This window comes from Silene latifolia, chromosome 6 (assembly GCF_048544455.1).
Source record: "Silene latifolia isolate original U9 population chromosome 6, ASM4854445v1, whole genome shotgun sequence".
Lineage (NCBI taxonomy): Eukaryota > Viridiplantae > Streptophyta > Magnoliopsida > Caryophyllales > Caryophyllaceae > Silene > Silene latifolia.
In genome coordinates this window covers 92243702-92310433 of record NC_133531.1, presented here as the reverse complement: position 1 = coordinate 92310433, position 66732 = coordinate 92243702, and the positions used below count along the sequence as shown (strand labels likewise).

General features: G+C 35.6%; 3 protein-coding genes across 3 annotated transcripts; 2 read left to right on the top strand and 1 right to left on the bottom strand.

The window, feature by feature from the left end:
- The first annotated feature begins 14575 nt into the window (after positions 1–14575).
- Positions 14576–20376, top strand: LOC141586986 (dnaJ protein ERDJ3A-like). The gene is made up of 7 exons (XM_074408395.1): positions 14576–14993; positions 15684–15739; positions 16526–16599; positions 17217–17767; positions 18100–18441; positions 18869–19222; positions 19778–20376. The coding sequence occupies exons 1-7, from the start codon at positions 14904–14906 to the stop codon at positions 20060–20062; spliced, it is 1752 nt and encodes a 583-aa protein (XP_074264496.1). The 5' UTR covers positions 14576–14903; the 3' UTR covers positions 20063–20376.
- Positions 20377–21117: 741 nt separating this feature from the next.
- On the bottom strand, positions 21118–28676 carry LOC141586985 (transcription factor bHLH140-like). The gene is made up of 6 exons (XM_074408394.1): positions 28427–28676; positions 28128–28252; positions 24502–25451; positions 22556–23192; positions 22055–22225; positions 21118–21540 (listed from the first exon to the last, which is right to left on the bottom strand). Exons 1-6 carry the CDS (start codon positions 28455–28457, stop codon positions 21208–21210), a joined length of 2247 nt encoding a protein of 748 aa, XP_074264495.1. The 5' UTR covers positions 28458–28676; the 3' UTR covers positions 21118–21207.
- Positions 28677–32796: 4120 nt separating this feature from the next.
- On the top strand, positions 32797–36517 carry LOC141586984 (receptor-like protein 7). The gene has a single exon (XM_074408393.1). The coding sequence runs from the start codon at positions 33001–33003 to the stop codon at positions 36400–36402; it is 3402 nt and encodes a 1133-aa protein (XP_074264494.1). The 5' UTR covers positions 32797–33000; the 3' UTR covers positions 36403–36517.
- The last annotated feature ends 30215 nt before the right edge of the window (positions 36518–66732 follow it).

Below are 66732 nucleotides of genomic sequence, written 5' to 3'. Positions count from 1 at the left end.
TACGATCCCATTTTTTAATATTCGAGTATATCGTTTACTTCTTTTATTGTTTATTTATGATGTTTATGAAGTTTAATTGTATTTGTTGTGATGATGAATCGAAGGATATGGGTGCGGATGCATCACCGTTAATTAAAGAAGGTTTCAGTTTGGGAGTTATCTCAAATTCTAGTGTAATTTTTAATATTATTACTTTGTTTTTATTTGATCATGCATTTTTTAAGTTTGGAAATTAAAGGAAGTTCAAGTTTGTTATAACTCTGTGCTTGCGAGCTCGAACTGATGCACCTGAATTCATGGCAAAATAATTATAGAAGAATTATGAAGATGTTGCGAAGACAAAAATGGCAGAAAATAAAATCAATTGGAAATTTAATGCTGATGTTGTAGAATATGTATTGGATAGAAAAAGTGTGTATTGGATAGAAAAAAGTGTATCTATATTCTCAAAAAATGTATATAGAATTCATGTAAAAAAGCGTACCTACGATAGTCTAAAGTGTATCTAAGATTTGGTCAAAAAATATACCTAAAATAGGAAAAAGTGTATCTACACTATAAAAAGTGTATATAGAATTCACGTAAAAAGCGTACCTACGATAGTCTAAAGTGTATCTAAGATTTGTTAAAAAAAATGTACCTAAAATAGGAAAAAGTGTATCTACACCCTAAAAAAGTGTATATAGAATCCACGTAAAAAGCGTACCTACGATAGTCTAAATTGTATCTAAGATTTGATAAAAAAAAGAAAAAAGAAAAAAGAAAAAAAAAAGGTGTACATAGTATATATTCCAATGATTCTAGTGCGTTCTCGCCGTTCTCACCGAGTGTTCGTTCTCACCGGATCCTAAATATATATATATATATATATATATATATATATATATATATATATATATATATATATATATATATATATATATATATATATATATATATATATATATATATATATATATAATAAAGGAAGTTTTTTCCTGATTACGGAGAGTCCAACTTTCTAAAACTACCTAAATTAATTATTAATGCAATTATACTTAGAGAGAATAATTAGATATATAATAATTATTATATACCAATCGTAGAAGCACTCAAATACGTATTAATACATTCCTAACAATACTAAAATTTTCAAATTTGAAGGATTATAAATATAGCAAGTTTAGAATTAGCCAAACTCTACAGCTAATGTTTATCCACCCGCATAGAAATTGTATACATAATGAAATTCTCTTATTATCTTTTATATATTATATGTAAGGTTAGTTGATGGGAACTTCACAATGATTAGTGTATATAAGTTGTCGGACCATTAAACTTTGAACGTCCCCCCATCCCTAAAACTTGAGCATGACCCTAATTTTTAATGTAATGCATCAGGTAGTTTTTGTCATCCAGAATATATTTTACTATAAGATCTAATTTTTGTAATTTTTTTGATTTTTCAGGAAATAATGAAGGTAGTCATTTGAACATCAAAATTGAATCAATGGGACATCGTCAACAATAAGATTGGTATTTTTTTCTCTCTATTACCATGTTGTCCCCCTACCCTTTAATTTTACGGTGTTGATCTGTGAGATTATCTAATCAATTGGTCTTGCTTGTGACGGGTTACCATTTGTGACGGATATTTTGTGAGATAAAATGGTAACAAAATGGGTTAGTGGAGAAAGGGGACCACATGAATAGTGTTGCAGGGAGAGAAAAAGTGGGTACATTGTGAGTTAAAATGGTATCCGTCTTCAGCTTGTGACGGATATGTCATGTCTTCAATGAGAATTTGTGTTATCTAATACTCTTTTTATCTTATCCATGTAGGTAATGGTGATGACAAGATTAATTATGAAGTTACTGATGCAACTCTTCAATCCCGATGATTGATAGGTCGTAAAATACCAAAACACGTGAGATTATTAAGATGGAGAAAATCACACTTCGTATGTAGATATATGATGATGATGATAAGCAATTTTTGATAGGTTGGATTTCTTGGTAATTTATTCACTCAACTCTATTACGTAAACATATATATTAGAGAAATTATTTCATTATCTTTTAACCTAAAATATTGTCCATCATATTCAACGCCTGCCCAAAATAGGTGATGACTAGTTTTCTTGCCCGTGCGTTGCACGGATATTAAAATAATATGTGATAAATTTCACAATAAAATGGAATATAGACATATAGTACATCGTTCATGTCTAAGATTTTATGTATGCCGCATGACCAACAAATAATTCCCGTTAACATAATATTGACATAAGAATAAAAGAGTGTTTGATTAATAAAATACTTTTTTTTAGGAAAATAAAACCAATATGAAGTTTATATATATGATACTTGGACTGATAGTTTTTAAAATTTGATCATTAATACCTGTTTGTTTTTCAATTGGTCAAGGAAAACAATAATATCTACTCTGCATAATCAACTCAATGATGCAACAAATCTCCTTCTTTCGAATAACAACCATAATTTAATCATTGATGGATCAAATTGTAATTATGTAAAAACATTTAGAGGTAGTTAGAATGTTATATCTCCTGGTCAAACTATAGAAGTACGTTTGAATATGAACCAAATTCCGACGCAATACTACATGCCTAGGGCTACTTATGACCCCCCTCTCTATAGCAATAGTCTTGGCCCCATCTTCTCATTTGAAACAAAATATTTCACGCAGACCCCCATTTTTTTTCCCTATTCACACACATGATCTAAGGCTCCGTTTGGCAGTACACTTCAGGTACCTGATTTGCCTCGAGTAGCTTTTTTGTCAAAAAAACCAGGTACCTTATTTTTTTTATAGTGTTTGGCAACTACCTTTTTTTACCTAAAAAGGTACCTGAAATGAAATGCTACCTCATGTAGCATTTGAGAAATCAGGTACCTGATTCTTTTTTGTTTACCGATTTTACCCTTGTTTTTTAATGTTGTCAACTAAAATCTCATTCAATACCTTCTCCCAAATAACACAAACAACCATTAAATAAAATTCTTCAATACACTTCACCGGAAAAAATCAATTTTTTTTTTATGTGTATGAGTTTAATAGAGAACTAATTTTGTATTCATAGAATACATTTTTTTGATGATATATTGTTTGAATTTTTTTTCTTTTACCTAATCGTGATATATTAGTTATTATTCTCGTTCTCTTTGAAATATGTTGGAGACTTGCACAAATACGAAAAAACTACATTATGACTTTATTAGTAACAACGTCAATGATAATAACACAAGAATAATAGCAAAAACATGAATGATAACAATAATAACCATGCCGTTTTACGTCATTTGATCAAATATCAGCTACCTTTTCAGCTAGTTTCCAAACACTTTTAATAAAAATCAGCTACCTTATCAGCTCCTAATTTTCAGCTACCTTATCAGGTTTCAGGTACATTTTCAGGTTTTAGGTACCTTTTCAGGTTTCAGCTACCTTTTCAACTAATTTTGCCAAACAGAGCCTAAAACAATCTCATTCCTTGAAAGATCGATCATTGTCTCCGAAACTTATCTCATATTTATCCAATCAAGTGAAAAACTAAACCCCTACTTCTAGAAAAATCCACCATCCAATAGAAACTAACCCTTGCTCTCGACAATGTTGTTTTTTTAGGAAATAAAACCAATATGAAGTTTATATATATGATACTTGGGACTGGGAGTTTTTAGATTTTGTTCATTAATACCTGTTTGTTTTTCAATTGGTCAAGGAAAACAATAATATCTACTTTGCATAATCAACTCAATGATGCAACAAATCTCCTTCTTTAGAATAACAACCATAATTTAATCCTTGTTAGTTCAAATGGTAGTTACGTAAAAACATTTACAGGTAGTTAAATGTTATATCTCCCGGTCAAACTATAGACGTACCTTTGAATGTGAACCAAATTCCAACGCAATACTACATGGCTGGGGCTGCTTATGACATCCCCCTATAACAATAGTCTTGCAGCCATCTTCTCATTTGAAACAAAAGCCTTCACGCAGACCCCTATTTTTCTTCCCTATTCACACACATGATCTAAAACAATCTGATCTCATCCCTTGAAAGATCGATCCTTGTCTTCGAAACTTCTCTCAAATTTATCCAACCAAGTGAAAAACTAAACCCCTACTTTTAGAAAAATCCACAATCCAATGGAAACTAACCCTTGCTCTAGACAATGTGTTTAGAATTAAGATTTTACTTTAATTTGGATTGATAGGGTCAAGATTAAGTTTATCAGTATGATCTTTTGAGGTTTCTTGTTATTATTCATGTTACCTATATGTTTTAATGCAAGCGATATTTTGCTGATAAATAACCTTATTTATTATCACTATTCTCGTTGAACTCACCACCCTCCACAAATGCACCCTTCCTCCACCCCACTAATTTACCTGCAAAATAAAACATCAGCCACTGTGATTAGTTCTTACTACTTGAAACAACCTTCAATCCACCACCACTATCACTACCTTTCTACCACATTTTACATCTAAGAAGTCATAAATCACATTCACCTCCATGAAAATATGGATCCTCGTCTCCCTTATCGAAGACAATTTATTTCTCCTTCAACAAAGAAAAGTTTAAGAAGCAATCTTCCCTCTTATCTCTCTCCTTTTCCCTTCCTAGTCGTTTTCTCGTCCCCTCCCCTACCTCCATTCCAGATACTCAAACAAAGTGTTTAGGTACTATGTTTGTAAACTGAATAAGTTTGAATATTATATATATACACGAACTTTGTTATTTATTTCATTTTGCATAAATAAATCTTACTACCCCCATCTCATTTTTAGTGTCCTTTTTTCTTCAAATTTTATTATCTCATAATTATTATCCCCTTTCTAGATCTAGTAAGGAAAAACTTTAGTCAACCAACTCATCGCAATGAACCTCATTCCCACTCGAAACAACCTTTAGCCCACTACTTAATCCCTTCGGTTCACACATAAAACGGTCTAAAATGCAAAGCTTTCATCTCTCTCTTGAAAAGTCCATCTAACTAACAGAAACCTAACCGCTACTTTCTGAACTTCATCATTTTTACATCCCGTAAAGATTAAGTTGAACATGACAAAAAAAATGCAAAAACTTAGGTTTTGTTTGATAACGACAGATTGAACATTTTTTTTAGCATTTTGAGAGTTTTTGCACTATTTAAATAACAAATGTGCTGTTTTGAGTGTTGATCATCGACATATTGAAATAGTAGATTGTGGTGTAGTTTCCTATTTTACATTATGACCTTTAATTAGTACGGAGTATTTTATAAGAAAATAAAAATTGAGTTTTTTTTATCTCTGGGAAAATTAAAGATCAAACTTTATCTTTATCATATTTATAATTAATATTCTTCACTTAAAATATATAAATTTAAGCAAGTTCAAATAAGTTAGCTAAAAGTTATAAATCACACATTGTACGAAGCTGTATAATTATTTTTTTTATTAATATGAAATAAATGTCATAAACTTCATGAGAATATTAATGCGGTAGAGAACTATAGAATAGTTGGCAAGTACGTGACCCCCTTTTAGGTTTAAATTTTTTCATTTATTTTTATATTTTTGCCTAAAGGTGGTTAAAGCATTGTATTATGCATGATGAATATGTCTCACCCTTCCCCAATTTGTATCTCTCCCTAAATTATACTGATGATGTGCTCAATTTACACACAAAAAATAAAAAAATATAGCATCAACAATAATTAGTTTGCTCCATATAATTGAATAGCACCGTTTTTTATGCATGTAAATTTGTCAGAAGAAAAGCTTGAGAGAAACGGTCTTCACTATGTTAGGGAAAGACTACTCTTACCCTTTTATGTGTTGTTCATGACTTTTTTTTAATGTATCTAATAATTTGAATCTTAACCTTATACATATTTCTATAATAAGTGTATCTAACTTACCTTCAAGCCTCATTCAAATCTATTTTATTACTCGTGGTACCATTTTTACTTTAAACTGTAAAACAATCGCACAATAAAGTTTTTCAAAACATTTACTCATTTGTCATAATATGATATTTCAATTCGCAAATTAGCAGCAACTTTCTTTATCTTTTAATACTCCTTGAAAAATAGATATCAAACTTTTTACTTATCAATAATTTGTGAATATCTTGTTTAAGTTTTGATTAATATACTTTTATATAATGACAAATGAATGTAAATAATATAATAAAAAATTATCAATAGAAGTTGAAGTGTATTGTGAGGGAAATAACTTTAAAATTAGTAGGAGAAATACATATGACATTTGAAAAATAAACTTCGTATTATGTATAATTAAATATGACATTAGCAATAACAAAAAGACGTAGGGGCATATTTCAGCTCATTTCATTTTACTCTTTACATAAGTAAATTCCATGTAGTACGTATTATGCATGCACATTTGTCACAACCGAGTTCGGCCTAGGGCCTTTTAGCCTCATAATACCTCATTTTTTTAATCGGAAGTTGTTATAAAATTGGATATTATAAATATATCAAAGTTTTTTTGGCCTTCTAATTTAATAAAAAGTGAACAAATACTAATGAATAATTTTTTAGTATTAATAAATTGTAGATAATTAATTTATTTCCTGTTTTTAATAATAAAATTGTAAAATAATTAATTAATTCTCATTTCTAATAGGAAAATCATATTCCTAATTATAATAGAGAAAATTTAAATAATTATTATCCCCTAATTCTAATAGTATAATTAGGAAAAATAAGCCTTAATAAATTGTTAATTTATTTCCTATTTCTAATAGGAAAATTGTAAAATAATTAATTAATTCTCATTTCTAATAGAAAAATTATATTCCTAAGTATAATAGAAAATTGTAAATAATTAATTATCTCCTAATTCTAATGCTAATAGTATAATTAGAAAAAAAAAAGCCTCCTTTAGTTATATACTAGATTTAATGCCCGTGCGATGCACGGGCCTCCAAATAGAACCTATTAGAAAATGACTAAGTTTTTTAGGCCATTAGGTAGAGCCTTAGTTAAGCCCTCTTCTTTTGGACTGAAACTGTCTGAACTGAAGTAAACTGAATTTGATAGAGATCAACTGAACTCTGAATTTAATGGGGCTGAACTGAAATGAACTGAACTGAAATAAGAGTTAATTTGTGAAGAGAAGAACTTAACTGGACTAAACTAAACTAAACTGAATAAAATTGAAATGAACTGAACTTAATAGAGCTAAATTGAATTAAAATGACCTTAAATTAAGTCCCAAAGAACAGCGTCTTCGTTCACAATTAAATGAAATAACGTGATACTCTAATATAGGAGTATATATAAATATATAAATTTTACTATAATATATTTACAATTAGACTCTAATAATCTCTCTAACAACCATCCTAATTTTCAATAATAGTGCCCATCCACCACAAATCTCACGTACAATCTCAAATTCAATATTGTGGTGCATGGGACATAAGTCACATAACTGCTTCTAATATTTCTTACTCGAATAGTCGAACAAAAGCTAATAACCACAAAGACTAAAGTTAAAAGGACACTAATTAACGTATATGATAAAAGAAAATTTAAATGAACTTTCTAACACCTATTTCTCACGGTAAAATCTCTTAAATCTTGTATATAAATGCATTTATGAGTTTAGATTGAGCAAAAATGGCCTATTTGCTGAACAATTCATTGAAGACTTTTAAAAATATGATAAAGAGAAATAAAGAGGAACAACGCTTATTTGAAGTTTCACCTAAATGACTAAATCTCATCTTGCTAATTAGATTAATTTGTAACAAAAGAAAAAACTCAAACATATCTATGAATAACAATAAATACGGAGTAATAAATTTGTGACCTAGCTTTAAATGAGAAGTGGTTGGTTCGTAACATTAAAAAGTCTACAAAAAATTATTGGATCAAATTTAAAGCACCAAGTTTTTTTTTTATTACCGTTTTCATCTTATCTTAAGATAACAAAGCCTTTTAATCCCATGTATTTTCAGGCCATCTTATCTTATTCATCTTTTTATAACAAAATCTCTAAATTCCCATGTCCCTTCAACCTTTACTAAAGTCAAATATGTATTATGATCTTCAATAAGTTCTTATTAAGTACGACTATATTTATCGTTTACCTGCATCGTATATACAAATAATGTACGTTAATACGTGAAAACAATGATAATCATTACTCAAAAAAAAAAAATTCACACCGGATCTAAACTCACAAAGCACAAACATAGTTAAAAAGAAATACCCAATGAAGTAATTGTAGTTATATAGAAATTGGTCTTCTCGTGATGTTCTTAAATCTTAAGCCATAAAGATTAGTTTTTTGTTTTTTGAGCTTATAGAAACTCTAGTACTCTGCGTATTTAGTAATTTCGATCCTATTATGTAACTTCACAATTGTTTTACTCTTGCACTAACCAAATAACGTATGACTATTAACATGTTAATTGAGATTATTCTCATTTACAATCTTTTAAGAATAGTCAGATAATTATATAATTATATTATTATCTTATCTTCTATCTCGAAAGTCTTCAAAAAAGTTGAACTTTCTCGTAATCGCTCAAAAAAAAAACATAGATAGATAGATTGGTCATCTTTTCTCGAAGATTTTCGGCATATCGTGATAGCCGTTTACAATATCATTACTTTTGTAGTGTAACTTACTCGACTACCAACTGTTTACAATTTTATTACTCTTGTACTTCAAATTACTCGACTACCAAGTTAGCTTGATTGCATATCCCTATTGATAAATAGTTCGGGGGAGACGGTCCAAACATAGGAGGATGAGCTTTGTGATTATCACGTATATTTTGATTACTACTAATTCAATTCAATTACCCATTAATCTGAGTGGGTGTCACTTGTCAGTGTGTCACAAAACAATGTTTGAACGGCCTAGCTTCCGGGGTTGAGCAAGAAGCTCTTTTTTCATCATGTGTCAATTAGCCTAACTTATGTTTATATATAATCCTTCGTACATAACAATATCAATAATCTTAGCTACAAATGAAACATGGTACTGGACTACTGGCGAGTAGATTTTATGTGTTGAATGCTATCTACTCCATCAACACATCGAGTATACGATTTTCGACGCGTGATTGTCCATATTGGAGTCCTGTGAAACAATGTAGACATGATCGGCAAAGCTCATCAAATCATGGCCATGATGGATGACAAAAAAACGGCAGATGCAATAAATAAATTATAGGAGTAATTTTAAAGCATAACAAAAAAATATATACATGTATTTGGGGAGGGGGAAAGGCTCCAAAACACATAAAGACGTCAAATTTGTTGAATGAACAATTAAACCTATGTTATATTTATACTAAAGTACTATGATCTTATAAAAACTACAATAACCATCTTACTTTTACAAATGCTAATCACCAATAATAGCACCAAACGAATGATAATTATATCCCGCGCATCTAATCGATCTCCTGTGGTCCCAACTTCCTGCCAAAAAACAACTTATGAATTTAGATTCCGTAAAACTTGAGCATACACAAAGTATAACATAAATACTAAATAGCATATTAATTATCAAAAACAATTGATAAATGAAAACATAAAAAATAACACATAGAGATAGGAGTACGTATGAACAATTTATTTGTATGAACAATTTATTTATTTATAGGGATGAGGCAAGGTGTAATACAACAACTATAACTCTATAATTGTGTTTAGATTAGATTATAACTCTGCTAATTATGCGGTTGTTATAGATAAATATTAATTATTTAGTTAATTTTAAATTTCGGTAATTCGTAAAAGCTGGACTCTCTGTAATCGCTCGAAAAAAGCTTCCTTTATTAATATAGATAGATATTGATTAGCGTTTTCAACAATAGCATATTGTTGAAGGACCAAAATTGATGAGTAGAGATCATCTGTCTCACTTTTATGTCTCATCTTATGTCTCATTCTCTTAAGATCGTGACACATCACACTTGAAATAATAAAAGTGGTAATATTATATCTGCACACTTGAAATAATAAAAGTGGTAATATTATATCTGTAAGTCCTAACGTGTCATTAGGAGAAGCAATGGGACACAAGATGGAATATAAAATAGGACAGAGGATCTGCTCTAAAAATTGATGATGATAGCCAGAGAAGGCCATGTGAGACTTTGCAAATGCAGGGGGAAGCAATAACTGAACACTAATCCTTGCAAATTAAACAGATTTACGGAGTAAAATGGAGTAACGCTTTTACAGGAAGTCTTGGTAGGATGTCATTTACTATTAGGTGATCAGGAATTACTGCAAGTCTTGCAACCTTATATGGTCAAACCATTATTATGATACAGGATGCACTATTCAAGGCCTAAATACAATGGGATTAGCTCACAAACTAATAAAAAACTCAACTTTGAATTTGAGTACAAGACGGAATCAACATGCAGTACTCCGATTTTAAATGGGATTAGCTCACAAACTAAAAAGAGCAACTTTGAATTTGAGTATAAGACGGAACCAACATGAAATATTCCGATTTTAAATGAGATTAGCAGTTTTAAATGAGATTAGCAGTTAGCTCACAAACTAATAAGAGCTACTTTGAATTTGAGTATAAGACGGAACCAACATGAAATATTCCGATTTTAAACGAGATTAGCAGTTAGCTCACAAACTAATAAGAGCTACTTTGAATTTGACTATAAGACGGAACCAACATGCAATATTTAAGATCAGAGTTAGCTCACAAGGATTTTTTATTTTGGTAAAAGTGTATTAAGGATTGAGATACCAAGATGTCATTTTTTTCTTTAGTTTTCATTGTATTTTTATAATGGTTTTTAACAAGTATTGTGTAATGGTTCTTATGTATGAATCTTTTTTGAGAACAAAAGTGAGCTCAAGCGGTAAGTGCTCTCTTACCGAAGTTTGGGGTTCGTTTCTAATCCGCGACATTGTACGCTTATTTGAACCACAAAAAAAAATCTATAAACCCTCTTTTTTAGGAAAAAGTAAAACATAAAATCATAAAAAACAAGCTAATATTTATAAAATGAGTTCGCATTGCACAAGTACACTTCTAAAAATCTTAACCAAGTGACATCTTCAATGAGATTTTGTGTTTCATTTAATGTTTTAAGATGTTAGGCAAGTTTGAAAGAAGGTGATCGCCATACGGATGTGGAATATATGCTCATCAAATTTAAATGCATCTATTATTAAAAATAGAGTGGTGTTAGAGGATATACTTTAGTCACCAAGCAATTTAGTACTTTAAAATTTGAATCTCATACGTGAGGGTACTCACTTACCACATACTCCTTCTATCCCGGTCAGTTGTGATACAAAGACCAAGAAAAGAGGTGGGAGTCAATTACTAAATGGCAAATGCAACAAATTGTATGTCAATGATCAAATTGCTCATCAAATTCATTCTCAAAATAGAAAGGACAACAATTGACTGAGATACCCTCAAAATATAAAAGGATAACAAATGATCGGCATAGAGGGAGTAAATTTTATATCCATGTGTTTGTAAATAATAAAATAGTTATCTCAATTCCACTTGAATACTCACTTCCAATAACTATACTTTGAGATTATTTGATTTTGATAATATTACAGAAGCGAAGTTACACTCGAGAACAAGTGAAGATTCCAAACACCCACACTTATGGAAGTATAAGAGTTTAAAAAAAGTCTTCGTAAAGACTCGAAAACTTGAGTCTTACCTTGAAAAGTGGGTTAGCATGCTATCAGAAGCCGTAAATATATGTGGTTTGAACCCAAATAAATTATGGACTTTCTATATCTTACAATATCGATGAATTAAACATATGAAATTGTTTAATTACATACAGTGGCGAAGCTAAACTCGATAACAAGTGAGGTCACAATTATGTAAATAAGTCTCTGTAAATATTCAAACTCGGACCTTCACTTTGAAAAGTGGGACGATTACCAGCATACTAATCAAAATTTTGAAATAGATTTGTTTCGAGCAAAAACATTACGGAGTAATTCTTTTAGTTTAAAGCATGATTTAAAAAAAAATGCAAATCACCAAGCAATCATTTTTTTATAATATATTATGATGCTAGACTTAAAGAAAAATTAAATAAAAGGATATTATTTCTAGGCCCGTGCATCGCACGGACATTAAATCTAGTATATATACATATCAAGCACCACCAATTAATGGAATCTAAAAAGACAAGAAGATCAAATAATAAAAGAGAATTGATCAGTAGAATTAATAAAAGAGAATGTAAACAACCACGAAAATAATAACCAAGTCTTAAATATAAAACACAACCAAAAAATCACCGTTACAAAGGGAAGAGTAAAACTGAGATATAAGAGGACTTCTAACAGTAACTCCAATTTAATATTTAATTCAATGAAAATAAAAATATACAAAAGAATCAAAACAATTTAAATGACCACTACTATTAAACAATAAATAACCAGGACAACACAAAACGTAAAATAAGACCAATGTAAACAACATTAATTGAAAGGAATAGTAAAAAAATTTAAAAACTGAAACATCAACAACAAGGAATTTAGCAGGACCAAAAGTCAAATTTAAAGAGGGAATACAATTATAAATTAAAAGTAAATTAATAAGGAGAGACACACAGTTAATACTATATAGCATATAAATATACGTTCCTAAGGAGAAAAAAAACAAAAGGCCATAAGGGAAAACATATAAATTAAAAGAGAAAGCCTAATACTATACCTCCTGATAGCATGCTACATGTGAAGTTTCCAGTTGAACGAACTATACCTCCTGCAAAATGGAAACTAAAGTCATCAATTTATCACAAACTCACAAAGTAAGATCATTATTACTATATATTGATATGATCTGTATTTGTAGATGAATAAAAATTATGAATAATAGTATATTTTTTTTTTCTAATTTATAAAATTTAAGATTTATTTATTGTAAAAAAAAAAGTTAAGGGTTGGAGTATCATGCACCATACTCCTGAGTGCATAGTATAATTTTGGGGGTTTGTTATATACCGCCTCAGGAATTACTCATTCCGCCCCTATGAAGTACCTTTTTGCCCTTGAGTAATTAAAACCCCACATATCACTTTCTTTTTTTTTTACGTATTTTAGTAACATTGGATTTCGTATATTATCCCCTAGGTATAAAAGCCAAGTTTTTTTAAAAGGATATGATTGATCCTCATAATTTTTAGTGAGCGGGGTCCACTGCAATTTCTCTTCTCTTCTTTTCATTTCCTCTTTTTCCATGACACAATCTTCTTGATTTCATTATTTTCCCGATGTTTCTAATTTTAGTATAAAGTAGATATAAAAAATATGAAGTATCGACTTCAAAATAAATGTAAGCAAATATTAAAAAATCAGATATAAGTGACAGATCGTACTTACATGAACATATTTTTGTCTAGGCGATATAACTATCTAATACATTTATATTCGGGAAAGTAGTAAATGACCCCCTTAAGTTTGCTATGACGTGAGATTAACCCCCCTTAAGTTTGATTTGGAGTAAACAAGCCCCTTAACTTTGGCATAAAGTGAAATGAAATCCCTTTTATTTTTCCGGTCAAAATCTCACCGGATGTTTCAATTTCTCCCCAATTTCTCATATCGGTGTCAATATTACGTATAAATTTCACTCATTATACTTTATACATGTATAACATACAATATGTACGTATATTTGCTTTATAAAAATAAGAATTATCGATCGACTAATCGCTTACTTTGAGATTATAATATGAATGGTGTGCTTGTTTATCGCTTGTGACTTTGTGAGTGTGTATAAATTTACAGTTTGGTAATGGAGGTTACTACTCAGATGGATGGAGGTAACGTATGGATTTTGTGTTATGGAAGCTCAAGGCCATCTTTTGAATTGAGGAGAAGAACGTGGAAAGTCGGTGCTGCATCTTTTCGTAGCTTGTTAGTTTGAGTGAAATGTCATTTATTTTCGGATTGCTGAGAAATAACAAGACACCCAGAAATTATTCGGATTGTTGAGAAAAATCAAGATACCCAGAAATTATTCTTTATTTTGGATTGGAATAAATTCAATGAGATTGAGATGTATAAAGAAAATATACGTACATATTGTATGTTATACATGTAGAAAGTATAATAAAGAGTGAAATTTATACGTAATATATACAGCGATATGAGAAATTGGGGAGAAATTGAAAAATCCGGTGAGATTTTGACCGGAAAAATAAAAGGGATTTCATTTCACTTTATGCCAAAGTTAAGGGGCTTGTTTACTACAAATCAAACTTAAGGGGGTTAACCTCACGTCATAGCAAACTTAAGGGGCTCATTTACTACTTTCCCGCATTTATATTTATGTCGAGTTTCGAAACTATCTAAATTTTTAAATAGTAGGTATGTTTTTATTTTATTCAAATTCTTGCATATTAAATTCCGTACAATTCTATCCGCATTAGCTTAATTTATAACAATATTATTATTGTTACCCGTGCATTATTTTGCACGGGCTTAAAACTAGTTAAACCATAATTAATAATCAAAAACGATGATTCATAACTAATTTAAGTTAACGTCATAGGGGCGGGGCGGTATTTAGCAATTTTGATAATTTACCGCATCCGTCTCATTTGGGAGTTAGTGACTCGGCAAAGTGGGACGTGAATAAAAGAAAGGGCGAAATCCGATTGGTCCAGGTGCGTGGAAGATCCTTAAAATACCACGTAGATCTCCCTCCACCTTCCCGAAACATCGTCGAGTTTCGCAACTCCCAAACTATTTAATACCCTTCATTTACTCTTTTAATTAACATTTCTATTTCTATTCGGTTTTCTCATCAATTCTTTGCTGCTCAAAAAAAAAAAACACACACACAGAGACACTCTCTATTTTCCCTCTTCCAACCCTACAATTAATTAAAGATTAAAGATGAATGTGGGTTTAAAGCTCGGTACAATCGTATTAGTTTCGTTAATCGTTTTTGTTGCTCAAGCTAAGCACCCTGCTGATCCTTATAAGGTATTTTTATTTTACAACTATATAAATTATGATTTTAATTGCCGTTCCCTTTATATTTTGCAATTCCTCCATATTATGTTGTCATTTTTGGATTATCTTATTTGCAGTTATATTTCATGGAAATATCATACTGCTATTTATAGTAATCTTGTTAAATAAATTGAATGAATGGAAAAAGGGGTGTGTGTGTGTGTTTCTGTGAATTACCAACAAGAACGTAAAAGAGATGGTTTTTTTCGAATTTAAGGTGCCAAATATCCTTGTTTTGGAAAACACCATTCATGATTAATTATTGTCCAAGAAAAGTCTTTAATTTTGGATGAAATGTTTAAAGATTGGGGTTTTAAAAATAGGGTATAGGAAATGTGGGAGTTACCTTTATATTTCTTATATGGGGTGTTTGTTATTGGTGGATTAAAGGCTAAACGTATTGTATCCGACAAGACTGCCTAGTTGATCGTCAATCCTTTCCAATGTGGTTGTGGTACACTGTTATGGATCCTTGCTGTTCAGATTTTTGAGTAATATACTTTATTAAATAATGTTGAATGTGTGCACTAGTATTGTCTCAGAATCATTTACATTCTATATTGTAGATTTTGTTATTTTACACATTATTATAAGGATTAAATATAGTTTATTCTTTAATTCTGATATGATATGATGTTTCCTTGCTTGTCATGTGTTCAGATTCTAGGTGTTGATCGAAGTGCGAGTCAGCGTGATATCAAGAAGGCTTTTCACAAGTATATGCCCACTCTTTTACTGTCTTAACATCTACTGCAATCAGATGTGCTTTGCTTTATTTGGTTAACGAGCATTCCTAAAAATGGTGACTTATTTACAGTAATTTGATACAGATGCATTGTCTAATAGTACTGTATTGTTGCACTTTTAACATCACTCTACATCCCGTAGATTGTGTTGCACCATCTTCTTAGCATCCGAGTTCCTTACTCTTATTATTCCCATTATTTGTTTCCATATTGGGTACGTTGGATTTGGAGCTCACCAAATCAGTTGTCTAATAAAAATAGCTCCTGTATGAATTACACACATTTTATTATGGATACTGTGGAGGCTAGGACAAAGGAAGAGGTAGAGAGAGGGAGACATTATCTTTCCAAATCGTTTACATGTTGGAATGGTGCTCCTTCAATCAACTATGGTCTCGTCATTCTGATGGTATCTCAATATGTTTTGGATTATTATTTATTACCTGCGATCATTGTGCTGAATGCTGATATTAAACTGATTTATTCATGCTTCTTTTTGTCTGCAATCTATGTAGATTTCTCTTTTCATTTTGTTTTTTGTAAAGGCTAGGACTGACCGCATTTACTTGTATACTAAAGGATAGGAATCAGTCCTTTAACAGACTATATGGTTGGTTCGAAAAATGGAAGTCTGTTTGCTGCATTATCTTGGCTAAGAAATATATTTGTCTTCATAGTAGCAGCTTCTATAGATGTAATTTCTCTGTGTTATTATCATATTATGCTTCTCACTTTTTGTTCTTGTGTGCTCTTCAGACTTTCCCTAAAGTACCATCCGGATAAGAACAAAGAGAAGGGTGCTCAGCAGAAGTTTGAGGAGATTAACAACGGTAAACTAATACTACCAACTTAGTTTTTACATTGTCGGGGCACAGGTTTTAAGTAATGTTCATGGTTCCATCTTGTGTTTGGCTCCTCTCTTTTATAAAGGTTGTCATATGAGGTTCTGACATTTGACCAAAAGAGAAAGATGGTCAGAAATGGTTTTTGCCAAGCTATTAGTGAGTTATGTTTTGGCCCCAATCCAAATCTTCACTTGTCTTATAAACTATAAAGTTTTTAACGTATCCATAGGAAAGCATTTTGTGGTGTCCCTGATCATACTTGATATCTCGTTTACACGTTGGATGTTTTGATTGTCTGAGAGCAGGATAACTGCCTATGATTTCCTTCTGTAGCAACATGAGTCCTTAACCTCTGTTCATCCTACCCTTTGACATCTATATTCCGCACCTGATCCTATTATGACCTGACCCGCCTGGGCCTGTTCCCAATGGCGGAGTGACTTGAAATCTTAACTTGACGGCCCTGCCAGAAACAGACCAGAGTGACTTGATTGCCAGGTCTATTTGGGTGGGTTCTCTGGGTAGGTAGTAGTACAATCTTGCCTTTCAAGAATTAATTTACTATTACTGAGAAGTTTTTTTCTGACTGTATCCTTATGCAGCATATGAAATTTTGTCTGATGAGCAAAAGAGGAAAAATTATGATCTTTATGGCGACGAGAAAGGTGGCCCATCCTTTGATAGTGGAAATGCAGGAGATTCTGGTGGATATACCTACTTCACAAGTGGGGGGTCTGGACAGAGCCAGTGGCAGAATATGGGTGGCGAAAAAGAGCAGTCTTTCTCCTTTTCTTTCGGTGGACCTAGTGGCGGGAACCCATTTGGTTTTGGTCTTAATGATATCTTTTCAAACTTTTTTGGGGGAAGTGGTGGTGGCAGTAGTGGTTTTCGGTTCGGTGGTTCGCAGTTTGGTGGATCTCATAGTTCAGGTGGTTCGCAGTTTGGTGGATCTCATAGTTCAGGTGGTCCCCAGTCTGGGCCTAAGACCTCACCGAAGACTATCCGAGTAGTAAATTCAAAAGTATTCGAGAAAGAAATAAATGATAAAGGGTTGACATGGCTTCTGCTATCCTTTAGACCCTCAAAGACATTGCCTCAACACGACCAATCAATTTTGGAGGAGGTTGCTAACTCACTCAAGGGAGCTTTGAAAGTATGCATCACTTCTCATTTTCATTTGGCAGTTCTTAGTTTGCAATTGCTGAACAATTATTTGAAAAAGGGTTTTACATTGAATGATATGAGACTGATCCCCATTTAATTACAGACCCTGCCCTTATACCACAGTATGATTTAGGTTGTTTCTAAATTTGTTACCATGAGAAAATGTAATTATCTTCCTATTTTACCATAATTATTGGGAGTGTATTGAGTGTTATTGTGTACCCTAAGGGCACACGTTGGAAACCCGTATTTATACAGGTCAGTCTGATAAGATACTTGTGATTAGTGAAATGTCATTGATTCTTATGCTATGTGGTGCAGGTTGGTAAAGTAAACTGCGAGATTGAATCTTCTTTTTGTAAGACCCATAAATTAAATCCGTATGGAGCACCCAGGCTTTTTGTATATTCCTTCATCACTAGTGAGAGTGGCTCTTTTGTGGAATATAGTGGTGACTGGGATTTAAGAGCTTTAAAGAGTTTCTGTCAGGAACACTTGCCACGGTTCTCAAGACGTATTAGCCTGGATAACTTTGCACCTTCCTTTGGAGACAGGGAAAAGTTACCGCGGGTCATGCTTCTCTCAACAAGGAAAGATACACCCGTGATTTGGCGTACTCTCAGTGGGTTGTACCGCAAACGTCTTATCTTCTATGACGCTCAGGTATAGTATAAATGTATTTTGTAATGCCATAATGCCACATCTGTACCCCTATTGACTTACCTCACCTGCACCTGGCTCAAAGACTAAAGACTAAGCTAACTGAGAAAGATGCTACGAAGTAAAAGTTAAAACAAATGTGACGATATGAATTCTAGCGTAGGGAGGACATTATCACGAATCAATATCTATGATCGGTGATATGAAGAAGGGCTGTTTAATGGATATAATTAGTTCTCTCTTGTAAAGGGTTTGAAGGAGCTGTTTTAATGGTGTTGGGTTCCAAACCTAGGTATGGAATCATTAGTGCTGTAACAGAGCCTATCGGACATGTGCTGCTAGTTCTCTTGTGTAACGCAGTGACAGTAAGGTTTTCTTGAATTGTGTTTGGAGTATATATTTAAGAGCAGGATTCTTTTTGGGTTTGCAGGTTCGTGATGTTTCAGATTCAGCCGTGAAGAGGTTGGGGGTGAGTGCACTCCCAGCTATAGTAGGATGGTTGGCAAATGGGGAGCAACAAATACTGAAAGCTGGAGTATCTGTGAAGGATGTAGAGTCCGCTGTTCAGGAACTTGGTCTCCTGCTTGACAGCTTCGAAAAGAAGAACAAGAAGGTTGCTTCGACTAGGCCCAAGAAAACCGAAAGTGAATCATCTGGTAGACAAATACCACACTTGACTACATTAAATTTTCATGATATATGTGGAGAAGAAAATCCTGTTTGCCTACTTGGTGTATTCAGATCTTCTAAAGCAAAGAGAAAACTCGAATCCATCCTTTCAGTGGTAAGTTTAAGTTTAAATCTGTTGGAGACACTTCTTGTGCTTCTTATATTTCGTTCTTACATATTGAGTTACTAAGTGGTCATTTGGGCACCCTCACCCTTAAAAACACTCAATTTCAATTCATGTGAATTGCGAAATGGATAAGTTGTGGTTGTTCATCGCAATTCAAACGAATTGGAACTTCGCATGAATTGCAATATACTCCCCTAGGTGAGAGTAGTAATGCCTACACAAATTAAAACTCGTTTATGTAAGGAAACAACATTTCCAGTTACATGAATTCTAAAATTGTGTGGTATATCACTCCCTAGGCATTGCCAGTTCCTACCTGCAATCAAAAGACCGGTCTGTACGATTCAGTTCCTAATTTCTTGGTATCCATGCCGTTCAATGTAATTTCCAAAAATTCATATGGAAACGATCTTTTTGTGTTATGAACAATGGAGCTGTTTAATCCCTCTCATTTTATCGGGGGGCGGGAGTCTGAGCCATTTTTGCTTGTTTTCACAGTGATTACATTATTATTATTGATTGTTTTTGTGCTTGTGTGTTCAGGTTTCCCAGAAATCATTATCAAGAAGACGATTATCATCCGATTCCAAGGACTCCATATCCTACGCAATAGTTGATGCCACTCAGCAACAAACATTTCTGGATGCCTTCGACAGATTCCGCTTTAAATCACAGGATAAGTTCTTGTTGGCCTATAAACCCCGTAAAGGTAAGTATGCAGCGTTTACTGCTGATTTGACTGAAGAGGAAGCTGAGAAGTTCATCGGATCTGTTTTGAGTGGTGATGTACAATTCAGTAAGACACGCCAAAAACCGCTAATCAAGTAGAGTATGTTATTTGTAACGCGAGTAGAAGATTATGAAAGGCTAACTAAATAGGATTGTAGATATAGACAAAACCGAGTTTCGAGTTTCAACTACGGTTTTTTGGCGAGGACATGCAAATGTACTCAAGTAAGCAATTCAAATGGGCGGTGGCCGGTACCCCCTTGTGTAAATGTAGTGATGAGGCAGTGACCCGCCCATGATATTGTTTAAATTGTCAATACGTAAACTTTTGACGTCGCGTGTTTAAACTCTGAACTGTTCTCATTTACGACTTTATTTGTTGAAAGTTGTACGTCACGAGTCTCGTGACGTTGGGCCTTTGATAAGTCGTATAAATCTAAATAAATCTGTTGAAACAAAGCTAATCTGTATATAAACCAGTTACCACACATGTATCGTTACAACTTCAAACATAGCTCACAATCAAGCATAGTTGACGCCACCAACAGCAATCGTCAGCACTAATATTGCCACCACTATCAACCCATCCCCTAACCAAATTTCAGTTATGGGGTGCGGTATATATTTGCATGCACGAGGTTTGAAGAGGAGGGTGTTGTGGAGTAAAGATTGAGAGTTGGGGAAGGGTGGGGATGACCGATAGAGGGAGACTTGGAAAGGTTGAACTTCATAGTTGATGTGGAGGGGAGGATGAACAAGGCTCCTATACAAGAGTGCAGTAGTGCTATCGGGAAAGGGGTCTAGTTGCACTGTGAGCGTGTAATGGCAGAGGTCGTGTGAAGTTGGGGAAAGGCTTTTGGGGTGGGAGGGTTCTAGCATTCGGGGTACTTTGACCAGAATAAACCTCTTCCTTTAACCAATGCCCCTCCACAAATACTTGCAAATATGTACTAAACAGGGGGAAAAAAACTCAAATCTTAAGTAAAGAGTGGCAAAAATTATAGGACAAGCTCACACTATCTCACGTGTGGGCTTAGTGAACCGAAGGGACCGTATAAAAGAAACTTAAATTAGTCGAAGGTAACGTCAACCAGCCAATTTCGAGCTTTGTCTGTAAATGCACCTGACACTCGGTCTTTCAAAAAGACACCTCATTTAGTTTAAACATGAAACTTTTTACCAAAAAATCATGTTCGACACTTGTACGAGTGGCAAAGATCAGATATATACATTAAATATGCAACCTACGGAATGCAATTTGTTTTGGGTGATGCTTGTATAAGACGACCTTTTCGAAGTAGCTCAGTAGGGAAAGAGGCACGACATTGGCTAATGTGTGACTTGAGGCGAGGTATATTTGGGTGTGCGCTCTTGCACCGGTGGCATCGCAATTCTTTCAATAGAAGGCTCTCATCTCCTAGTGACGGCGTCCCAAACTTCTCAATCTCCTCAATCACATCAACCGCATCTCGAAAAAATTCAGTGTTAAAAGAGTTCCAGTGCTTCTTGTTCTTCAAAGACTCTGAATCGAAATCTTGACTGATAACATGAAGGTGCAATTGCCTCATAGACGGAACCTGATTTGTAGGACAAACAAATCAAAATTTAAAGCAATTTGTTTTTTATTTTCTTTATTATAACTTTCCTTTTGTTTTTTTTCCAAACGAAGATAAAATAACATGAGCTCTTTTCAGTTCTACAGAGATCAAGTAGCACAATAAAAAAAGGAAAGTTTTAAGGGTCCAGAAAAAGAACTACATGAGCTCTTTAGGTTTCTAGCTAAGGGTCGGTTCAGTTTGCGAAAATATAACTTTTAATGAAGAAAATAAATTTCAAGGGAAGTATTGTCAGTGGAGAATAGAGTTGCAAAAAAAATTGTTTTTCTAGCAAAAAATTAGCGTTGGCCTTGCCCGTAAAACAAACAGAAGGGTTCATACAAAGGTTTTTGTTTGCTTAATCAAAACAAAGCTAGATTAGCATTGGCACATAGCAGAAGTTAGAAGCATCAAATTGTGGAGATATGCATTACTCAATTGTTAATGCGACTCCCTGGTGTGGAAAAGAAATATAACAAGTGAGAGAATAGCATACCGAATGAAATCCAAGGCGGAAAATTAAAGACTCGTCTTCCTGTAAGAACCTCTCGACCCACCCCATTCCTACTTTATGCATCATTTCTAATAAAACAAGGTGCTCCTTGCAAACATCTCTGATGCCATCCAGACCATTGGCACGTGCAATTACAAGAATGTGCTTTTTTGCCTATCAGTAGATGTTAAAATCTTAGTATCAAATAAAAACGGAAGAAAAAAGGAAAAAAAAAAAGGTAACAGACTAACAGCAAAGAACCATAGCACAAAATGAACAAATACTCCGTAAGGACTTCATTCCACATTTAACGTCCTCGTTTAACTTTGGTCAAGTCAAATTTGACCTTTAGAGGCTTTGGTGTATTCAAATATATATAGAGATGCCTTATAATGTGTCATTTTTTATTTATCAAAACAACTATTTTCATATTAAGAGGGTTATTGTATAATGTTTGTGATGGAGGAGTAAGTAATTAATGAGAAGGAAAGGAGTCAATTGTACCTTTGGGTAAGCATCATTTATCACAACAACATCAGCGGTTGTCTCCAAAACATCCTTCTCATGCTTCTGCGGATTCATTGCTATGTTGTACAGAGCTAGAGCCCAAGACGCCCAAGCCTTAGATGTACTAGTATTTTTTTTCACTTTATCTAGTTGCTGCATCTCCTTTCTGACATCAGCTAGGTCACAATCAATTTCATATTTTAGTCCCTTGTGCTTTTTATTTCTCTCATTGCTACATCCATCCTCGTCCTTTATCTTCTGATCAGAGGACATATTATCCGATTGCTTTAGGTGGGTTTTCCCACTCCCTCGTTCTGTTGCCATTGTCTGAGACTTAAGAATGGTTCTAAAACCTTCAAAAAGAGATGAGTAAGCCTCTCGGAGGATTTTACAGCCTTCATCGTAGTTATTATTCAAACAGTTTGGTCTTTCTGGATTCATGTTTGGTCCAAGAACATGAATGACATGAGTTACTGCTTCTCTTTTAAATAAAGGTGAAATAGAAGGAAGTGGAACAACAATGGCCTTTCCGGGAGATAGAGACTTGGCTCTTTCTTTAGTGGCAATCTCTAGACTTGGACCTGCAGCATTAAATATGGCAGCATTCACACCCCCTCCTCCTGGTCTTAATCGCCTGCAGTTCAGTTAGCAGCAATTGATTATTGCAAGTATGCAACAAATAAAGAAACTTATTTGTAAAGAAGACGACCACCATTACAAACAACATTAGCCTAGTGCCTTACCCACTACGGAGTAGTAAACAACACGCATAGGCATAATGAAAATTTTGTCAAATGACTGCTACTCCACAAGAAAGAGAAGTATACTTAGTTTAGTGAGCCTTCAACAAATCCAAAACCAAAATTTAGTGTCATTGGCTCCATTGAAGATGAAAAGGCAGATGACAAACCATTATCAAAACAAAATTGCAGATTGTACAGTAAAGTACGGAAAGCATGCAAAAAATGTCAGTGACATAGAGTTGATCAAATAACAAGGTACACAGCTGACCACCATACTCACATGACAATCAAATATATAACAATCTTTGGCACTTTAAGCAAGAAAACTCAGAGACTAGTGTGATCAGATATATTTCACGCGAAACTTGCCTCACAATTAATGACAGTTCCAGACTTCCAGGTAGTGTTCAGAATGATATACTTCCTCCCTTCAAATCCAAACACAATGGGCCTTTTTGTGAGAGGGATTTTGGACTTTATGAGATGTTTGGATTTGAAAGAAGAGAGTACATTTTATTTTCAAATTTCAAAAGGCCCATTTCAGAAGATAGGGATAGAAGAAGTAATACTTCACCATCAGAGCACGGAAATAAATAAATATATATAAGCTTAAACAAAAAACTACTCCGTAGTTTGCTGCAAGTGTACCCAGACAAGACTTATAATTTAAATTCAGACTATTACAGGATTAAATTGGATAAGCCAAAATATTTCCTAATGGACAGACTCTATGCAAGATACATTTAATCTCTTCTCGAGTTTCATCCAGCCTTAACCAGCTTATTCCAAAATCCATGAAGAAAACATTCAGACCTTGCCATCTTAAAATCAGGAGCAGGAATATGGTGGGTTTAACAAGTACTCCCTCCGTCCCAGCCAATTGTTTATCTATTCTATTTTAGGGTGTCTCAGTCCATTGTTTACCTTTCTTTTTTAGGAATGCATTTGATGGGTAATTTGATCCTCCACACTCAATTTGGTCCACTTGTCATCTAATAATTGGTCCACTCCTATTTCCTTGGTCTTTGTGCCATAAACAAATGACCAGTACGGAGGGAGTATATTAGAAAATTCAAATATGGTCTCTTTCGCCTAGGAGTGGTGTCATTTTTTTTTTTTTGAATGTTCACTACTTCTACGAGTAGTCATGTGCTCGTGTCTGTCATAAAAAAAGTAAACATCATATAAAACAGGACTTACCAATTAGCAGCGTTAGCTATGACATTACAGCGTAAACCTCCTTTAGAATATAGGCAGGTAATATCTCCCACAAATGTGAAAAACTTATTTGGGTCAATATTTCGTTCTGCAACTTTGGCCTTAACCAAGGACAAGATTCTTGAATGATGAGTCAAATCTATCATCACAAGCCTTGCATTTCCAAGTTTTTTGATGTATTCCTCTACTTTCTCAACAATGATATCAGAAGCCTTCTCAATGTCAAACTGAAAGCCATCTGTTGAAATTGAGGGGAAAGCTAAGGTGGGAGCCGCAGTTAACGCAGAAGTGTCACAAGCAGATTCAAACTTGATATGCTCGCCCTTCGTTTGCTCATCTTTAGCACGTCCAGACAAATCAGGTATAGGCACTTCATTGCAGGTCTGTTTTTCTTTAATAGATTGACAAGAGGAAGAGCTCGGGGTGTTACTTGAACTAGAGACCACGTTGGTAGGAGGATCTACTTTCTTTAGGAATTTCATTATACCAACCTGCTTCTTGGTATCTGGGCTCTTCAGCCCATAACAACCTGATGGTAGGGTATCCGATGGCCCAAGCAAGCTATATGTTGTGACGGCTTCTTGAACATCATGCTCAGTCTGACAGATGGTTATTCGAGAAAATCCCTCACTAAGCTTTGGTAATTCCTTCTTTTGCAGCATTCTATTCACAACAGCAGCTGCTTTTCCACCCTGCAAATTGCCTTCATGACCAGTGCGCTTCACGGACCTTGAGATACAAAGCTTAGCTGGCAGATCAAGCACTACAACATGCACGCCTACGTCAGAGCTACCAAGCTTGACAAACTCAGTACGTTGTTCTCTATCCAGATTGCATCTGTCAATGAATACACTTTTGTTCTCTTTCAACGCTACAGCTGCATTGCTTAAGCATTGGACTTTGGTTCCAGATTTACCATTGTTAATATTATCCTGAAATTTGCCGAAAGAAGTGAGAAATATGAAAAATCCTCAAGTTCTCCCGAGGTTTCATTACCAAATCACAGTTAACTTATTTTACTAACTCATAAACATAATATCAAACTAAGTACAATAATCCCTAATTCCAACACCATCATACATGCTCATAAATCAAGTTTATAGGAACGCTATTGTGGTGGCAAATACACCAAGCTTAAACTTCATTAGTACCAAGTTAGATGGAATGCAGGAAAACTAAGGTAACATAATTTGTATCCGAGTTTCTATCCGACAAATTTACTACTCCATAGCCAGGTAAGTGAACCCGCTCAACCCCTAGCAAATTGCGAATTGGTTTAAGTATATTCTATCACGGTGCTTCTTTAGACACGCTATTAAGAGCGTGTGATTTCATGTGGCGTATTCATATTAAATTCAATATTCAACAAATTTACTTCCTATCATATGAAAAAACTGGAAGTGAGACAAGCGAAACAGACCAACTCTCGACTAGAATTAGGCATATTGCCATAGAGTAAGGATACATCTTGCTGGGACGCTAAAGTGAGCAAGCCATAACGGCCAACCGTGAATGCTATAAAGTTTTGAGGAGTTGCATGAGACCAAGAGTAATGAGAACTATGAAAAGTCAAAGAGGCTAGCAACAAAAAAAGGCAGGTGGGTGATGCGAAGGCAAAAGTCAGTCAAGAATAGTATGCAATATTGGATATGAAGTAAGTAGAAAAAATATCTATAAACTTTCCCATACGAGAGATAGAAAGACAAGAGATTAATGAAGAGTTAAATGAGTGAATGATATTGACCAAATGGTTTTGGTTTGGAATAATGAAATAAAGGATAGATGGAGGTCATACTTTGATATCTTATTCAATGGCCATCAAGAACAAGATGTTGGGGATGTATACATACCTTCAACTATGGTTAATCAGTTATAGGCAGAGTTTAAGAAAGTGAAGACAATATAGCATTGAAGAAGATGAGGTTGAACAAGGCAGAAAGACCGGATGACATACGTATTGAAGCTTGGAGGTGTTTGGGGGAAGAGAGGAATAGAATGGGTAACCATGCTCTTCAACAAGATTTAGTGGTGCAACAAGATGCCGTCCGTGTAGAGGAAGGGTACTCTTTATAGCTTTGCATAACAGCATAAGTACAAGGTGGTGTTCATGATTGCTCCAATTATCCGGGAGTTAAACTACTAGGTCATACTGTGAAATTAGGCGAGCGGGTGACTGAGCAAATGCTTAAGAAATGTGTAAACATCTCGGATAACCAATTGAGATTTTGCTTAGGAAATCGGCTAGGGAGTCAATTTATTGGATGAGAGAAGATGATAGAACACTATCGAGATAAGAAAAAAGACTTACATATGGTTTTATCACTGATTTAGAGAAGGCATATGATAGAGGACCAAGAGAAGTGTTTTGCTAAAAAGGGTGTATCACAAAATACATTGATCTCATAAAGAACATGTGTAAGGGAGCTCTAAAAGTGTACGAACTAACGTTGGGAGGAGATAAGAATTTCCTATTAAAATTAGGGTGCATCAAAGCACTGCCATAGTCCTTTTCTCTTTGCTAGAGTCATGGATGAGCTTACAAGGGCAATTCAGGACGACATTTCTTGACATATTTTCACTTATTTATTTAAAAATATTGATAGTTTTGGTATCTATTTTTTATACAAAGATAAATGGTTTTCTTGTTTTATACTTATAAGTCAATACACTTTTTATTATGATCTCGCTCACTTTCTTCTTTTCCTTTTTCTCTCGTTTGTATTTTAGTTGTGCAACCGGTATGTGACGGTTTCAAAGGATGATTATGATTTATGTCAACTGACCCAAATCATTTTAGGATTGGCTCTTTTGTTGCTGTTGTTGTATCTGAAAAATTGGAAATGTATAGTTTCATTTAAACTAGTACGGAGTATTGTCTTTGATAGAGCTCACTAATCACTGGAGGGGTTGCATTAAACTGTGAACTCACTAGTCCCTACACTACTCAGTACTCACTATAGGTATAAGAAGAAAAACAACTCGAAAACCTCCTTCATGCAACTATCCTTTTGCAAACACAGTCAAGCACTAGTGCATTACAATCTTATATTCATCGCTCTCCTTCAAATTGCTATGTTACTTCCAATATAATTATCTTAGAACTTTAAAACCCAACAAAAACCATTAAGTTGATTTTACAACTTAACCAAATGCTTAAAATTGGAACAAACACCTTCCGCGATCTTTAATCAAATTGTACTACTTCACCTACTTGCTAAACCACAACTCTAATCATAAACACTCATTTTCATCGCCTGCAGAGGCCTTCTTCGTATCGGGTACTCAGTAGTTGATAGTGGCAATGATAACCACTAATCAAATCTTATTACCACCTAGATATGTGTCATCTGATATCGAGAGGTAATGAAAATTGACAGGTGCTGAAACAAACAAATGATTCGAATTTGTACAGGAATTAAAAAGTAAGATTGGAAATATTAGCACTTGTGTTTTTTTCTTTGTTTTCACTTTCAAAAACAAACGATTTTTCTAACATGTGCCCTAAGGAGCACAATTCCTTATTTGATAGAAGTACTACGTAACTAACAAGTGAAGAGGCGGTTTCCAAATAACCCACTATTAGACTGAGAAAGGGAAGAGAAGGAGACCTGGCAAATGCGAACCCAAGGACGAGAGGAAGCAGACATGACATGATCGCAGAAGGTGGACTTGCCACTACCCGGTGCACCCATCATTATCACCACCAATGTTTTCCCCTTTTTCTCATCTTCTCCTTCATTTTTATCAACATTCGCATACCAAATTCAATCCCACAGTTGATATATTAAAATTGTAATGCGAAGCAGTCAAACTAATTAGGGAAACAAATTGATGTTTATAGAAATGCAAGTTCTACAACTACGCCGTATAATTGAAGGAAATAGAAAGGTGGGCATGTTAATATTACCTTTTTTAGACATTGAATCATCATTTTCCATTTCTTTCTCCACTCTTTCAATTTTGATACATGAATGAATGAATTACCTGCGTTTTCTGGGTTTTATTTACACACACACTCAATATCTGTTCTGGGTTATAGACTTCTAGTCATAATAACTCATTTTTCGTCTTGTACATGTATTTTAGGGGAAACGAAGGGTTTTTCTACTTGTTATTTTTTCAAAATTGTTGGAAGACGAGTAGAAGAATTAAGCATTACCTCAAACCTTGTAGTTTTTGAACATATACACATTTTTCTAAGCATATTATCATTTATAAATATAGTTTTTGAGTAATATTATATTTTTTTAGTGTAATGTTTTAGTAAATGTGGTCAAAAATTTTTATACTAAAGCAGAATTCAAAAACGTTAAAATAAAACTCGGAAAATAAACAATAAAAGGTACTACCTCAGATGTATAGTCTATGAACTGTTGGAAGACCGCTCCATCTTACTCATCCCGTCTTTAATATTCATCTCACTTTCCAATTTTGTCTTTCTTTTTACAATATCTTTGTAACATTATTCTTTATCGTTTGATCGAAAATGGTTGATGCTGACTCATTTTACAATTATCTCTTTATTCGTACAATAATGAAAGAAACCGATTTCAAAACGATTGGAATGCCGCACAACATTATAGATTTATAGTTATGATAACGGCGAGGGAAACGGTTTTGTAGACGGTAATACTTATACTGGTGAATAAAATTACGATGAAGAACCGGAAAACACGGAAAATGAAGACGAGGAGGTATTAATTGATTTTCATTAACTTTTCAATTTTTTTTTAAACTATTTCCATAAAATTGGTATTCAGGCCAGATTCATGTGAAAACTCAGGCCAAGTAGGTTGAAATATACGAATGAACCCAGATTCAAACGTGTAAATCACACGAAATGGCCCAAGACTATTCGTGGGAAATACACGAATAAGCCAAGACCCAAACGTGTAATTCACGCGAATGGACCCATGTCATTTCGTGTGATCTTCAACTCCAAGAATGAGCCCATATATCACACGTTTTAGCCTGGGTTTTTTCGTGATTTTCACATGAATGAACTTTTAAATTATTTCTTTTGTTTTTTTTTTAATTTGCATAACATAATTTAATTAGGAAAATTTTGAAGGAGCCGGTGAAGTTTACAATGATAATTTTGTATTTGAATATTTGTTTAAAACATTTGAGGAAGCAGTCGATCATTGCGATGAAGTTGCTTATGGGTTAGGGTTTCATGTGGTAAAGGCCAAGTATTACATGGAAAAAAGTCATCTGTATAAATTTATCACTTGTGAGCGGTATGGGCCTACAAAAATAAATTATTATGAGACAAATTCAGCCAAAAAAAATTCGATTAGTAAAAGTTTGAAACCAGCGTTACGCACCCCAATCTCACAATCCTGAGTCGCCTATGCTTACAACATACTCTCGTGATTTTTTTTGGCGCAAATCATCTTGTTTAATCTGAATTTGAGTCGAGTAGGATTATTAGGATGGTAAATCTGTCCCTCATGAGTTAACAATGTTATATTATGGGGTAGGATTATTAGGATGGTAAACTTCTCCCTCATGAGTTTTACAAATCCTTTTTTTTTTTACCAGGGAACCGCGACCGCTACCATTGGTTCACGTTATATACATTGGGTAAACCCCGGGTATACGTGATAACTTGCAAACAACGTATACCAGGTAAGAGATCTGATGGTGATAGACTCGAAGTCTAGGAGGCATAAACTCAGACCGTTAAATACTCCACGAGATTGCTCTTGTGGAGGCTTGAATCGGTGTCTCCTGGAAATTTAACCAAAGTCTTAACCCTTAAACTCCACTCTGGCGAACGAATACAAGATCTTTAATTAAGCTAAAACGATTCCTTCCTAATATACTCATGTAAATTATTTAAACAGAGTATCATTTCCTCAATTAACAGCAATTCTCATTTCAGACGGGTATTTGTGATTATTTTTGTGGTAAATGTGACCATTGTAAAATGTTTTGGTTAGGATTACGGCTACAAATTGTTGTTTTGTTACCTTTTATCAAAATGAGATAACATTTACTTGTAAAAGGGTTAGATATGTCCTTTTAAAAATTTCGGATGGTCTTAAAAGAAGACTTGCTGTGAACTAAATATATTAACATTGACTAAAGAAATATGTATTGTACTACTCCCTCCCATTCAGACCAAAGGTTACAGTCGTTTTATCACACTTGTCGAGACACGTTTTGTAACGTGCATATCTTTAGTTACACATTATTAAAAATTATAAAAATTTGATATTCTTATAGCATTCATGACGATAAATCAAACAAAGTCTCACATGACTATATTTTGTCTTATAGATTAAGAATAATATCAAAGATTCCCTACGACCGTAAATAGTGCCAAAAAGCAAGTGTAACCATTGGTTTGGATTGGAGGGAGTAACATTTAGGCATTTAATAGCTCGGCCCCACCAGATAATGTATTTACTTTGCTTTTTCACATTTTCAAACGCGTATTTTACGCGTTAAATATCGTTACCTACGTATTTAACAAAAAATAAATATTTTTAATATAATTGTAAAGATGAATCAAACAAAATCTCACATAAATATATTTTCAATTATCTATTGAGAAAAAATTAAAATTAAATACTCATTTATAAATAATGTTCAAAATAAAGTGTGATAGAGTTGGGTTAAATGGAGGAAGAGCACAAATAGGATTAGCTGCCAAATTTGGAAATTTCTGGCACAAAAGTTGATATTCTTAAGTTCAACCAAGTCACTGAAAGACCCACTAAATAAATAAGCCGATCGGCCGACAAAAAGACGCGGCTAATTCGACATTTTGTGGTTCCCTCATACAATGCGTCGTTTACTTTGACGGTTCTTAAATTATTCTGACTTTCCATTCACAAACGTGAAACTACTTTACCTTCATCTAAACTTACTGGTAATTATGAGATAAAATTCATACGGAGTATAAATTTTGAGATAAGACTGGCTAAATATTGTAAAATATTAAATAGATTAAATTAATTGGATTGAGTATAGACAGTGCACAAATTCTCATTGAAGACATGACATATCCGTCACAAGCTGAAGACGGATACCATTTTACCTCACAATGTACCCACTTTTTCTCTCTCTGCAACACTATTCATGTGGTCCCCTTTCTCCACTAACCCATTTTGTTACCATTTTATCTCACAAAATATCCGTCACAAATGGTAACCCGTCACAAGGGAGACCAATTGTAGACAGTGTCAGTTACTCAGTTTAGATCGGGCCATTTCAGGTAAGTCATACATCTGTGATTTTGGATTTCGGTAACTTTCGGGTGATATGTGTCGGGTCACTTTCTAGCATGGGTTATTTTGGGCTCGGTCGTTCTCGGGTTAATGGCTAAAAAAACTATTTTGATTAAGAAATACTCCCTCTTATTCATTCACAAAGCATCTTGCTTATGACGGGCTAATCCCGTCACAAGCTGAAGACCTCTCACAAAAAGGGAGAGGGGACAAGGTGGGGCACCCCCATGTGCTTCCCTACTCACCTCTCATGGGTATTTTGTGAGAGGAAACGGTATCCGTCACAAGCTTGTGACGGATATTGCCGTCTTCAATGAGATTTTGTGATTCATAATAAGTCTCTCCATTTCTTTTTTTTCATTTATTCATATAAATCTTCCCCTTTCCTTATTTAGTAAAGTTTTATACTTATTTTAATCACCTCACCACAACAACAATACCCCACAATACTCATACTTTATCTTATTTTAATCACTTTACCCCACAACAATACTTATTTTAATCATATTACTCCACAATAATACATTTTCTCTCTTCAATTACCTTACACCACTATAATACTTTACAATAAAATAACCCTCCCCTTAATTTGCGTGCCCTTTTGAAAGGGGAGAGTTATTATGAATAGGAGGGAGTACTACGACTCAAAGTACTATTTTGCATTTCTAATTATTTATTAGAGCCGATGGTAACCAATAATTTTATTTTGACGTATATAACATTAATGACTTAATAATTGTCATTTCGTGTAATTTTAGGCCACTTTAAATCATTTCGGACCGGGTCGATAATGGGTTGGGTCTTTTCAGATCGAGTAATCTCGGGATGGGTTAACATGGGGTCAATCAAGGTTCAAATCGGGTCGAATAAATTTGGGTTTCGGGTCCAGCAAGTTCAGGTCGCTTTCGAATCTTGAGTCGGCCTTATCCAAAGTATTATCCAAAGTTTTCTTCAATTGCACAAAGTTATGAGATCAATGACCACTTCCCGGTTCATTAAAGTCTTAAATATTCCGCGTTCAACATTCTTGGATGACTCCCCTTTTTCAAGGCATAGAAAGTTGATATAGAGAGAGTAGTTGTGACATACTTTCCCAGTCAATTACAAGACCCATATCCAAAGTATTACTGAATACTCCATCAGTTTGAAACATAAGGAGCCAATTAAACTTAATCTCAAAACAATTTCCAAAACTAAAACCATTTATTACCCAGTTTGATGGTATATATGAAAACAGAATTCAATGAAAGTATCAGTTAATTATTGGCTATTTTGGATACCCTTTATCCAATTACTCACTTGCATCTCTACCCAGTTAGCTTCAAACATATGCCTTGATGATCAACGGTCATTGCTGTTACAACTTAGAAACAGCCTTAACTATACTATCTCCGAGCCCAACAGATTAACAACTTGGAATGAAACCCCAGATTGTTGTCAGTGGAAAGGTGTTCAATGCAACAGTTCATCAGGGCATGTTATTGGTCTTGATTTATGTGGCGAATCAATTTCCGGCACTTCTGATGATTTCCGTGCTTTGTTCAGACTTGGGTTCCTCAAAAGTCTGAATTTAGCAAACAATAGTTTCAACAGTCGACTATTTCCAACAGGGTTTGGTCAACTTACTGGCTTGACTTACCTGAATTTGTCCAAAGCTGGGTTTAGTGGTCAAATCCCGATAGAGATCTCGGGATTGGTTAACTTGGTCACTCTCGATCTTTCTAGTGGTTCTTACTGGTTTGGGTTATCTCCTCTGAAACTAGAAAACCCGAATCTAGGAGGGATAATCCGAAACTTCTCAAATCTCAGAGGATTGTATCTAAGTGGTGTGGTAATTTCGGAAAGTGGATCAGAATGGTGCAAGGCATTATCCAATTCAGTTCCTAATCTGCAATTTCTGAGCTTATCTAGCTGCAATCTTTCAGGTGGAATTGATCAATCCCTTGCAAAGTTACAATTCCTTTCAGAGATTCGGCTTGACCAGAACAATCTGGCAAATGTGGTACCTGATTTCATAGCCAACTTCAGAAATTTAACCTCGTTGACGCTAAGTAGCTGCCTGTTGAATGGAACATTTCCTCCGAAAATTCTGCAGTTGCCAACATTAATAAGCCTGGACTTATCATACAACAGTTTCCTCCATGGTACTCTGCCTGAATTTCCAGCAGGTGCGCCATTACAAAGGTTAGTGCTGAGCTTTACCAACTTTTCTGGGCGGTTGCCGGAATCTGTTGGGCATTTGTCGGAATTACAGAGCATCGAGTTACAGAACTGCAGTTTTAGTGGGTTGATCCCATCTTCATTTTCTAATATCAACCAACTTGAGTATGTGGATTTATCCTTTAACAATTTTTTGGGTCCAATTCCCTCATTTTCATCAGCAAAGAATCTAATATGCCTGCATCTTAGTAACAATAAACTGTCCGGTACGCTTGCCTCAACAAAATGGTCAAATCTCTCAAATTTGACTGATGTTGACGTGAGTGCCAACCATTTGCAAGGAAGCATTCCCATGGAAATATTTTCCTTACCTTCACTTCAGATGATGCAACTATCAGAAAATAGATTCAATGGGACACTCGGAGAATTACCAAACATGCAATCATCGATTCTAAATACTTTGGATTTGAGCAAGAACCACCTACAAGGTTCGTTACCAACCTCATTGTTTGGAATGAAAGCTCTTAAAATTTTGAAACTTTCCTCCAACAATTTCAGGGGAACTCTCAACTTGAATTTGATACGACAGCTCAAGAACTTGTCTTCTCTTGATCTTTCATTTAACAGCCTGTCAATTGAAGCAAACGCTACAATGGCTAAGGTTTCCTCCTTTCCCCAGTTGAGCACTCTAAAACTTGCTTCATGCAATTTAAGAGTGTTGCCCGATTTTCTGAAAAACCAGTCCATTCTACAATATCTTGACCTCTCAATCAATAGCATTAGGGGAGTGATGCCAAAATGGATATGGGGTGTTGGTAATGGGTCTCTTTCCTACTTAAACCTTTCCTGCAATAGCTTTACAGGACTTGAACAGCCTTCTTCTGACATATCAACTATAAATATCCTCGATATTCATGGCAACAAGATTCAAGGAGAAACTCCGAATCTGATATCCCCAAGGATGATTTATTTGGATTACTCCAACAATTATTTCACTTCCGTCAGTCGTAACATTGGTAATGTCATTCCATATGTTGCTTATGTTTCTCTCTCAGGTAACAACATATCTCATGATATACCCATATCATTATGCAATCTCACTAACCTTCAAGTTCTGGATTTGTCAGTCAATTCTCTGACAGGCAAAATTCCTCAGTGTGTACTCAGAATGACTTCGACACTTGATGTGCTGAATCTGAAGGAAAATGACCTTAATGGCACCTTATTCAATGAATTTCCAAAAGGATGCAGTTTAAGTACTCTCAGCATTGGTGACAACTCTCTTCAAGGACAAATTCCAAGATCACTGGCCAACTGCAAGCAGTTAGAGGTGTTAGACATCAGAGAAAATGGTTTCAGTGGCACCTTCCCTGACTCGTTAAGGAACTTGTCTAGGTTACGGGTACTTGTTCTAAGAGACAACAACTTTTATGGGTCAATATCATGTCCAGATAACAACATAACCTGGCCATTGCTGCAAATCATGGACCTATCTTTCAATAACTTTTATGGTGAGCTAAAGGCTCAATGTTTCTCGATATTCAAAGCACTGATGACTGTGGAACCTAACTCAGCTACCAGTCAGTTGCGTGTCCCTGTGCTGCCACTTAATGATGTTTACTACCAAGATATGGTTGAAGTAACCTCAAAGGGTGAACAGATCACCCTGCAGAAGATCTTGACACTTTACAAAGGCATTGATATATCTAGCAATAATTTTCATGGGGCAATACCAACAGCCATTGGAAATTTGATTACACTAGTATTCCTTAACATGTCGAATAATGCCTTGACGGGTCCTATACCACCTTCGATTGGAAATCTGAAGATGCTCGAAGCATTAGACCTCTCAAATAACAGTCTCAGTGGTATGATTCCCACACAAATAGCGAACCTGAACTTCCTTTCACTGTTAAATTTGTCCTACAACCAATTAACAGGAGAAATCCCAATCGGCAATCAGCTTCAAACGTTTGATTCAACCACTTACATTGGAAATCCAACATTATGTGGGCCCCCATTAAAGTTGAAATGTTCATCTTCATCGGAACCCTCAGAAACAGTGTCAATGCAAGCAAGAAAGATGAGTAGTGAATCGGGACTTGATTGGCAGCTCATACTAATTGGAGCTGGATTCGGCACAGGGGTTGCTTTAGTCACATCCCCTCTTATGTTTTGGAAAAAAGGGAGGAAGTGGCACGACAAACAAGTGGATAAACTAGTTTCAGTCATTTGTTCCGTTTGTGGGAGCGATCAAGCTACTCTAGACGACGATATCGACCAAGGTATTGGGCATCAACTGTTTGCTTTCACAAATTCCAGTTTTGAGGGCAATATGGAAGGTGTAGAAAACGGCACCCAGTTTTGTTTGTTCTGCTCTAAGCTTGATAATAGCAGAAGGAGGGTAATTCACAATAGTAGCTGCACTTGTCATAAATTACGAGTCATAGCATCAGCAGCTCTGTCCACATGTTTTTCAGAGTAATTACTTTTGTGGTTGAAGTTCCTGCTTCCTCTTTGTACGTGAATATATACAGTAACACGTCGTCAACCCCTTCGGTCAAGGGGGTTGTTCCGATTCGAGAATTATTTAGAATCAACCATTGTTTTCGTCTGCATTCTGCAATGTAAATCCAGAAATATGTGATACAAAAAAAACTTAAAAGGGTCAGTCAGGCATTTCATCAAACATGTTGTGTTCTACTTATATTAACAAAATAACAACACAAGAAACGCATCCTCCTCAAGCCATTTTGACATCATCCTGAAATTCAGAAAGGTATTAATGTAGCGAAACGACCCAGAAATCAATAATCATATCAACATTTTTCCGACGGACAAATTTGATGAAAATTTTCAGTTTTTCCCTCCTATCCTTTGGCTTACCAATTCATGGACTATACAACCAGTTGTATATGTTGTACGGTGTAGAATCTGAGCTTTGTGATAAAGTATATGAGCTTTATGTTAAAGAATATGAGCTTTATTAGAAAGTATTGAACTTATCCATTTACACATTAAAAACATGAACTTTTAATTAGCTTAGAAAGAATACATATAAGCTCGAATTCTTATACCTTGGTTGTACCATGCTTATGGTACAACTGGATGTATAATCCTATTTGTGGCTTTGCAAGCATGCTTAGATAAAACATTTTGAACGTTTTTACCTGACACTCCCTTCCAAGTCCCCCAAATGCGGTAGCCGAATTTTCTCAATTAGAGTGGTAAGGAATAAACTAGGTCGTTAATATACTAGAATTAACTACCAAATTAACAATTTATAAAGCCAAACTCAACTCTACACTATGCAATTAAGGATAGTAGTATAACATAAGTAAGGGTCGAACCCAAGAGAAGGTCTAACAACTAAAAACTTGAATTTGTAAACTATTGACAACTAAATAGGTCTCTTCTTACTAATTAAGGACCTAATGACAATTTAAACTTAATAAAAGACACTAATCACAAACAATGGCTATTAACAATGAACAACTAGTGGGAAACATAGATGGAAAAGGATTGGTTTTGGGACACAAACATGGGAAAATGAGTAAAGATTGGAGATCTTCCTATTTAGACAATTCAACAAACAACTAGTATGCAAGATTCAATAAAAGGGGAATACTTGATGTAACTCTCTCTTAGTAACCCAACAATGGTAAAGTTTGACTCTTTTTACTCTCTCTTACTAATTTCTACCCAATACTATCACCTCAAGATATTGATACATGCAAATTAAACCATCTACACATATCCTTCAAACTTAGACAACAAGTCATTAAACCATGAAAAGAGACTAAGCATGAGCATTAAGAATTTAACCAAAAGGTGAAGCTAGGATCAATTCCTCACAAGATTAAACCATACAAGTGAGCAAAAGACATGAACTTTCCTATTTGTTGCAAGAATCCTTTAAACCAAATCAACTAACAACAAACTTGCTTCAACAATCCCAACTAAATTAAACCATTTCATTAGGATTTGCACTAGTCAAGTAAATAACATGCAAGGATGATCAAACCAAACATTCAATTACTCAACATGAGAGATTAAGCACAAGAAAAGAACATTAGATAAATTAAGAGAGGTTTAAGAGTCTTACAATCACCAAAGTTGGGTACTTTGATCAAATTACATCAAGAATGGAAAGATTAGCCTTCCATAGTTTGCTTACAACCCATAAACAAAGAAAGATTACAACTTGAAATGGAAATAGCCTTCTTAATTGTTACAAGATTCAACCCTAAGAAAGAGATTAGATGATAATATGATGGTAGGTAGATGTCCTTTGGTCTTCAAAATCTCGGGGTATTTATAGGGCTGCACCGAAACCTAGGAAGATCCTTACTTAAGAAGCCCACAAAGAAGATTAGAAAAACCCGTAAAGCAGAGCCGCGCAGCCGCGCAAGCACTTTGTTCATGCCTGCGCAATTTTGCGCACTGCACTTCTTTCTGTTTGCTTGCAGGGCGCGCACCGGCTCGCATTTGTGGACTTCTATTTCTTCACGAGCTATACCTCTTCAATTTCCCTCATCTCTTCCAATCTTCATTCTTACTTCTCCCAACTAGCATCCGGGTTATAAGCGATCCCCTTGTGCCTTGTCTTGACCTTTGGAAGGTGCTCTATGGCCGCTCGGGTTCATGCATAAGGATTGAGTGCCCAACCGAGTAAAAATGCACAAGTTACCACTATATACCCAATTGCCATTTGCTAGGAAAAGTGTACCAAAAGACCCATATTAAAAGACACGAGGGTGATAAAATCACCCTTTTAGACCGACACAATACAATACTATCAAACTCCCCCACACTTAGACTTTTGCTAGTCCCGAGCAAAACCCGAAACAAGCAACCATGAAGTCTACAAGAGAGTGTAGGAGAGAATGATCTCTCTTCCCTTTCCTCTTCCTTCTTATATCTCCCACAAACACACAACCACCGATTAAAAAGAAAAACAAGACTCAAAGTTTTGCACACACTCTTCACTCACTCGCCCTCCTCATTTCTCCCTCAAACAAGACACGACATACCACCAACGCCGACTCATCACGCAACTCCACCCTTCTTATATCACCTACAAGAGATGGCCACTCTCACCTTATCCCAAGGTGGAAGCAAAGTGGCCTAAGCAACTCCTAAAACATCCTAATTCACCACTTATATCACCCCCTTATCACTCCAAGCAAGGTATGATCATGCTACTTGGTTGGCCACACTCCGAAGTAAATCAACAACCAAAGTAGCCAAAGCAAAAATCCACCGATTTGGGACAAGTTTTGTGACTCAAAAAGAAATTAAATCCTACTCTAGCCTCCTTCCAAGACCCTCCTTATCACTCCCTTCTTATCCCTCCATCTTTTTGGTGTTACAATTTTCCATTTTTCATTTTTTTTTGGTGAAAATCCCTCATTTTGCCTAAGGTGCCCTTCCGGGTTTTCACCTTAGCTTTTCCTTTCCTCTCATGGTGGCTCGCAACTCATTTCTTCATTTTGCCCGGAATGCCCTTTCGGGTTTTCATCCCGTCCTCGGCCACCTTTCCCAATCTTGCCTAGGCGCCCACCCTTGTGGGTTTTCACCTAGCCGGGATTTTCATTTTTTTTTTTTTTTTTTTTTTTTTTTTTCATTGACATGAAAGACAATTTACATATGATACAATTCTCACTCCCCCACACTTAAATTTCACATTGTCCTCAATGTGAGGGAGTGCCAACTTCTTCAAAAATTTAGTTGGAGGGGCCCGAGCCTTCGCCTTGCTCACATGCCCCCCGGTTCTTTCTTCTTTCTCTTCTTTCTCTCACTCTCTTGGCCCTCTCATAGGCCTCCTCAACTTGTGGCTCGACAATGGTTGGTTGGTAGGTGGGGTCATTTTGATGGATGGTCATGCCGAAAAGGCCACGGATAAGTCCAAAAGAATCCTCGTGAGCTTGAGCATCTTCATAGGAGTCTTCAACATATTGGTGGTGCCTCTCATTTTGCACCCCGAATTGTTGAGTCACTTGCTCTCTCCATTCATTTTGGGCCTTCCACATGGCTTGTTGCTCTTCCATGTACTTGGCTTGTTGTTGTTGCCAAGCATAGGCCTCATCTTGCCTCTTAGCCATCCCTTGAAGCATCTTCATTTGGGCTCTTTCGGCCTCCGCACTCAACTTTTGGTGCTCCATACTAGCGACCCTCCATTGATCCAAACTCTCAAGCCTTGGCGCTTGTTGTTGTTGCCAAGCATGAGAGCTATCAACCCTCCCACTAATCGCTTCCAACGTCCCCCGGGTGTCCTCAAAGTACTTAAACATTTGGTGTTGCCAAGGTGGTAAAGGTGGACTTGAGGAACCTCCGGCCTCAAACATAGGGGTGTCTTGAGGTGGATGGGAGGATGAAGGAATGTGTGGGGTCTCATGGAAGCCCCCCTCAATTATTTCAACTTCTCTTTCTTCTTCTTCTAGGGGATTACGGGAAAATTCAACGGATCTCCTCTTCCTCATTCGTTGTTGGGGTGGGTTGGGAAGATTGCCCTCGGCGGGACAAAAGAAGTCCCGGGTTCGTGGTCCACTCGGGAGAGGGCCATTTAAAGGTAGCTTCATGTAAGGTACACCCCCCTCCCCCAACCAATGACAACTCCATGGAACCGTGTCCAAGGAATGAATCATGTGACACTCCACCAACCCCGCTTCATTGTAAAGGTGATTCCCCCACACTTGAGGTTGTTCGTCCGGAATATCCCCAACCAAACTAGCCACAAAGAGAGTGACTAAACCTCCACAATTTATGCTTCCCTTCTTCTCACGTTGTTTAGAAGCACCAACCACAAAGAGCCTTGCCCAATCCGGCACCCCCTCTCCCTCGGGCAACATCGCCCACATACACTCACGGACCCCATCATTGAGTTTGGTAGGCTCCCCCATCGTAAAGAAAAAGCATGAAATCATCCGTGTAAGAATCCGGATGGGGGGATTGGTGATTGAGGAAATTTTGTCATTGTTTGTCCGGGGTGTTTTCCTCGTGAGGGCAAACCAAGTATCGTCCAAGGCCGTACCCGGTAAGTTTAAGGAGGAGGGTGGTTTGGTGATTCTCAAAATTTCCCTTACCCTCTCAAAGGTTATGGTATGCCAAGTTTTGTTCAACCTAAAGTTCACCCGCTCATTCCCTCTTTCCCCCGTGATTTGGATGGTCGAGAGGAATTCTAAGGTGTAGGCGGGGTAAGTACGTGGTTGAAGGTTAATGTACCTCTCTAAACCCACCTTGGTGAGGAAGGCAAGGGTGTGGTCAAAGATACCCATATCCCTCAAGGTGTCCGGGTGAAGGAATTTGGAAATTGGTAGGGGCTTACTCTCAAGGAACTTAAAGTAGGTCTTAAGGTTGTTTGGCAACCCTTCATCCCCTTTAAAAGTTTTGGGTGGTGCAATGGGTGGAGGTTGGTTGGATGAATCACCCTTCTTCTTAGATTTTCCTTTGCCAAGACCAAAAACCATCTTGTTCTCTTTTAAATTTGCAAAAACAACCACTTAAAAACAACCAAAAATCTGAAAAATTTTCTAAGGGGCAATTCAACAAACACCTTGTGAGCACTAGCACAAAATGATGTAGCTAAGGTAATTTTGTTGAATATTTGCCTTCCCTAACAGAAAATGATTGCCAACAATCCCCAAACAAGTAATTACAAGCAAGAATTCAACTCAACTACTCAAAGGAAATCGAATTGCATAAATTTAAGACAAAGATAGTGAAGAAAGTTGTTATACCTCCCCGAAAATCCTCAATCTTGCTTGAATATGGAAGAATGTTGCATAAAAACCCCTTGATAACCCAGAAATCCACTTGAACAAGCTTCAAATCAACCCGGAAAATTTCTAGGGCTTGGGAGATTGGGGGATTTTTGTCAGAAAATTGGAGATTTGGTGGTGTTTTTGATGCCTAGGATGTATTTGGTGAAGAAATTGGTGATGAGAAGGAGGGTTGTTGTTGATATTGAGTGATTTGGTTGAATTTTTGTTGAATGAGGGAAGGGTTGTTTTGGTTTTGTCGAAAAATATGGGGTAAGTTATGAGGATAAAGCACGGGATAAGAGAAGATAAGGAAACGAGATGGCAGACCTGCGCAGGCTGCGCATTTACTGTTCACGCCTGCGCAAAATTGCGCACCTGCGCAAGCCTTATGCGCAGGCTGCGCTGTGCTTCGCAGTTTTGGGCTCTTGTTCTTTTAATTCCAAACTTACTCCTTAGTCAAAATTTTTCCCATTTCTTCTTATTCTCTTTTCCTTGGTCTCTTCCTACAACTTTGTTCATCAAACCCGACTCTCATCTCCTCTTGGGCACGCCTTCCAAGAGGGTTCTTGCAAATCACTATATCATTAAACAAACCTCAAGTGCCTTTTTACATGTCAAATGCAAATGAAATTAATTCAACGAAAATTAACATGCGAGTAAATAAATTGCGGAATTAAATTGCGGAAATAAACTACTCTAAGAAAGCAATGAAATTGGGATAGAATATTTACAAATTTGCCGTTATTTAACGTCGATGGCTCGACTTAGTCAATGTTGGAAGATCAATCTTTGTAAATTGGATCTTCTAAAAGAAGATCCTCTTCACCTTGTAGTTCGATTCCTTTGTAGTACTTCTTCAACCTTTGCCCATTTACCTTTATCACTTTCCCCGAGGTCGGGTCTTCCACCTCCACCGCTCCGTGGGGAAAGATTTTCTTGACTTTGTAAGGTCCATACCATTTCGACCTTAGCTTGCCGGGAAAATTCTTGAGGCGACTTTGAAAAACCAACACATCTTCTCCCTCTTTGAAAACTCTTCTTGTGACCATCTTGTCGTGCCAAGACCGAGCCTTTTCCTTGTAGATGCTAGCATTGTCATAGGCATTGTGCCTAAGCTCTTCCAATTCTTGTATTTGAAGCTTCCGGTGCAATCCCGCCTCATCGACATTTTGATTAAAAGCTTTGATTGCCCAATAGGCTTTGTGCTCCACTTCTACGGGAAGGTGGCATCCCTTCCCATAAATAAGCCTATATGGGGACATGTCGATTGGGGTCTTATAAGCCGTTCTATAAGCCCATAGAGCATCTTCAAGTCTCTTGCTCCAATCCTTTCGGTCGGGATTGACCGTTCTTTCCAAGATGTGTTTAACCTCCCGGTTAGAGACTTCCGCTTGGCCATTTGTTTGGGGGTGATATGCCGTAGAAACTTTGTGAAGCACACCATATTTTTGAAGCAAGGTTGAGATCACCTTGTTACAAAAATGAGTCCCCCTATCACTCACAATGGCTTTTGGGAAGCCGAATCTTGAAAATATATTGCTTTTGACAAATGCTTGCACCGTCTTTGCATCATCACATTTTGTGGGGATGGCTTCCACCCACTTAGACACGTAGTCGACCGCCAAGAGGATGTAGAGGTATCCATAGGAGTTAGGGAATGGCCCCATGAAGTCTATTCCCCAAACATCAAAAATTTCCAAGTAGAGCATCGGTTGTTGGGGCATTTCGTTCCTACGTGATATGTTGCCAAAACGTTGGCATCTATCACAAGTAGTAACGAAAATATGAGCATCTTTAAACAACTTGGGCCAATAGAAGCCGCACTCAAGGATTTTACGTGCCGTTCTATGCGGCCCAAAGTGACCCCCACAAGCGTACTCATGGCAATGCTTTAGGATGGACGGGATTTCTACATCCGGCACACAACGGCGGATGACTTGGTCTTGGCACATTTTCCACAAATATGGCTCATCCCATATATAGAACCTAGAATCGGACTTGATCTTGTTCCTTTGACTAGATGAAAGGGAGGTGGGAAACTTCTTGGTGACCATGTAGTTTACCAAGTTGGCATACCATGGCTCCGTCATCCTCAAGCTATAAAGAGATTCATGAGGCAAACTCCCATCGACTACCCCCATTCTTTGCATTTGTTGATCATTAAGTTGTAGTCGACTTAGGTGGTCGGCCACCACATTTGCCAATCCCTTTTTCTCTCTTATCTCTATGTCAAACTCACTAAGTAGGAGAACCCACCTCATTAATCTTGGTTTGGAGTCCTTCTTGCTCACAAGTTGAGTGATGGATTTGTGATCGGTATAGACAATCACCTTGACTCCTAGTAAGTATGAGCGGAACTTCTCTAGAGCATATACCACCGCCAAGAATTCCTTCTCGGTGACGGTGTAGTTTCGTTGAGCATCATTCAAGAGAGATGAAGCATATTGAATCACATATGAAGCTTTGTCATCCTTTTGTCCCAATACGGCTCCAATGGCGAAATCGCTTGCATCGGTCATGATCTCAAAAGGCCGATCCCACTTGGGTGCTTGAATGATTGGGGCCGATATAAGTCTCTCCTTCAACAAGTCAAATGCTTCCCTACAATGATCATCAAACACGAACTCCACATCCTTGTGCAAAAGTTTGCACAAGGGGTTAGCTATTTTGGAGAAATCTTTAATAAACCTTCGATAAAAACCGGCGTGTTCCAAGAACGACCTCACGTCTCGAGTATTAGATGGATACGGTAAGGTTTTAATCACATCCACCTTTGCCGTATCCACCTCAATCCCTCTTTTCGACACTATGTGCCCTAACACGATTCCGCTACTCACCAATAAGTGACACTTTTCAGAATTTAAAACAAGGTGAGAGTCTATGCACCGTGATAGGACCATAGCGAGGTGGTCTAGACACGAGTCAAATGAGTCCCCATGGATGGTGAAGTCATCCATGAAGACTTCCAAAATGCGCTCCACATAGTCCGAGAAAATGCTCATCATGCATCGTTGGAAAGTGCCGGGGGCATTGCACAATCCAAAAGGCATGCGGCGGTAAGCATAAGTACCAAATGGGCAAGTAAAGGTTGTTTTGGATTGATCCTCCGGGTGAATGGGGATTTGAAAATACCCGGAATATCCATCCAAAAAACAATAATACTCTTTTCCACCTAACCTCTCTAGCATTTGATCTATAAAGGGTAGGGGGAAATGGTCCTTCCAAGTGACTTGGTTGAGGCGGCGATAATCAATACACACCCTCCATCCCGTTTGTAAACGGGTGGGGATCAATGCCCCTTGAGGGTTTTTGATTACCGTCACCCCTCCTTTCTTTGGCACAACTTGAGTGGGACTTACCCATTGGGAGTCACTAATTGGAAAGATAATACCCATTTGGAGAAGTTTGATAATTTCTTCCTTGACAACTTCCATCATGGGTGGATTGAGCCTCCGTTGTGGTTGCCGGATGGGTTTTGCATCCTTTTCCAATCGAATTTTGTGCATGCAAGTGCTTGGACTTATTCCCTTGATATCCGCGATGCTCCATCCAAATGCTCCTTTGTATTTATGCAAAACATCCACCAATCTCTTCTCTTGATCACCCTCAAGTTGGTTTGAAATGATGAGAGGTAGGGTGTTATTTGCCCCAAGAAAGACATATTTCAAATTGTCGGGGAGTGGTTTGAGATTGGGGGTGGGTGGCTCTATGATGGATGGGAGGGGCCTTTCAAGGGAGGCCTCTAAGGACAGAAAATGGGACGGTTTGTCATAAGAGTAGGAGGAAAAACATGACTCGGATGGGCTGGAAATTGCGCAGGCTGCGCATAGGGTTTGCGCAGGCTGCGCATGATTGCGCAGGCTGCGCATTTGGGGTGCGCAGGCTGCGCATGGGCTCGGCATTCCTTCTTCAATTTCTTTCACTTCTTTTTCATCCTTTGATTCTTCTAGTGGTTCTTCCTTTTCCAATGCTTCAACACTTTCCTGCACATCATGAGACAACAAAAACCGCAACCCTTCCTTCTCGACATTGTTAGTGAGGGCCACCTCAAGTGGGTCCCTATGACACAACATATAAACTTGAGAGGTAATCGGTTCAATGATGTCTAAGAAATAACATGAATGTGAATCGCTAGGTTGTTTCATAGCATCATAGATGTTGTACGTGAGTTTCCTTCCATCAAATTCCATAGTGAGGTTCCCATTAGACACATCAATCTTGGTTTTAGAGGTCTTCATAAAAGGCCTCCCCAAAAGGATTGGAGTGGCCCTCGAGTCGGCTTCCATGTCAAGAACATAGAAGTCGGCCGGAAAGGTTAAGTGATCTACCTCTACCAACACATCCTCCACCATCCCCTTTGGGTATATGCTTGAGCGATCCGCAAGTTGGATCACTACATCGGTTTTGTTCAATGGTGGAAGTCCCAAAGTCTCATAGAGGGCATATGGCATAACATTGATTGATGCACCAAGGTCTAACATTGCATGAGTGAAACTTTTGTCTCCAATAGAGCATGGTATGGTGAACATTCCCGGGTCGCCACACTTTTTGGGAAGTGATTTTTTAAAAATTGCGGAGACATGTTCACTTACCCGTACTCTTTGGGTTCCCTTCCTTGGGCTTCTCCTAGGTGTGCAAAGTTCCTTGAGAAACTTTGCATACCTAGGTACACCTTTCAAAAGACTTAGCAAAGGGATATTTACTTCACACTTCCTAAAAGTTTCATAGAGATCCTCATCTCTTTCGACTCTTTTAGAATGTGTGAGAGCACTAGGAAAAGGTACCTCCACAACATATTCTCTCTCGATCTCCTCAACATGATCCTTGGTTTTGTTGCTTTCACTCTTTTCTTTGTCATTCCTCAAAGGACTCTTCTCCTCTTCTCCATTAGTTTTAGAGGGTGTCTCTTTCTCTTTCTCAACCACTAACTCTTCTTCAATTTGTTCCTCAATGTCAATGACCCTCTCATGTGACTTGGCCTTTCTCTTCTTCTTCGGGGGAGATTCTAGGGTTCTCCCCTTTCTCAAAGTCATGGAGCTTGCATTTTCCTTTGGTGGAAATGTTGTAGATGGAATTGAGTTAGAGTTCCTTTGATTGTTCTTGGCCATTTCTTGTGCAAGTTTGCCAAGTTGGATTTCAAGGTTCTTCACCCTAGCATCACTTGAAATTTTGTCCGCATCCATTTTGTCAAACCTCTTGGTATTTTCGGCTTGCCCTTTCATGATCATCTTAAACATCTCATTTGTAGACAAGTCTTCATTTCCTTGGGAGGAAGAGCCCCCTCCTTGTTGGAAGTTATTGTGGTTACCTTGGAAATTCCCTTGGTGTCCTTGGTTTCCAAATTGGAAGGATCCTCCCTTGGCTTGTTGATGATTGTTGTTTCTTTGATAATTGGAGTTTTGTCCTTGAGAGTTGGAGTTCTTCAAGTGGTTGAATTGACCATTTTGGAAGCTCTTGGAGGTATCTCCTCCCCAACTAAGGTTTGGATTGTCCCTTGACCCAATGTTGTAAGTATTGCCACTCGGATCATACTTATAATACCCTCCCCCATTGGGGTTCCTAGAGTTGTATTGACCGTGCATCATGGCACTCACATTCTCCTTGCTTATTCCTTGCTCTTCCATGATGGGACAAGTTTCCATTGGGTGTGGACCTTGACAAAAGTTACACTCCACATTAGATCCTTGTGCTCCTCCTTGATTGTTCCCCACTAGTTGAGCAACCATTTTTGTGAGATCATCCACGGTTTTCTCAAGCTTGTGGGAGGAAGGAGAAGGTGTCTCAATGGAGTTAATATTCTTTGACACTCGGCTTCTTCCATAGTTCCTTGTGCTAGCGGCCAACTTTTCTATGATCTCATTTGCCTCCGCCACGGAATAGTTGTCAACTCCACCACCCGTAGCGGAATTAACCATGATTTGGTATTGTACGGTAAGGCCATCACAAAAGTTGACCAAAAGGTCATCACCACTAAGGCCATGGTAAGGACATTGAGCAACTAGCTTCTTGAATCTCTCCCAATACTCATATAAGCTCTCACTTGCATCTTGCTCCGGAGAAGTGATGGCTTTCTTTGCATGGTTATGTCTTGAGTCGGGGTAGTATTTCTCAAGAAAAGCCGCCTTCATGTCCTTCCAAGTACGGATTGTACCCGGTTGAAGGTAAAACAACCAATCTTTTGCCGCATCTTGAAGTGAAAATGGGAAAGCTCTCAACTTAAATTGATCTTCCGTGACACCATTTGGAATTGCACCCTCACACATCATATGGAATTCGGAAAGATGGCGATTTGGATCATCCCCCGCATGTCCATGAAACTTTGGGAGGTTGTGAATGAAATAGCCCTTCAACTCAAAGTTGGCATTAGCCCCCATGGGTGGGTAGGCAATGCAAAGAGGTTGAGTGTCATAATTCCTTGCCCGGAGCTCCCTAATAGTTCTAGTATCATTCGCCATTTGAGGGTATTCCACTTCAATTGGGTCTACTTCAATTGGTTCTTCTAAAGGTGCTTCCTCCACTCTAGGCTCTCTTTGTGGTCTTTGGTACCAAGGGTTAGTGAAAAGCCAAGAATATGCTCCAAAAGCGTCTTCTTCCACGGGGGTTGATTCACCGTGTTGTGGAGAGTTAAACATAAACCTTCGCACTAAGCAAACAAATTAGAACTTCCTATTACTTCTAACAACAAGAGGAGTAATAAAACAACTAAACATAAAGTCACAAACTCAAGTTCTAGCTATGTTGCCTTCCCCGGCAACGGCGCCAAAATTTGGTAAGGAATAAACTAGGTCGTTAATATACTAGAATTAACTACCAAATTAACAATTTATAAAGCCAAACTCAACTCTACACTATGCAATTAAGGATAGTAGTATAGCATAAGTAAGGGTCGAACCCAAGAGAAGGTCTAACAACTAAAAACTTGAATTTGTAAACTATTGACAACTAAATAGGTCTCTTCTTACTAATTAAGGACCTAATGACAATTTAAACTTAATAAAAGACACTAATCACAAACAATGGCTATTAACAATGAACAACTAGTGGGAAACATAGATGGAAAAGGATTGGTTTTGGGACACAAACATGGGAAAATGAGTAAAGATTGGAGATCTTCCTATTTAGACAATTCAACAAACAACTAGTATGCAAGATTCAATAAAAGGGGAATACTTGATGTAACTCTCTCTTAGTAACCCAACAATGGTAAAGTTTGACTCTTTTTACTCTCTCTTACTAATTTCTACCCAATACTATCACCTCAAGATATTGATACATGCAAATTAAACCATCTACACATATCCTTCAAACTTAGACAACAAGTCATTAAACCATGAAAAGAGACTAAGCATGAGCATTAAGAATTTAACCAAAAGGTGAAGCTAGGATCAATTCCTCACAAGATTAAACCATACAAGTGAGCAAAAGACATGAACTTTCCTATTTGTTGCAAGAATCCTTTAAACCAAATCAACTAACAACAAACTTGCTTCAACAATCCCAACTAAATTAAACCATTTCATTAGGATTTGCACTAGTCAAGTAAATAACATGCAAGGATGATCAAACCAAACATTCAATTACTCAACATGAGAGATTAAGCACAAGAAAAGAACATTAGATAAATTAAGAGAGGTTTAAGAGTCTTACAATCACCAAAGTTGGGTACTTTGATCAAATTACATCAAGAATGGAAAGATTAGCCTTCCATAGTTTGCTTACAACCCATAAACAAAGAAAGATTACAACTTGAAATGGAAATAGCCTTCTTAATTGTTACAAGATTCAACCCTAAGAAAGAGATTAGATGATAATATGATGGTAGGTAGATGTCCTTTGGTCTTCAAAATCTCGGGGTATTTATAGGGCTGCACCGAAACCTAGGAAGATCCTTACTTAAGAAGCCCACAAAGAAGATTAGAAAAACCCGTAAAGCAGAGCTGCGCAGGCTGCGCAAGCACTGTTCATGCCTGCGCAATTTTGCGCACCTGCGCACCCTGTTTGCGCAGGCTGCGCACCGGCTCGCATTTGTGGACTTCTATTTCTTCACGAGCTATACCTCTTCAATTTCCCTCATCTCTTCCAATCTTCATTCTTACTTCTCCCAACTAGCATCCGGGTTATAAGCGATCCCCTTGTGCCTTGTCTTGACCTTTGGAAGGTGCTCTATGGCCGCTCGGGTTCATGCATAAGGATTGAGTGCCCAACCGAGTAAAAATGCACAAGTTACCACTATATACCCAATTGCCAATTGCTAGGAAAAGTGTACCAAAAGACCCATATTAAAAGAGACGAGGGTGATAAAATCACCCTTTTAGACCGACACAATACAATACTATCATAGAGCAATAGTAATGGAAAGTTTTTTTATTAGGTTTGTCAAAATTAAATTCTAAAATAAAGTTTGTCCAATTACAAATAAAAGTTTGATTTAAATTAACAAACTTGGTTTGAAAACAAAAATCAAGTTCTTTCAAAAAACAAGAACAAATGTGAGTTCCAATGAAAAATTAACCAATTAATTACATTATCAATTAGTTAAGGAAAACTTTATTTAATGTTTTTTTCATTGTGACAAAAAATTTGAGATTATTGAGATTGTCAAAATATGACGTGGCAAAGGAACAACTTTCCATTGCACTAGCTCTTATTCCCCTCTTTTCCTGGAAAAATATTTATTTTATTTTGGATTATGTTTGTCACGAATTCCGAAAATCATAATATTTTTTGGGTTTTTTTTTTATTTTCTACATGTAACCTTGTTTTTAATAAACACGCCTTTAATTAGCCATAACTCATGATCAAAAGTTCTGAAAATGACAATTTTTTTTTTCAAATTGACCGACTTTATGAGATCTTCGATCTGGAAAAAAAATATGAACTCGTGGCAAGAATTACGGTCGATCAGACTTTAAACTTTAACTGACCGTACCTCTTTGTACCTAGTTCTGAATGCGACATTTTTTTTTTCAAATTGACCGCGTTTATGATATCTTTGATTTGGAAAAAAAATTGTCGCTTTCGAAACTCGTGGTTGTGAGTTATGGCCAGTCAAAGACATTTTTGATAAAAATGAGGTTACCACGTAGAAAATAAAAAAAGGAAATGATAAATACAACCCAATGAGTTGTATAAGCATTTAATATCATTCTAAATTTGGAATTAATTTACAAATTAGAGAGTAAATTACACATAAATCAATGCATTTAATGCATATATTAACTATTTATTTCCTCTTTTAGTTGCTTAAATACAACCCAGTGGGTTGTATTTATCATAACCCAATAAAAAAATATGAGGTTACCACATAGAATATTCCATATTTTTTTTTTCCAAATAGATGTCATAGGAGAAAAAGAACATACCTCCAACTTTTTTGTTTTGTTTTTGAGCATCTACCTAGTATAAAAGCTAGGTTTTTTAAAGGATTGTGATTGTTTCTCAATTTTTTAGCTGGGGTTCACTGCAAAAACAATTTCCCTGGAATTACTCACCCACCTTCTTCAACACAATTAATTATACTTTTTCTTACTTTTTAATATATTCAATACTTTTAATTGAAAGTTATATTATATGGTGTATTATATTATATGATATGGTGATATTATTGTTGGAATATGTGTCCTCCGACAATAATGCGATCACGACTGTTGATCATGATGATCACATGTTTAAATCTCATTATAAAGAATACAATTGGGAAGTAATATTGTTACTGTCAACTGGTCAACATATATCGGTAATGATTGGTGACTAGAGTTTGACATTACTTAGTCGTGCGACGGTGGTGATCGATTGACCCCTAGGTCATACCTATAGGGCAACACTCTTAATTGATTATTTAATTAATCGTATAATGTTGCGAGTTAATTAAATTACTTGAAAATTGACGGACGATTTTGGAAGTAAAATTTACGTATCATGTTAAAATGTGATTAAATAAGATACTGATTCGAGTAATCGAATTGTATCATTACTCGGATGAAATTATTGTTTAAAGAAACAATCGAAATTGAATGAATTATTATAAATACAATCTGTTGTGATTTATAAATGGTAAAATATTTTGGCACAAGTAATTATGAAATTACTAAGTCGATTTTTGTATGTGACGTATTTTTATTAATACGTTGATTTTTAATATGTTAAAAATACATAACAAATTTATGTCACATATGACATGTGACATATTGACAATTGACAAAAATAATATGGAATCCATATTATCAAGTGGGCCGAAAATTAGAGGGTTTTTAAGCTAATTATATGTTGATTGTAATTAGTGGAGGGCATGATGATTACCCTAGTCACTAGCCATGCAAGCCTATTGTTTATTGTGAAGAACAATTTTTCCATGCATTTGCTCCCCAAAAATCCCTCCTCTTACACGGTTTTGAGAAGACAAAAGCAATGATGGTTTTTCTATAATTTTTACCTAATAATATACAAAATGTTGTAAATTATTTTCATTCATTTTTCACTCATCCAAAATACAAATTCTAGAGAGAACAAAATCCTCCTCTTCTTCTCTCTAAAAACCGAAATATTTAAGAGTTTATAAATATTTTTGGTTCAATTTTCTACTAATTAATATTATACTAGTTCTTGTAATATTAATTAAATTAAGAGAAAGCCTTGGGTATAAAGCTTAGGGAGAGATCCTATACTTGGATCTTGTTCTTACATCTAAGGGAAAGCTCAAGAACAAGAGAGAAAGGTGATCTCTCTTGTGCCCATTAAACCGAAATCATCAATGTAAGGACATGATTTCTCCTCTATTTTTATATTGTTTGCATGCATAAAATCCACATTTAATTTTATGACAAATTAATTTCGACATATATGAGTATGTTAGTATGTATATGAATCTACATTTCCTTCAATCGGTATCAAGAGCCACGGTTGTTTGCATGCAAATCGGTTAAAAGTTTTTCCGAGTTATAAAGAATAACATATAAAACTTGTATATTTTGTGTTATTATGATATATCACGAAATTCATCCATGCATGTTAATATTTCTGGTCCTAAAATGTTTTAGGATATTTTGGTTAATTTTACGGATTTTTGTTGTTCATATTATACAATAATGACATTTAAATATGATTTTATGAGTAAAAATGTCATTTTCGGTCTAAAATTTGCTATACTTCGAATTTTCCAGTGATTTTTGGATATGTTGTCACATATATTATTTTGAGATAACCTGTAAATTTTCATAATTTTTGGACTTGTAATGCTCGAAAAATGGATTTTTCATTATTAAATTCGGATTTAGGTGAAAAATAGGTTAATATGAGTTAAATTTCGAATCTGGTCATAGTTTTTTTAATATGTTGTCACATGCAATTTTACAAGATGTGTGTAAAATAATTGGCTATAAAGAAGTCTTTTTGCATGATTTATGGATTTTTGAAGAAAAATAGCATAAATAGTGACATTATTAGTGAAAAATTAATAAAACATAATCTATGACTTAGGAAAAACATCAAATGTTGCATTTTTTTTATCTTTTTCAGATCTAAAATTGAAAAGTTAATGGATATAATTTTTCTCATGTTTTATGATTATTTTAGTTAAAATCGAAAAACCGCAACATTGTTTTTCCGGAAAATTTCGAAATTTTTAACCTAAGATTTTGAACATTATGAGTGTCATGGTATTTTTCCAGAATGTTCATGAGTTTAAATTTCAAATTTTGAATTTATTTGAAGTTTTGTGATTTATTTGAAGTTTAAATAGCTTATTTTTGTAATTTTGGACTATTAATGAACAATTTTAGTAATATATGTTAATTATGGTCAATTTATTAGTGAAGACTAAATTTTGAGTCCTAAGTGGTTAGGGTAATTAACTAGTGCATAAATATGAATTTATGTAATTTTTGTGATTATAAAATGTTGAAATCACGCAAATCCGTAAAAACCGAGTAATATACGACATTGGCTAATTAAAGGCGATTTAGCATAAAATGGAGCATGTTCATACATATTATAATGCTGCATTTTTCCTTCATGATTGTCATAATTTTAATTTATGTAATTTTTGAATTATGTAATTTTACTTAGTATAGCCTTAGATTTTAATTGGTATTTCCCGAAATGTATGGGAATATCGATTCGGTTGTAATTTTATTGTGATCTCGTATCACCGTTTTGTAATTTAATAGATTTATTTTATTTTAGTTACAAATGTATAATAGGAATTATGTAATTTATTATGTAATTTTATTCATTCCGGAGTTCCTAAAGACGGATTTCTTCAAGAATGGCGATACATAAAGACGGTGTTACCTCGAGATGCGTGCCACAACCGAAGTTCAAGGGACCAATGGAGTTGGTTTCCGAATATGTAATAGTTAAAGAGTTTTTCTATTTTAGGAAAGGCCATACTAGGATTTATTTACTTTTATGCTTGCATTTTATTTTATGTCACATGCATTGCTAAATCGCCATAACTAAACATGCATTGTCATTTTATCGAGTTCATCGACCGTGTCAATTAGAATTATCGTAGTTCACCGCTTTAGTTCACTTAAAACGTGATAGATAATAAATTGACATGACCTCTCGCTAAAACAATTAATTGAGACATAGCCTTACCAAATAGTAGAAACCATGAAAACCTATTTCGCGAGGGAGTGCCGCTCGCCCCACCGGGGTACAAACCTTGTTACGTAGGGGAAGTGGGTGATAAATGTCTATCCACCGAATTCATGTTGATAAGGGATGTATCGGCCACACCGTGCCCAAGTTAATGTGGGTTTGGATCATGGACACATTTATTCGAAATTTGGATTGAACTCAACAAAAGTTTTTGATAAGGGATGTATCGGCCCCACCGTGCCCTTGTCGATGTGTTTTGGGCTATAGATAATTGTTAATGTAATATTATCGACCAAGAGTTCTAAAAGTAGAATCGATTAAACGTTAATCCACCGAGTTATATTGATAAAGGATGTATCGGCCCCACCGTGCCTAAGTCGATATGAATTTGGGTCTTGGAATCATTTATCTAGTTGGGTAGAGGTCACTAGAAAAATGCATAAAACTTGTTTAATTCATACATTTTACGAGTATTATTGTTAAAACGACATTTGTTTTATACCTTCTATTTTGTTTTGTAGACCACTTCTCTTTTCTCATAACAATGGCAACACCAACCCCTAATGCCACGCCTCTCGCTAGTTCGTCTTGGCTCCGATCCTTTATGGATCGATGTAAACTTGAAAAGAATGGGTCAAATTTCTCCGAATGGGATGCCCAACTCAAATTAGCCGCCGAAGGTGACGACAAGCTTCGTTACCTTACCGAGGCCTCTCCACCCGAACCCTCCACTAGGTCCACCGCGGCCACTAGGGAAGCATATGAGGCTTACCAAAAGGAGTCCGCCGCAATGAAAAATGTCTTAATATTTGCGATGGAGGCGGACCTCCAAAGGAGAGCCTTCAAAATGGGCAATGCTAATGAGATTTACTCCAAACTTGTGACCATGTTTTCACAAACTCCGCGGATCGTACAATATGAGGCGGCCGCGGCATTCTTTGATCTCGACTTCAAAGAGGGCCAAAAGGTTAGCCCTCATGTGCTCAAACTCATGGAGCTTGTCGAGACCTTGAAAATTCAAAAGGTTGAAATCCCCAAAGAACTCATCGTAGATAGGATTCTACACTCCTTGTCCAAAGTCAAGGCATATGTGCAATTCCGGGTGAATTTCAACATGCAAGACAAGGATGTGTCTCTTGAGGAGTTGCACAAATTACTTGTGCAAGCCGAGAGGGACATGGGGTTAAATGTGAACCCTCCCAAAGATGTGCTTAACATAAGCACTAAGAGTAAGGGGAAATTCAAGAAGAGTGGAAGAAAGGGTAAAAAGCAAGCTCCCACATTCACCAAAGCTAAGTCTTGTGAAGCTAGCACCTCCAAAGTCAAGAAGGGTCCTCTTGATAAGTGCCATTATTGTAATGGCATGGGACATTGGAAAAGAAATTGTTCCAAATACCTTGGTGATATCAAAGTGGAAAGATCACTCCAAAAGAGGTAAATGACTAACCTTCTTTTATGTTTCTAATTCAACTATGGTATTATGATGCAAAGTTGTGATAATGTATCTCCCTTTTTATTGTAAATAGGGCCTCCACCAAGCAAAGACAAAGGAAAGGAAAAGCAAGCATAATAAACCATGGAGAAGCTAAGGATAGCTTTTATGGAGCTTTGCTTTTCATTGTCTTGTTTTAAGTTATGTTTTGAATCTTTAGAACTTTAAGTTTCCGTGTTCGACATGGAAAGGTATTTTGGATAATGGTTTGTATTTTGGATGATGGTGACTTGGTTTACAACCCAAGTCACCCGTTTTATCATTTATCCTTTTATGTTCTAAAATTCATCTTTAAATGCTTGCACATTGAAACATAAGATTATTTACTTAAAGTGATCTAATAGACTAATATAATGACGGGTTTCATTATATGTCCACATGCTTAAGGCTTGTGTATGATCATTTATAAAGTAAATTGAGTCTATGAACTCTCTTAAAGGAATGTCTATCACCAAGTACACATACAAAATCTAAAACTATTAGTCAACCTATGAGGTAGTTCTCCTTATACTTCAAAAATCATTATTTGTGTCTCATGTGCTATCTTTGAATCTCTAGCGTATTTATTCTAAAGATAGAGTGGGAGAAAAATGAGGACACAACACACGAGGGGAGATTAAAATTGTGTACTTGTGTAAATGAAGATCTACGCAAGAGAAAATGATTTGAATAAAGGTATATCTATTTACATAGTGTGCCGAATAGATGAGATCTATGGTCTCAAGTTAATTCTATATGACTAAAGAGACCAAGTGTAGTAAACATAAGAGTATATTCTCAAGATAACTACACGAGGATACCAAAAGAAAGTTTTGGAAGAAAATGACTAATGTAAAGTCTAAACAAGTTTTTGACTAAGTTTATGAAGCATTTGACCAATAGTTTCAACCTTGAGATTTACTTAAGAGCCTAAATGAATCATAGTAACATACTAGTTATGATCGAGTTGCAAGGATTGATATACCGATATCTTCAATGGCCAAAGTTTCAACCACGCAGATGTCATGCTTAACCTCACTATGAAATGGTTAAACCTCCTTTCAAAAGGGTATTTGCGAAGGATGTATTCTAAATATTGTTTATATTTGAAAATGACATTACTACACATCATTATGACATGAGTGTGTTGGAGATTTAAAATCTCTTTCCGTAAGGTTAAAATAAGACCACTTCAAAATAGGTATTTTGAAAGGATATGATGGGAACATATATGGTTTTATCCTAATAACTTGGCAATGCAATTTATATTTCAATTCTTGATAAATTTCGATTGAGAAGTCAATTTCGAAATGTGCAGAATTGAGTGGGAGTTAAGAAATTCTCATGTGAAGACATGGAATTTAGTGGGAGCTATCATCCTTGAATGTATAAAACTCATTACTCATTAAAGAATGACGAGCTAATATCTTCTTTCATTAAGAAGCTTTTGAGTTTTCAATTCTGGATGAAAATGGACAATGATGAATCCAATTGCATCAAGGGATGTCGGATCAGTATTAAGAGATACACATCGTATCAACATTCACATAGGTTATTCATGTAGATGAAAATGGAATTGCCATTAGCAGTCATGGTCGTTCATTGAACCTATGAACAGTTGATCTCATGATTATTAGTAACTAATGTTTCCGCCATTAGAATAATCATGTACATGTCCAATTATGAATCATATGCGTAAGAGCATGATGATTGATTGGTGAGCCATAATAGAAACGTCATGAAATTCTCAAGTAGAATCCGATGAGCGATTTCGGTGCTTGACGGAATGTTCCATTGTGTGTTAAGAGGTTGCACATATTGTAGAAAATCCGAGCACATGTAAGGATTTATGAGAATCCCAATTCTTTCAAGCCTAGAAAGAGAAATGAGAAGTTTTGGAAAGATGCTTGGTTGAATAAGAGGTTATTCAAGATAATCTTTCCTGGTTAAGCTAGGACTTGTGAGAAGTACTAAGCTAATAATCTTGACAAATTGTTACAAGATTCTACAAAACATATACCTAGTGCATTGTGTGTGGATGGAATACTTGATCAGTACAAGTTATATTATTCATCACTAATTCGTTCGTTATGTGATAGTCGATAAGAAAGTTCTTTCAAGTTAAAGAACCGAAACCAAGGTCGTGAACCTTGATGTGTACTTGGTAAGATTCATGCTATGAGAGAGAACATGAATGTGAAGGAAATTGCAAGTGTAAGAAGTTTGAACACATGGACACATGGGATGTTAAACTTCTATTGCAATCAATAAGTGTTTACACTGACGATATACATCACAAGGTTGTAATATGATATTGACTACCCGAGTGTGATGCCGACATTTGTCGTTTGAGTTATTATTAACTCACCTTGTACATTGTTATATCCAAACGGGTTGTAAAGACAATTGAACCCCGTTAAAGTGAACATGGATTAACATTGTTTTGCCCATAGTTACTTGTATGAGGTGACGTCTCGAAGTGACTAGAGTGTGATGCGATTGATGGCAAGTTCAAGTGCCATAGAGTCATGTGAGATGACTAGTCGATCACATAGGCAGACTGTTAGGAACATTTTGTCGGGCCTAATGACCGCTTATAGAGTTCTGGCAAATTTATATAGCCTGGTCGTGGCGAGAGCTACTATAGTATTCAAATGAGTCGATTCTTTTGACTAAAGACTATTCGCCTAAGATGGCACAGTTTCAGATTAACTTTGATTTGTGTTACTACGACCTTCGTAAATGGGGTCAAATGGGCATATTTTGGGTTATGATGGCTGTGGCTAGTCGAAGGGAATGAGTGCGATAGGAATTGTCCACCCCTTGTCAGGGTTATAACAATATCTCAGGGCCACTCGAGGAGTAATGAACTGGAAATGCGTGGCCACGCTCGGAAAGTATCTATGATAGATAAGTCCCACAATCGGTTATTCTCCGGATCGAGGAAACCACTCTCGATATGATCACTTGCAAGTACGACCTGAAAGACACCTTGCATTGAGTGGGAGATAGTAATAGGACAAGAGAATTGGTGACGCACACTTGTCGAGGACAAGTGGGAGATTGTTGGAATATGTGTCCTCCGACAATAATGCGATCACGACTGTTGATCATGATGATCACATGTTTAAATCTCATTATAAAGAATACAATTGGGAAGTAATATTGTTATCACAACCGGTCAACATATATCGGTAATGATTGGTGACTAGAGTTTGACATTACTTGTCGTGCGACGGTGGTGATCGATTGACCCCCTAGGTCATACCTATAGGGCAACACTCTTAATTGATTATTTAATTAATCGTATAATGTTGCGAGTTAATTAAATTACTTGAAAATTGACGGACGATTTTGGAAGTAAAATTTACGTATCATGTTAAAATGTGATTAAATAAGATACGGTCTGAGTAATCGAATTGTATCATTACTCGGATGAAATTATTGTTTAAAGAAACAATCGAAATTGAATGAATTATTATAAATACAATCTGTTGTGATTTATAAATGGTAAAATATTTTGGCACAAGTAATTATGAAATTACTAAGTCGATTTTTGTATGTGACGTATTTTTATTAATACGTTGATTTTTAATATGTTAAAAATACATAACAAATTTATGTCACATATGACATGTGACATATTGACAATTGACAAAAATAATATGGAATCCATATTATCAAGTGGGCCGAAAATTAGAGGGTTTTTAAGCTAATTATATGTTGATTGTAATTAGTGGAGGGCATGATGATTACCCTAGTCACTAGCCATGCAAGCCTATTGTTTATTGTGAAGAACAATTTTTCCATGCATTGGCTCCCCAAAAATCCCTCCTCTTACACGGTTTTGAGAAGACAAAACCAATGATGGTTTTTCTATAATTTTTACCTAATAATATACAAAATGTTGTAAATTATTTTCATTCATTTTTCACTCATCCAAAATACAAATTCTAGAGAGAACAAAATCCTCCTCTTCTTCTCTCTAAAAACCGAAATATTTAAGAGTTTATAAATATTTTTGGTTCAATTTTCTACTAATTAATATTATACTAGTTCTTGTAATATTAATTAAATTAAGAGAAAGTCTTGGGTATAAAGCTTAGGGAGAGATCCTATACTTGGATCTTGTTCTTCCATCTAAGGGAAAGCTCAAGAACAAGAGAGAAAGGTGATCTCTCTTGTGCCCATTAAACCGAAATCATCAATGTAAGGACATGATTTCTTCTCTATTTTTATATTGTTTGCATGCATAAAATCCACATTTAATTTTATGACAAATTAATTTCGACATATATGAGTATGTTAGTATGTATATGAATCTACATTTCCTTCAATTATATGATATTATTATAATATATGATATTTAACATCTCAACTCTTGCTCTTATTTAATTAGCGATTTTACATAAAATCATACATTATAATACAATATGAACATCCAAAAATTACAAATTCCTAATACATTATGCACATCCAAAAATTACAAAATGTTACAAATAATCTTTTCAAAACATCAAATTACAAATTCCTCATCAAACTCATGTGTATTCCAGAATTTAGCTTCAAGCTTCTTCCTCACCTTTTCCCTATAAGGTATCCATTCCAAAATGCAGAACAAAAAAATATGTATCTTAGTATACAAATATTTAGTTTTATACAAATATTTATAATAAAATTTGTACATTTTAATAAAAAAAACAACAAAACTCATCAGATTTATGAATATTCTTATTCATAGTTTATAAAAATAAGCAATAATTTTCACAATATCTACGATACATATATAAAAAAATCACCAAATTTTAAATCAGGAAATAATTTTATAGAAATTAAAAAAATCATCAGATATGTGAAATTACTATTATAAACATAATAAAAAAATGTAAAATTTAAAATTTAAAATTAAGAAATCTATGATATTAACTAATAATTCACTAATAATTTTATAAAAAAATCAACTTTTAAAAAATAAATAATAATCAGGTAAATGATATTTACTTAAAAATTTATAGAGAATTAAAAATAATCGAACTAAACGAATAAAAATGGGAAAAGTAATTTAAGAAGTGTAAAAATAATTTAACAAGTTTAAAATAATTAAACACGAATTGTGATAATTATGCTGTATGCGAGTAAAAAAATGAAAGAAATCAGACCTCTAAAATCTATCAATCAATAGCGCCATCTTTGATGAGGATCTAACTAAGAAACGAAGCTAGGATCGTGAGAGGCACAAATCTCGCATGGGATGGTGATGAAGATTGAAGATTTAGGAGAGTTAAATGCTGATAAGAGGGAGCGAGGTTAGACGAGATTGTAAATGAGAGAAGAGGATGATTTGAGTTTATTATGAATGAAATAAGAGGAGATGCGGTGTCGGCGGTATTGTTGTCAATTAGAAAACTCAAATGAGAAGGGAGGGAGGGAGGTCAGACGAGAGTTTTTTATAAAATGGAGGGGTAGGGTTTGTTGATGGATTATTTATATGAGGAAATGGGTAATGTTGTTAATTGTGTTATGTTATGGGTCAGGTGCTTGCATTTTTTGTATTTTCGAATTATGAAACCAATGTTTGCTCGGCCCAATGGGCAATGGCCCATGTATTGAGCATTCATGAAAATTCGATAATGTAAGTTATGTAACCTGATTCATATTATGACGATATATTTTGATTATATATAATCCCATGTCTAATACTTCCTCCGTTTTTATACGATATACCCATTTGTTGAATATATGAGTGGAGCATTTTAATAAAATGAGTACATCATATGAAAATGAAGGAAGTATATATTAGTACTAAAATTTCACCACATGACATTAACACTTAAATGTGCGTGTATAATGTTTTGAAATATATGTTTTAAATTATTAATCTAACAACCACATTGTTTATAAACGGTATACTTTTAGCTGCATGTACAGGAAATTGTCCTCCATTATTCAATCTCAATAATCGTACACTTTTTAATAAAATTTGTATCGAATCAGTGGTAGCGATTAATAACTTAAATTACATGTCGATTTTCCAATTGTAGACTTTTTATATTGTAACAGCATTGAACATAATCACGCTGGTTTTAGACCATCCACAACAATAAAGAGATCCCCTTCTAAAGTTGATATTTTCACTCTCACCCCCACAACAACAAAAATTTTTTATTCTTATGATTTTTTGTGAAACTCATCCAAATATGATGAGAGTCACAATGAGAATAGTTGCTTTTTATTGGTTATATTATTATTTTTATTGTGTTTTTTTTATGTGATTGGGTGAGATTATGAGAAGGAAGGTTGAAATAGAGGGTTAAAATTCATTTTTGTTGTGTGAAGTTTTTGGCAAAATTATCATCTTATGATAAAATGAGGTTTAAGCCGTGCGTTTTCGACCCCTGCATTTTTTTGTTGCACGGGTTTAAGCTGTGCGTTTTCGACCCGTGCATTTTTTTTGCACGGGTTTAAAACTAGTATGTGTATATTTTTTGAGCTTATTATCTCAAACTTTATTTGTTTTTGAGCATATGTATATTTTTTTTGAGCTTATTAGAAATTATAAGTTAGGTTTTAATTTTTTTCCAACAAAACTCAAATTTTACTAAATTTATATGTAATGTTTTTGAGTTTTATTGTAATTTTTTAGATCTTAATATTTAAGTGAATAAACTCGGAAACTTTATAGTAAAACTCATATTTTTTAAAACAAAACTCAAAGATTTTATTATAATGCTCAGAAACTATAGAATTGGTGGTAATACATTAGATGTATAATCCACCTACTGATGTCATAGCGAGATTTTTGGTTTGAAACAAAATTACCACTTTTTAAATTCGTAGTCGAAATTATGGCCAGTCAAATCTTTTTCACCAAAACTCACTGTTACAAGTTCGAAAAAAAATCAAGTTTACGTCTTTCCTAGATCTTTTGTTTAAAAAATAATACTCCCTCATATTTAACGTTTTCTTCACTTATCTTTTTTTTTTTTCACGATAAATAAGGAAATGAATTTATACATTATACCACACAACACATACAACCCGCATGCAATTAAATTTGGATCACACAAACCTTTCATAAAATGAAATGCGGAAGAAAACATGAATAAACTCAAAATGGAAAGAGCGAAGAAAATAAAGAATAGGAGGTAGTAATTGTTTTTCAGAACTCATTAGTTACGAATTACGAACAATTAGAGTTTCGTCAGTAGAAAAATAGGGGTATAAAATCTCTTAACTTTGTTGTTTTATTGTCGTTTTTTTAAAGTGCAACTTATCCTTTTTCTTTTTTGGAAAATTTTTGTACCCTTAGTTTTCCAGTTTCTAAGTTGTAATCAATAAACATGATACGTTGGTCTACTTCATAACCTTATTAATTGAATTGTTAACTTTGGCTAATTATTAATGATCGGGTCCGTTTCGTGTTCACAATTAAAGATGTGGTCGTTGGGTCACGGTCGAATCAAAACACAATTTATAACTTCACAAAACAACTCTACAATTAGTAAAGAGGCAAGTAAAGGTCGGATCCCAAGGGACGGGAATTGAGATGAGATTTCGATTGAAACTAGTGGTGTCTTTGGGGTGTCACAATTTGGGTTGATGTAGAAGGTCACTAACTAAAATAGCAATGAAAATAAACTAGCAAGACGAATTAAAAGGGGTGTAAACAAATGATTAAAAAGCACTAGGGTGTCATGGGATCATAGGGGAATCATGGGATATGATCATACAAACATGTTCTCGAATTATAAGCAAGCAATTATTGTTGTGATGGATTGAGTTGGGTTATATCTTACAATCCTAGGAAAGTTTGGGTCCCGGAGCCGAATCGATTAGATTGTACAACACCTACAAGTCGACTTAGTCTTCCCTACTCAACAACATGCACGGTCTAATGAGACTCGAGTTGGGTTATGTCTTACAAGTCTCATTGAAAAGATAGGTGATGGTGGTAAATGCAAGGATTCACAGGCTTAGCATTTCATCAAACATAACATGTGCATGAGTTGAGATCAAAACAAGCAAGCAAATAAAACATGAAAGCATATTAATTTAAGCATGAATCATTCCCCATGTTGGTTTCCCCTAATCACCCATTAACCCTAGCTAAGAGACTACTCACTCATCATCATATTGAACATGCTAGCAAGGTTGTCAATCATACTAACAAAGTGAAACATGATGAACAAATAAAAGTAATTAGAAATAATTAAAAAGGGATTAAGAGATTATACCTACTAATGATTCCAATAACAAAGCAAGAATAATAGAAGTACTTGATGTTTGATTGAGAGGTTGTCAATCTCCCAATAATAACCCAAATAATCTTCAATTACCCAAAATAAAGGATGAACAAGAGAGAGATTAAAGAACTAAAACTTGGATTAAAACTTGATTAATACTTGATTACAATATTAAAGAGAGATTTGATTGATATTAACTACACTAATTATTGATAAGAAGAACATGCTCCTCTAATTAGACTAATGGGGTATTTATAGTGGAAATTAGGGAGGATGCATTAGGGTTAACTAAGGGCTAAACTAGTAATTACACTTTTTAGATTGAGCAAGGAGGAGCCGGTATTTTTCGAAGGAAGGGCTTCTTTCTTTGTTGCTTGGAGAAGAGGAAATCGGCTGTGAAGGAATCCGTGCGGATTAGGGTTGGGACGGGCGAATTCTGGCGATGGAATCAGAGCGGATTCGAGGGAATCCGTGAGGATTCTGGTGGTGCAATCCGAGCGTCTTTAGAGGAAACCGCTCGGATTGTGCTGTGAGGAGACGGGCGGATTAGAGACAATCCGCTCGGATTGTAGCTCAGCACCATTCCTTCTTCTTTTCTTCCCTTTTCTTCATAAATTCCTTGGGGATTTCCTTGGGGACTCAAGGATCCTTTCTCAACATTGCTCATCTACTATCATATGTACAAAAGCCTTCTAATCTTGTCTCTCCTTGATGCTTGGTCATTGGATTCGATCAATTTAGCCTCGTTTTGCCATGAAAATGCAAGATTCTTACTCCTTTCCTACCAAGGGATCAAAATCTCAAAGAATATGCAAAACAAAGAACTAAAGATAGTAAATAACCCAAATATGCACTAAAAAGCATGGGAACGAGGCTAATTCGGGGACTAAATGTGCGCTAATTATGGTCACATCAAATATCCCCAAACCGAACCTTTGCTCGTCCCGAGTAAAGAGGTGACAAAGACTAGGACCAATACTAACCTATCCTAATAATATAGCCGATATGAGACAATTAGCGGGTCTCACTCCGCCCCTTCAACTCACAACAAGACAACCATGAGGTAGGATGCCTTCTTGCAAGGCAAGGTGGGTCTTGCCAAAATGGCGACACATCCAAACATTAAGCACACAAAATCACATAATGGATGCATCTACAAAAGAATAGCCACTTTCCTCATCTAAGTGGCGGAAATTATCTACAAGGGAAGCAATTCAAGGGTACACACTCCTTCATAGATGCAATTTCTTCAAACTACTAAGCCTAGAAGGATACCAATAAATCACCTCCAAGTTGTGTCAAGCTAGGGTACCTTTGTCCTCAATCGTTAAATGCTTTTGTCAAGAGTAGACTCCCTATGGTGTTAGAAACACTGGAGGATCGCGGAATTCCCCCCTCTTGCCTAGACAAGAAGAAGGGTCGTCCCCTCTCTACCATGCACAAAAATGGATACAATGGATAAAGGGATCGATAGATTTTGAGTTTCATATTGGGAGTTTGCTTTCGTTTTTGTTTTTCCCCCAATTTCATGTGGCATATAACATTTGAGAACACTTTCTTGCCATTTCTTTTGATTTTTGGCAATTCAATACTTGACAACTTTCAACTTTTTGCATTTTCTTTTGAACATTTTCAAAGTCACCCCATATGTAGGGAGGGTGCCTTATATTTGAAGCATAGGAGTTTTCATTTTTGTTACTCCTCTTTTCTTTTTGATGCAATTTGCAAACTTTTTCTTTTCGTTTCTTGAACTCAAATTTGAACAATTTCTTTTTGTGCCCATTCCCTTTGATGACAAAAATGTGGTAGAACATGGATGATAGATGGTTGCATGGTTTCAAGGGTCACCTTGGAATAAACGGTAGCCAAGGAGTTATCACACCACAAGGTACTCTTGACTAGGCCTTAATCCATGGGTCAAATGATACTAGCATGACACATCCTAGGGTATTTTACAAGCATTCTAACAAGCAAAGTCTTAAGAACAAAAAGCATCTACTAGGGTCTATATACACTTGTCAAGCTTCCCAAGTAGACGGTTTCGCAAAATTTTTCTAACATGCAACTACATGCCATGATGCAACTAACATATTTACATCCTAATGCATATGATTCTACCAACTAATATGACATATAATCTAAATGCAATCCTAAGTTCACATTGTTATACCGCATCAATCAAAATAAAGCCACATAGTCATTAACATAAAGAGGAAAAAGGAGATTGGAAAGATCATATCATGCGGTCTTCAATATCCTCATGTCTCGGATGTGGCGTAGTCGATCAATGTGAACAAGGATGGAACAAACACAATATATACAAGACAATTTATACAAAAGGAAATAAACATGTTTTTGGGTTTTCAATTTTTCAAATTTTTATGATTTTCGAAATTTTTCAATTTTTTTTGGATTTTTGAATAAGAGTTAAATGTTAGAATTCCCATCCCCACACTAATATGGGCATTGTCCTCAATGGCCAAAGTGATGGAAATTATGCAAAGATGATGCATGATTTCTACACTAAATGCAATCTACACTAAGCTACACTACATGATGCATGGTTTTTGTTATGACGGAGAGGATAATTTAGATTACCTCCCGTTGTGTGTGCATTAACTTCCCCAAACCGAGTGAGACACTATTGCTAATGTCTTAAGGTGGGTGTAGTTCATGCACACACTATGCAATGCATGAAACTAATTTGTCATTTTGGATTTTGAAAATGGGAACAATAA

Coding starts and splice junctions, on each gene's coding strand:
- LOC141586986 (XM_074408395.1), top strand. CDS start 14,904: ATGAATGTGGGTTTAAAGCTCGGTACAATCGTATTAGTTTCGTTAATC. Junction 18,442..18,868: donor TTATCTTCTATGACGCTCAG/GTATAGTATAAA, acceptor TTGGGTTTGCAG/GTTCGTGATGTTTCAGATTC. Junction 19,223..19,777: donor TCGAATCCATCCTTTCAGTG/GTAAGTTTAAGT, acceptor TTGTGTGTTCAG/GTTTCCCAGAAATCATTATC.
- LOC141586985 (XM_074408394.1), bottom strand. CDS start 28,457: ATGGAAAATGATGATTCAATGTCTAAAAAAG. Junction 22,226..22,555: donor TAAATGATGCTTACCCAAAG/GTACAATTGACT, acceptor ATCTACTGATAG/GCAAAAAAGCACATTCTTGT. Junction 21,541..22,054: donor TCCGCCTTGGATTTCATTCG/GTATGCTATTCT, acceptor CCTACAAATCAG/GTTCCGTCTATGAGGCAATT.
- LOC141586984 (XM_074408393.1), top strand. CDS start 33,001: ATGAAAGTATCAGTTAATTATTGGCTATTTTGGATACCCTTTATCCAA.